The sequence below is a fragment of the Notothenia rossii genome, assembly GCF_949606895.1.
Source record: "Notothenia rossii genome assembly, chromosome: 4".
NCBI classification, from domain to species: Eukaryota; Metazoa; Chordata; class Actinopteri; order Perciformes; family Nototheniidae; genus Notothenia; species Notothenia rossii.
The window spans coordinates 32636197-32708285 of NC_136902.1; the positions used below are offsets into that span (position 1 = coordinate 32636197).

The 72089-nt window shown below is 42.2% G+C and overlaps 1 protein-coding gene across 1 annotated transcript; it reads right to left on the reverse strand.

Annotated features, from left to right (window-relative positions):
• Positions 1-49133: 49133 nt before the first annotated feature.
• On the reverse strand, positions 49134-56165 carry LOC307036892 (piggyBac transposable element-derived protein 3-like). The gene is made up of 3 exons (XM_079677516.1): positions 51844-56165; positions 50312-51365; positions 49134-50148 (listed from the first exon to the last, which is right to left on the reverse strand). The coding sequence occupies exons 2-3, from the start codon at positions 51363-51365 to the stop codon at positions 49418-49420; spliced, it is 1785 nt and encodes a 594-aa protein (XP_079533642.1). The 5' UTR covers positions 51844-56165; the 3' UTR covers positions 49134-49417.
• Between the last annotated feature and the right edge of the window lie 15924 nt (positions 56166-72089).

Consider the following 72089-nt stretch of genomic DNA (forward strand, 5'->3'; position numbering starts at 1 on the left):
GGTCGTCTCAGCATGATGGCTAGATCGTCTGCATAGCCGTACTTTCTGGATGTTGTGTCAGGTAGGTCATGTACATAAATGTTGAACAGCATCGGCGAGAGAACCGACCCCTGTGGAACATCGTTCCTCAGTCTTCTGAGCCTGCTGCGTTGGCCACTGTCTGGAGGACAAAGCTGCAGTTGGTAATAATCCTTATATTTATTATAGTGCTTTATCAATGACTCAAAGCGCTTTACAAATACACATTACATATACAGATCATACATACATGTAATGGTCATCTACTGTGGACAATACCCACAGGAGCAAGTTCAGGTGAAGTGTCTTGCCCAAAGACACAACGGCTTTACAGACGCAGCGGCGGCGGGTTTCACCTCCTTGACCAATGCACATCCGCCCATCTTCACACCTCAAAGTCATTGAGGTGCTTTTACAAGTACACATTGATATTATACATGTACTGTGGACAATACCCACAGGAGCAAATTCAGGTGAAGTGTCTTGCCCAAGGACACAACGGCCTGACGCAGTGGGGCGGGAGCGGGTTTCGTAAGCGTCTCCATGATGAACTTAGCCATATGCCGGTCTGGTATTGTCCTCAACAGCTTCAGGTGGAGTCCACGGTGCCAGACGGTGTCATATGCGGCAGTCAGGTCCAGGTACACTACCCCAGCTTTCTCATTGTCCTGGAAGCTGTCTTCGATGTCCTGAGAGAGTAGCGTTACCTGGTTTACTGTTGACCTTCCACGTCGAAAACCAACTTGTTCCTGGCGAAGCTGTGAGTCCACCACTGGCTCGATGCGGCTATGGATCATCTCATCCGTTTGCTCCTGCAGATGACAAACACCCACCTCTCCGCCTCTTCCAAAGGAACGAGCAGAGTGTGGCAGAGTTTCAGTTAGATTTTTTTTCGCCGGTCAACATGTCCGTTAAAGTTGAAATCTTCCGGACAAAATTAGAAAAGTGCCGGTCAAAGTTCTTCTTTGTTATTTATTGAGCTTTAAAACAAATGAATAATGACTCTATAAAATCATATGAGAACGGTGTTGGGAAAGTTACTTTTAAAAAGTAACTAGTAATAGTTATAGTTACTGCTCTCCAAAAGTAACTAGTTACTTTATTAGTTACTAAATTATAAAAGTAACTTGTAACCAGTTACTTTACTTTACTTTCAAAATATTAACAATACAATTGAAAATGAAATGCTTTCACTGGTATTTTGCTGACTAGTTCTCTGAAGGCAACAGACTTGAACGTTGCGATGGGCAGCATGTCCTCAACAACATACCTGGCAATCAATCTGTTTAGTTGACACTGGGTGACATGTGGCAATTTAAAAAAATAGTTTTTTGGCTGTTTAGATGGTGTTGCTCCATCTGGGTCACTGCCGGTGGTTGAGACGGTGGGGTCTTTGGCGACTAGTTTTATAGCCCCATGTACATTACTTAGGTGCTTCAGGAGATTGGCATTGCTGTTTTTCGATGTGGGCAATGCTTTCTGTCCTGCACACAGTTTACATTTTACCGTAATATGTTTTGCGTCCTTTATCCCCACAAATTGAAAATAGTGGTTATATTTCCAAGTTGCAAATGCACTGCTGCTCTCGCTGATACTTGCATCTGCCATTGTGTGTGTGTGTGCTGGTGGTGAGCGTTGCCGTGTGTGTGTGTGTTAGCATTAGCAATTGTTTGTCTGTGTGTATTTTCCCCATAAGGCAAGACCGCCCAACTCTGTCTCTGATTGGCTTACCCTGAAATGTTACCCCGCGTTAACCAATCATCACTCCTCTCTGGTTACTTTCACTTTTCCATGGTGCTGTGAGAGGACATCGCTGTATTCGCCTGTAAGTTACATCCACAGGGAGATTCGGTTCAGTTCCATCACATAATGTAATGCAGTAACGCACCCATTTAAATCACAGTAACTATAACGGCGTTACTTAATGGGAATAGGTAACTAGTAACGCTATTAGTTACCGCAAAAAGTAGTTGTGTTACAGTAACGCGTTAGTCCCAACACTGTATAAGAATAATACAAGGAGGACGGAGATCTCTTTTTGTCCCCCTCTTCTGAGAGCCCAGCAACTGATCTCAAAGCACACTCCCCTCTCCTGCAGGGGGGCGTGGTCAGCTGCAGCTCATTTCCATTAAAGCTACGTCACAGAATCAGCCCCTGCAAAAACAGGGCTGGAAAGAGCAAATAGAGCGAAATGAGGCATGGCTAAAATGCAGGGTCTGTTTGGTATTTTGAAAAAAATACTATATATTTATATACTTTATATAGGTATGGTCCGACAATATATTGTTCAAATATAGCATGATAGGTCCACTTTAAAGGGATCTCTTAGAGACTTTGGCCTTAGTTTAAACCCTGCTCTCTGTGTGTGTTCTTCAAACTGTGCACTTGGAAATGTACCAAAGGACCCTCCATCAGGTATCCAAGTTACTTCCTAAAAGGAATATATTTTTAAAGCTATTCTCGGGGACGGATTCCTGTGACAATTTACCTATATTACATCAGGCTAGATTGATGAAATCCAGAACAGCACCCATAAGGGACTTTCTATCGCGCTTGAGCTCTGATTATAAGTGCTTTGCTGGCAAGCTGAAAACCACACAATACTGGAGACAATGAAAAGCAAATGTGGCATTAGGAATTCAGATTGTAGTTCAGCTCTGGCTATTTTCACCAACTCTAACCACCCGCCTTCTTTGCTCCTTGCTGTCCCCGCAGGAGCTCACTTCACCTCTCCTCTCACTAGCCGCCCAGCTATCCTCACACTTTCATCTCTCTGTCTCAGCGGGATGGACGGATGCTCAAACAAACTGGTAATCTTAGACCCCCCCCTCCTTCGCTCTCTTTGCCTCTACAGCCTTCTCTGTCACTCTTCCACTTCCCCTGTCATCCTTTTATCTCTTCCGACCTCTCATCTACCCCCATCGTCTCTCACCGTGTCTGCTCTCCCTGTGCTCCCGCTTCATTCTCTCTATCACTTATGGCCTGGCTGCAGGCAGTTCTGCGGTATTGGAAGCAGCATGGGGCTTGAGGAGTCATCTGGTACTAAGCAGAGCTAAGCCCAGCTTCCGAAAAGCATCTTAGTGCTTTGGTTTGGAAAGGTTTACAGAGAATATCAGATGATAGAGCGGTAAAGCTGAAGGCTTGGCCTCAGACACCTCCAGTCTGGGAAGAGATGACTGAATTAACAAACATTTTGGCAGGAGATCATTTTGAAAAGGTAGCATTTGGCAATAGATCTGTCACCATATGCTCTAGTCTAGTGGACCTAATGAGGGACTGTCAAATGGTTTCTAAAACCATTGTTTGTTTTTTTAAGTGTTAGCACAACAATTCCGTTAACTTAACCAAGTGTTATGGTTGTGGAAAACATTGTTGGGATCTGCTCTCAAAAAACCTTTTCTACCTTTAACCATGAGGTCAGGTTTAATTTTCAACCTCTCGCAAGAGGTTTCACAAATTTTGGGTAACCATCTTGAGTGCTTATTTCTAACAGAAACCACCATGACTCCCTTAACTAACACGTTTTCATTTCTAAACCTTTTAACGATAGATCTTAAAACAGATCTATAATTCAACAGATTTGTGGTGATTTGTGAGGATCTGACACCTCTAGGACAAATACTTTAGATGAAAAAAACCTCTATGTGTTTTAGAGAGCCCCTACAGCTAGCAGCTTTAACTGGAATGACTTTTAATAATCCTTCATTTGAAATAGTCCTCGGTGACAAAAAAACAAATCATCATAATTTGTTTCACTAAACACTCAGTTGCCATCATAGCAGGTTAACTGTGACCAAAACGTTCTGATGGTTATTATATGTGCAGTTTTACCATTTAGTTGCACATATATTTTTTAATATACTGAAGATTTGTTGTATTAAACTGCATTTGTTTTAGCTATGTAGACATATTAACAACCAGGTGTTTATTAGTTTAACATATTTAACTGCACCCTCCCTATCAAAAATGGCATTGAGTGTTGAAAGCAAGCAAGCAATATCCTGAAGTATGGTACCCTCATGCTTGAGCATAAAACTGTAAATGTTAGCGACTATTTTTCTTCCAACTGCTGTCTTTCCAATATAGCTACAATAATTTCCGTCTGTGCGTTACAGTTTAATGAGTTTCTGCCCACCCCTCTTGCCTGAGGATGGTGCCTCTTGATACATAAGGTCAAGATCGTTTTTCACTTTACGGGCATTTCACCAAGAAACTGTAAGAATTGCTTCATCTCTGCCCATGGTGCACGCTGGTGAGAGTCAAGGTCAAAGCATTATGTGTCATTATAATTACCATAATTAGATGTAAGTAAGTTCAATTGAAAATACCACCAATATCACCAAGATTAATTGAACTTTTTTGCTATAAAGAGGTAGTCTGTAGGACGTCTTCAGGTAAGACCTGGAAACCGACTCTGCTGTGGTTCCAGCTCTGCCATCTGCTGGTACGAAAACTGATGAACCTTTAGCATTCAGTGTCATCCAGAATGCTCTAGCAATCAGCCAGATTGAACAGGCGGAGGATTCTACACTCACTGTGAGGATATGGAGCTCAGCAGAGAACCAGGCTTTGCCGTGACTCTGGCTCTTCCAACCCCCCAGGATGGAGCTGTCATGACTGCAGTGGATGATCTGACAACATTTCTTTAGTTGGTGCATTCATTGTGAATCCATGCAATATAAACCAAGACAAGACATGATCAGACAGGAGGTTGGAGTTATTTATTATATAAAACAGTTTGAGTCATTTAAAAGGTTTAATGTGTCTCATTTCAGTGTCAGAGAGGTATGAAAAATTCATTTTATATTAACTAATTGTTCCTGCGTTTACAAATAATAAACAAATGAGCATATGAGACAATGACAAAATACAGTACAATGGAGTAAGTAGGTCCAAAATGTATTTTTGTTATCATTATATATGTATACAGTTCTTAAGTGACTTTCTGTACCCGGTAAATGAAATCCAATTAAATATGCAACATTTACCTTTTATTCATTCATTTACCATAAATTCAGATAAAAAATACATTTTTGCATGATGCACACATGAAAGGGAGCAGAAAATACCCAGAGTGCTGCAGATACACACCTTTGAAACGTGACCATTATGAGTAAAGGTTATAGGGATTCATATTTACTAAGCATTCCTATTGAACCAAAATGTATATTAAACTGTAATATGAGACATAATCCCTGTTGGCAAAAATCAAAAGCTTCAACCAGCAAGGTTGTGATTGGCCCCGGTGCAAATATTGTTTTGGGGTGTTAGCGGTGATTTAAACCTGAGAGCAGGATTAGCTGAAAAGACTCCAAGGAAGCTTTCTTAAAAGTTAACAGCATTACCCATTTTTCATAACCTGTTACTACGTATTGGGAAAAAAGCAATCCAATTCCCACAATGGCAAACTCGAGGAATACATTATCTTTCTGACATAAACAACAACAACGGCTTGATGTCCTTCCAAGAATTGAAAGACACGTATAATGTGCCTGGCTCTTCTTTCTTTTTCTATTTGCAACTACGTACTGCCATGCACACATATGGAGTTCCTTGGAATCAACCTCTGCCAACACATCAATTAGGTAAGGTCATATTAAGTCCAAACAGTGTGAGCGGCACTACTTCATATATAAAAAGCTGCAAGGTAAATTAACCGGATATATTGGCATCTCTGCAGTATGGAACGCAGATCTAAAAAAGTATATGCAGACTATTGATTGGAAGAGAATATGGAATAATATCTCCTTAACATCGCGTAACCACAATCACCAATTGATACAGTATAAAATGATACACATATTACCTGTCGACCAGAAAATGCTGTCAATTAAGGATTATTCCAAGCCCCATATGCCTTCTCTGTAACCAAAAGACTATTGGCACATATGTACACATGGTTTATGAATGTACTGCAGTAAGTACGTTCTGGAAACAGGTTATTGACATTGTATACGTGGAGATAATTGAACTGCGCCATCAGCTAGCTTAACTAGACTGATGCTTCACACGTTTGTTTAGTGACCTACAGTAGGAACCAGGCAGATTCCACTCGAATTAAATATGACAACTAAATAAAATGATGTATATTCCTGAACAATAACATGTTAAGGTACAAATACCTTTAGCAGCCGCTACAAAAATATTTTTTATAAAAATATATTTTGTTGGCATAACAGTTATTTTTTCTATTCAAACTGAGTTCATTTACTTTTTAAAGTTTTTTTTTGTTATAAACAAACTTCTTTCTATGTCTCCCCAAAACACAAATGTGAAGTTAAACAAATAGACAGACGAATACAGACAATACATAGGAAATGACTGTGTAACATGGGGAAATGTTATGCAACATCTTACAATTCATATCAGTTGATGTTTGTTTAATGTGACAATTAAAACGTTTTTTAATTGGTACAATCTACACTGCTTGCATATAAATATTGTGGTTTTGAGTGTAGGCAAGTCATATTGTGTGCGTTGGTTTATACAGGCATTTTTACTCAAGCTGTTATTTTAAGTGCTAACAAGGAACCCCTTCTCTTAGAACTTGTGTACCTTACGATCGCTAAAAATGACAATACATGCCAAATAAAAAGCTGACGGGAAAGCTGAATAATTGTTTATATTTTCTTATCTTCATGTCATGGGTCTTAAGTGTTGAGCCTCTGCATCTGGAAATCTAGTTGACATTAGATCACACCCGTTATGTCTGCACATAGAGGATGTGTTAGACAAGCCCCAAATAACATCTTCAAGCTTATTGTTCCCGATGAGCCTTACAGAATGAAGGGATTCTTGTGCATCTTCATTTTTAGTATGTTAAAGGTTGGTGAACTTTCACCGTGCAGCCATTGAGCACTGTTGACAAGGCCTGAGGAGTGTCAAAGTAGCTGTTGCAGATTTTTATTTTTTGAAGACGGTATAGCAGAACTTAATTGCATTGTCTTTCCATACCTCTTGCAGCAATTACTTACAGCTTCTGACATCAGCAAAGATAAGTAAAGATACATTTGCCACAAAAATCCATTCAGTTGTAAAAGTAAAATGTGCATATTTTCTTGGGATGGATGTTACTTCCTGACATTGACATTGGTGGTTTGTCAGTACAGTTTAACTAGATAGACAATATTAATCAAATTGCTTTTGGCTAGATCCATGGTTTCTTATATCCTGGACAGACTTTGGTTATGTTTTATAGCCATGCATGATATTTTGACGGTGAAAAAAAACATTCCAGTAATTTTGGAGTAAAACATTTCAAATGTTGTAATACAAAATAATTGATAACTGCATATTGAGGCTTTTTGGTTGAAGTTAACTAGAACATAGGCCAGTGTTTCTTTGACCAATTGATACATTAAAATAAAAAATTCTCCAGTCATAATGTCCAGTGAAAAGTCAGCAGCAGTACAGTATGTCCTAATTTAAATGTCAGGCAATCCTACATGTGTTTTGCTTTACAAAATGCTCAATGCTTCAATAATTTCGTTGTTTCTATATGAGAATAAGAAGACTTTAAGCTGAGGGAAATGATGTATGTTGAGAGTTACAATATAGGCTTGTGACATTTTTTTGTACTTATTATTTTTGTATCATTCACTCGTCTATTGGTGGCAATTTCTCCCAATTGTCTGGGACATTAAAATCTTTCCGGACACATTGACCAGCACCAACCTTTTGGAAAGCTGCTTAATGTTCTTTGAAAACCCTAAATCTTAGCTCCTATATCTACAGAGTGTATGTGTATTGACAAAAACATCCAACAGCAAAGCAGTACAGGTCACGGCAGGTCAAAGGAGAATGTTGTTGGAGATGACTTTAGTGCAACGGACAAGGTCATGGCTCCGAGGGTCCGTATGTGTCGCATTGATTATCAGACACGCACTGTACCAGCTGAACAGACCTGTATTCTACAAACTACACAAATAGAGGCAGACAGGGGAAACACTGCTTAGTACTTAGCGGACAGGTGTGGCTGTCAAATACTATGACAGTGATATACTATGACAATGAGTCTGGCAGACAAAATGCAAGCCAGGCAAACTCAACAAAGGACAGGTAGATGATTCCTCCTCGCAATCAACAAAATACAAGAGACAAAGCGGTAGACAGACAGAGGAAGGAAGAAAGAACTTCTGACAGTCAGACTGCAGATTAAAGACATAGAAAGGGAATAAACGACACATTGGTTTGGAATTTGCCTTGGAGGGTTGGAGATAATAAGATAAGCTAGCCAGGCATAAAGAGAGCAAATTTAGATGGTGAAGTAAATGTTGGGAGAGTCTAGAGGTGGGAGATAAATGGTGCCTCTGCAGAGATATTGTTTCTAACTGGACTGAATAAAGCTGCATTATTGTTAGGATTGAAGCAGTTTGCACACAAAAAAAAGCAATTGTTGGCGAATTAGTATATTAAGTAATTTATTTCAACAAAAAGCCCAAGGCATTTAATTGTTACATCACTTCCTCAGCAAGGAGATCATAGGTCATGCACAGATCTGTACCCTTGACCCGGAATGTTCCACAATATCCAAGCTTACTCTATTGAGATACTCAGCCAAAGCTATCCCTATAATCTCTTATTGGCACATCAGCAAATAAGTGGATATGCAACGATACCAGTAGCTGGTTGCTGTCTGTTTTGCTGGGCTATTTGACTTGTGAAACGTTGCAGCATTCAGAGAGTCTTTCTGACCAGCAGCACTGGCTGTAGTCTTCAGTGAAAAGGCTGTCCCGCAAGCGAAACAAATCTTCTCTAGGCTTCATGTCTTGACATGAAAAGTGAAGGCGCAGTCTCTGTTAATATTTATTTTCCATGCCGTTATAGATTCATAAAATAAGCTTGTTCTGTATATCTATTATTTAACTATTTAAGTGAATGAATAGCACTTTAATGCTAATGAATACACTGAATGAAACGTAATCCCTCAGTCTTGTTGACAATGTCTAGTGGAGGCCTAAACGTTAGCAATATCTTAAAGATGATGTACTTCCGAATTAGGAAGGTGATGGATAACAATACATTATTTTTGAAAAGCTACATGCTTCACATACTACAGTTCCCTAATCAGAGCTGAAAGATGATTCACTTCATTTCATTAAATGAACAGAAGGTCATTTTGTTTGTATAAGGGGTGTTTTTCTGAGTTCCTCTCCGCTAATTTCAGGTTTGTGAGAATGTCAGGCCTTGTCCTCTGCATGCTTTATTATTGTGATGCTTCAGGTGATAAGCTAGGTTTATACTATTTCCCACCATTGTTGGATTTTAAAGTAGCTAAGGGCTGTTTTGGGATTGTTTCATCCACCTCCACATAGCATACACTTTGTTTATAGTACTACTAGCCAAAGTATCAACTCTCTCTGTGTGTGTATAAGGTTGTTGCAAGTTCTTTCAGGAAGACTGGGTATACATTCACTCCGCAGCTGCATATAATCAGCTCATCACGGGCGTTCTCTTTAACCTATTACATTTCACCTCATTCTCCAGTAGCCAATCACCTTGCTGCAGCCAAACTTTTAAATGGTTCTCCACTCTCCTGCAGCATCATGAAAAGCTGAAATCAAATCAAATATTTCAGGTTGTCATGCTGCCGCCCGAATAAAATACACACGGACACACAAACGGACACACAAATAGGTGTGTACAAGAGAAAGGCTGGCGTGCAATACAGTTTTATTTTCATCTGAAAAAAGTCTCCCAACCACTTTTCAAAACGAAGTGACGCCCATGGGAAACATTAATAAGTACAACATATTTTCTTAAATGTAGCCTATAAGGCATAATATTAATTATTTAAAGGAAATCTGAAAATGTTTTATTCTTCAGAAAGAGTATATCAAACAAGTAGCCCTCGATGGAATTCCTTATCTTTTAGGTAGCTCTCGGTCTCGAAAAAGGTTGGTGACCCCTGATCTACAGTAAACCGGTGGTTAGCATCGTAAGGGTCCTGTAGACAAAAAGCCAATGAGATCTTTCCATTGGAATTTATATTTTAAAATAAATAAGATATGTGAAAAACATTTATTTATGCAATTTACACGTTATGCTTAGCATGATAATCTTCACATATTAACACCACTTTTATCATTTTTGAGGTGTAAATGCAATTGTCAGAAACTAAAAGCTAAGTTAGACTATACTGAACTGGACGATGGTCGCATGGCGTCATGTCATCACTGCTAAATAAAGATTGCTAATGTTTTGCTATGATGACATTTAGTAGTTTCATAGTTTCAAGTCATTTGTTAGCAACTGCCATTTTTATGAAACATAGAATCTTAAGATATTCATCTGTCGGATTTTGCTGAGGTGTGTTGTATACAAAACATGAACATTTGTTAAACTTGTACTTGTACACATCAAAGACCTTAACTTAGGCATCTAACCAAAACATTATTTAAAGGTCCCATGTCATGGCCATTTCTACTGATCATAATTACATTGTTGAGGTATACTAGAATAGATTTTTATTATGCAATTTTCAAAACTCACATTGGTTTCTCATACAGCATCTCTGTATATTATGTGTATTCACTCTGTCCTAAACGGCTTGTTGGAGCTCCTGCCCCCCCCTCCCTGTGAGCCCAGTGTGCTCTGATTGGTCGGAACGTTGCGAGGCTCGCTGCTCAGTGAGCTGGCTTACTGGTGTGGTTTCCGGGTCGGCAATACAGCGAGACAGCGCGAAACTCATCCTGAGCACACACAAACACTCACAGCCGAAGTGAAAACAATAAGTGTGGCTTGATATTGAGTTGGAAAAAGGTTTATAATGCTGTGAGCATGGATCTACGGAGAGCATTTCTCCGCGATCCCAACTCGTCTATTGCCAACCAGTGAGCTCTATGCAAGTCAATGGGACTCCATGTTAGTTGAAAATGTACGCTAAAGGTCCTGGTGTGTGAGGAGCTCCACGGATTGGTCCATTTTGGTTCCGGGAACCGCATGACGTCATGCAGTTCCCGGAAGAAACAAATGGAAAAAGAGAAATCTCCAACGAGGCGTTCTGGGGCAGCATAGACAGGTCTTTTCTGTGTTAGAGTTTTACTCCCAACTGGGTGTACTTTGAGGGGTTTTGACTCTGCAGACCGTTTACATGCAGAAACCCTTCATAACACACAAGGGGACGGGTAATAACCAGAAAAGCAAATGGGACCTTTAAAAAAACATTGACTTTGACACACAAGCAACTGGAAATGTCAAAATGCTAACTAATTTCCACGTTTTAAGAATGCACCATGCAGTCTCTGGTTCTCTGTTAATGCAACTTATACTTAAAAATTATTTCTCTAAACAACACTGTGATTTTTATCTTCGGCTTTCAGGATGCACAGTCTTATGTAAAAAGTTTGAATAAGTAAAGGCATACAGGATATTCAACAGCAGTGCAATTAATTATTCATTGTGCAGCACCATTCATTGATGATGTTTTACACACAAAGTCCATTAAGCTTGGCTGTCTCAACAAGTGTGCAAAAGCAAGCTTAATGTATATCCAGACAACAAATACAGAAAAAGCTTGTTGTTTGTCTTTCTCTCCTGCTTATATTCTAAAGACAGGAGCAGGACTGCAACATTGGTTGACTGTATGTTTTGGAACTTGAAATGGAAAATGAAATGGGATGAAAAGTTATCGTTATTTGCAGCCGAACAAGGTTACATGTCTAATAGAGACATGGCAAATGAGGAGAAAGCATTTTCATTTTTGCACTTTGTTATTGTCATAAGAAGGATAATACTCTGAAAATGCTAGTGTTGCCTCAGAATTAAACCTGTCTTGAGGGATGCTCCTGGAAAAACTGCAAAGATATATGGGCAGCCTATCTATGAGAATAGCTGGACCAACTTAAATTCAGCCCACCTTAAGCTCATGCTGTGGCTATTGTCGGTAGCTTCCATAGACGCAGGGGCGTATCTAGAAAAATATTCATGGGGTGGCAAAAGGGTGGCAGGAGATTTTGAGGGGTGGCATCCCCTGGCAGAGGTAGGCTATATGCTGATTTAATCGCAGTCATATCAATCAATGTTAACTTGGAAAGCCACAATATTGATATTTTAACTCAATAACATAGGTGACATTATTGTGGCACATCATTAAAGCCTTAAATAGAAATATATAAGGTGGCAGAAATAATTTTATGAATGCTAACTGAACAATAACTGAATGAGTTTGTTTCACTCTTAGACCAGCAGGGGTACCAAATCTATGCAGACTGCTGCAATAAGTACATTAATGAACTGTCTCTTCGATGTTTGTCTGAATTAATATGATACTATTAACAATCATATTATTCCTATCAGCTGTCAATCACTGTTATGATTCACATATTCATTTATTATTGAATAAACTATATCTTTTGGAGGAGTTAATGATGAATGTTGCTCAAGATGCTTGCTCACCTTCCTTCAAATTTGAAAGACAAATTACTATCATAAATATCAAAATTCATAAGAATCAAAAGAACAGTTCAGCGCCCCACGACTTTACTGCAAACAGTTACAACCTTGACTTCACATCAGAAAGAACAAACATTGAAGAAGTGACTAAGTGCATCAGTTAGGGTTAAAAAAACATGTATTCAGCTAAAACATACGCTGCAGTTATTATCCAGTGGAAAGTCCTTACCTACTGCCCACCTAGCACGCCCGGGTTAGGCTTTGTGTGTCAATTCATTACATTGCCAGTATCTTTCGTTGTAGTGAAATCAATTAATTTGTTTTCAGTCATTTCATCCTGGACCCGGGCTTGCCGCCTACTTAAATCAAAGTGGTTACTTTTTTCTGGCTGGGCATTGTACTTTTACACACCATCTTCTTTGACTTTCTCAGGAAGAAAACAAATATATACACACCAGAGTTCCCGTTAGCCGGTAATTACCGGACTACGACCGGTAAAATATGCTGAAGACCGGCAAATCTAAATCTCTCCGGTCAAAGTGTCCGTTCAAAATAATTTCCGTTTAGCGCAATACCACATCAGTTGCGCAACTTGCGGCACTTATGTGACAGACAAAAGAGTATGTGACAGACAAGAATAGTCAATTCTAGTGTCGAACACTTAATATGGAGAAAGAGATGTCCTGTATGGGTTGATTGTGCATTAATCTGTTGGTAAAGGTCCCATGTCATGGCCATTGCGGGGTTCCGGTGAGCATGTAAACAAATGCATAATGCTGCGCTATACTTTGTGGCCTCACTCGGTTGCATAGCAACGCTTATTGTTTAGATTTATTTTAATAAGCAGGTAGTCCTATCATTAGCTTGAACTAGCTAGATCTGATCGATATGGACATAAACGCGATTGAAGTCTAATCTGACGGGAGAGATAGATCAGCTGCTGCTGACGAGTCGACACGCAGCTCTGCATGATCACATGCAGCGGTGAGCGGAACAAAACACACACTTCAGGTTAGAATATCACACGTAGCTATTTTAATTACCTCTCAAACTACCGTAACTAGTTATAGATATGTTTAGTTTTACTGTCGGGCCACTCATTACTGATCCGCAAGCTGCATGATACTGACGGGCTGTCAGGAGAGGAAGAGAGCTCTCTGTTTATTATTTCCGTGTTATTGTAAGTTACTGTTCACTTTTGAATAATTTTGTTAATCTACTATAATTAGTTTGTTTAATATCGAATCATATACATTTGTTTTAAAGCACAATAAATAACAAAGAAGACCTTTGACCGGCACTTTTCTCATTTAGTCCGGGAGATTTAAACTTTAACGGACATGTTGACCGGCGAAAAAATATTCTAACGAGAACTCTGATATACACGTAAAGGCCCTGGCACACCAGGCCGAAATCGGCCGTTTTTGTTAGTCAGACGACGAAGCGTGCCCTGTCGCCCAAACTGAATTTGGTGTGTCCCGCACCGTCGGCCCTGACACGCCTAATTTGGCCTTTCATGGCCGACGCACGGCCGATTCAACATGTTGAATCGGCCGTGCGTCGGCCACAAGCAGTCGGACAAAGAAATCACTCTGATTGGCTATTCAGCTAGCGAATCAGTGCATGAGAAGCTAAACGGTTGCTTGAGGATGTCTTCCACAAGCAACACTCCAATGGCTGATAGCTCCAGTAACGCACGAAACATGTTTTTGATGGACGAGAGTGAAAATAGAACGCACACGCTATTTGTTGTTTGTTTTGTTTATATCACGTAGTTCTTCTTCTCTGTCTTCCGGTTGTTGCCTGTTTTTAATGACGAATACACACTACCGCCGCCTGCTGGTAAGGAGAGTTATTGCCACTCACACATGCGCAGTTCGTATGCACTCGGGTGAAGTCTTTGCGGTGTGTTCCAGTGCGACACATGGCCAAGACGCAAGAGAACACGCCGACGCAACAGTCGGCGTCGGCATCGGCGAGTTCTCTGGTGACTGCTTGGTGTGCCAGGGCCTTTAGGTCATCATCTTAACAGTTTTTTATGCTCATCCGTAAGCAGAGCATCAAGTTGGCATGCCTATAACAGCTGAATGCGGCGATTATCATGTTGTTCAGCAAAACGCCTCACAAACTTATTAAGATCAACAGCTTTAGTGCGTTTTGATTCAATGCTGCACTGTAAAAAATGGCTTTGAATTCCACAGTTATTTACAGTGTTTGTGCACAGTAAATTTTACTGTGCACAAACACTGTAAATAACTGTAAAAATGGTATACAGGGTTAGGGTTAGGGTTACAGTATGGTATACAGTAATTTAAAATTACTGTATACCATTTTAGAGTATAATACCGTGTTTCGAACCAAAAATTAAAGCAACTCTGGAGTTACTGTAGAAATAGTAGTAGTAACGTCCCAACTGTATAACATCACAGTAACCAACAATTTACTGTATAAAATCACAGTAACCAACAATTTACTGTAGAAGATCACAGTAACCAACAATGTACTGTAGATATTCACAGTAACCAACAATGTACTGTATATATTCACAGTAACCTACAATGTACTGTAGAAGATCACAGGAACCAACAATGTACTGTAGAACATCACAGTAACCAACAATGTACTGTAGAAGATCACAGTAACCTACAATGTACTGTAGAACATCACAGTAACCAACAATGTACTGTAGATGATCACAGTAACCAACAATGTACTAGAAGATCAGAGTAGCCAACAATGTACTGTAGAAGATCACAGTAACCAAAAAAGAAAGAACCAATCGAAAAAAAAAACATTTATAGCTAAAATATCTTAAATAAACCAACATATTTTTCCTTATAGATATAATTTTGATGCAGTGTAATTACTAGTTTGGCCATACTAGATATTTTATATAATTAGTAGATATATATTTGCAGGGGCGCCATAAGGTGGTGAAAAGTTAGAACGATTCTAAAGGCCCGTGACTGACAGGGGCCCAAACAATTTTAGAATATTAAGAAAAAAATGTTTAAGTAACCAAAGTGATATCTTTTCATGGGGCCCAAAATCCCTGGCGGCGCCCCTGTATAGTTGTAGGACCCGTCTTTGCAAACCGGAAGAACTACAAATGTGGTGCTGATTTATACAAAGAATGTGTCTTGGCATTGCACCTTAAAAACGCAACACAGAGGAATAAAAATAGACAAAAGTAAGGTAATAATCATCATTTGTATTATTATTGTGGCGGTTCGAAAGTAGACGAGAATAGCCGATAACAGCTGGGGGAGGTCTCAAAAAGCTTGCCTGAAGTCGGAGTCGACTTGACTCGGTTTGCAATGGCGGGATTTGCGTTGCCGTTCTTCGTTGCAGATGAACAATTATTATATCACTACAAATTAATGACTCAAGTGTCTGTTCATTTTAAAACAAATAAATACAAGGGGGGTTGAATCCTACATGTAAAAGACAGAACGACTTAACACTTTGCAAAACTACTTCCGTCAGTGGTCTTGACCAGTTTGCTTTTATAAAGAATGCACAAATGTGTTTAATCGTTAATGTCAGATGTACTAAGTAAAGACATTTGTTCCTGCTCAAGATTAGATTCAACTTTATTGTTATTGCACAGATTACAGGTACTGAGACAACGAAATGCAGTTTAGCTTCTAACCAGGAGTGCAAAAAGCAGTAAAGTGAAAAGTAACGTAAACAATCCACAGAATAACATTTAGAATGAATTGAATTATGAATAAACAGTGAGGGATGTGAACAACAGGACACAGGAGTGGTTTAAATAAAAAGGGTTTTTTATTTACCCAAAAGTCCACAGAAAACATCATAAACCAATCATTTCTAATAACTAGGCCAATAAAAGAGGTCAACAGAAAATACTTCAAAGAAACATGGCATCAACTTAACACGTAGGTGTTAACTCAACAAATTGACCTGCTACAATGAAAAACCAAGGAACCTATATAGAGGCTTGGCAAAACCAAGTTGAAACCAAGGGATAATTAATAGTAACAGAAAACACAAAGGACACTGACAAAACCCAAATCCTCCCTTTAACATGAAAGCAGGTGGTTTGTCCCAATCTGTCCCGATTGGCTCCTTGCAGTATTTATGAGGACTCATAAATACTGCTGAACCAGGAAGTAAACTCCCCCAATGGACATGGTAACTCAAGAGACAAAGAAAGTAATTAATACAAATCATTTTGTCAGTTAATTTATGTAACCCTAGCCAAAGTTTGACAGTCCGACGTCAGGCCGCTTAGTGAAAATGCAAGTTAAGCTAACTGTACTCTGTAAGCTTATCAAAATGTCTTACACGTGATTGAAATACAAGGCGGTTTTCTTTATCATGGTCAAAAATGGATTTATTAAACTTAAAAAACGGGATGATTTTCATTTTCTACTTCTCAAAACAAAAAATAAAATCACTAGAAAACAGAAGAAAAAAAAAACCAGTTTTTTCATATTCTGCAACCGGAAGTTGTCTGTCAAAATAAGAGCGCAGATGAGGACGGTCAATCCGTGGTTGCGTTCCGATAATCCAAAAATCAGCTCCTAAATTCTAACCCTGTCTCCTATTCCTTGACCGGGGTTAAGGGATATTGGATAGGAGAATTCAAAAGGACTTAGGAGAAGATACTGCGGCACTTTAGAGAATCCGAATGCACTTTCACTATCTGACGTGTTAATGATGCGCCAGCGGACGTCATTGTGTGCGTCTGCTGCTGTGGTGAAACTATGGAAACTACAGTGTTCTATACAACGGACTACATGGATGTTTAATAAGAACGTGGGACTCATCTAGAGACTCTGCACCGTGCTCTGATGCTGTTGTTTTATGCTTTATGAACGTGGACAACAGAGAAACATATTCTTCATGACCAAAGTTGTAATTGAAATAAAAAAGGAAAGTGAAATGTATGCTCGTCACACTCTCCCTCCGGTCCACATTAATACAAATGATCCCAATACGTACTGTATGATTGTATGAAAATATCTTAAAATCAATACAAATGTATTTATTATAAACGTTATTCCTTAACATCTATCACTGTGTATATCACCATTCAAACATCTTTTAAAAGTTGAACAAACCCACACAGCTCAGTGAAATGTTGACTTTATTTGATCATTTCAGTAAAAACTAACGTTCATATTTCTCTTTTTGATTATAATACGGATGAACGTTAAAAAAAAAGCACTTTGGCAACTTACCACATACGTTTTAAAATGCTTAATAAGCACCGTAACTTTCATGATATAATTTCTCCGTCATAATCGTTTGTTTCCGTGAACGGCCGACTGTTGTGTGACGCAAATGCTGCGGCTGCAAGGCATTGTGGGGCAGCATTTTCTCCTCTCCTTTTGGTAAGGGAGGTCCAGTGGTTCCTAAGCTAAAGGAGGTTATAAAGGAAGTTCGAAACCTCCTTTCCTTTCATTTGGAGAATTGGAACGGCACTTAACATGGCTTCCACTGACGTACTTCCGGGTCATTTCACTTGGTTAGGAAGGTTCCTAAGCTAAATGGACTATTGGAACGCAACCCGTGTATCTACGGAAAGCCCCCAGGAAGTGCGCCGGACTCTGAGTAGAATATTCGTTGTGGCCAAACGGCGGTACTACACTTCTTTAGGTTGCTGGCCCCGGAAACACTTTTTCCCATTGACTTACATGGGGAAAGAATGGTCTGTAAATCGTTGGATAATTTTTTTTAAACTAAATAAACCACCCAGTATGAACACTTGTATAGCCCTTATTAAAAACATTCGTTCCTCAAGTTGTAAAAATGTGCTAATAACGTTATTCTGAGAGTTATATGCCTCTGCATTGTGAACGCGAATCTAACCCACGGGACCGCGCCGCCCGGCTAGTTCATGTTACGTGTTCAGTAGGTTCAGCACTACATGCGTTTATCTTTGCCCATTGATGCACAATAACAACGGACCCATATCGTCTCACTGCCATCCCACGGAGCTGTAATAATGGATATATTGCACATGTTTGCTGAAATTTCAACATTTGTAAAATATTATACTCCATGGGCTGTATGATTAAATCTTGTACCGTAAATGTTGTATTAAATAAAGTTAATATTACCGACGTTAGATTAACCTCCCTGTAGCTTCTTATTGCACTAAGAAGCTTATTGCACTGTGTGTATATATATATAAATATATATATATAGTGCAATAATTATTTCATGCTAAATGAAGCTCTGTTGCTTGGATATCACTAGATCCTGTTACAGCGTAATATAAGTACATAACAATTGATGTGTACATTAGCATAATTACTAGCTAGCCGCTAGCTGCTAACTGCCGCCTCGTTAATATCAAATCCATCATAAAAACAAGTAATTACCATGCTGTCATGAACGTGCGGTGCTTTTACCTGTACGCAAATTGACGTGCTTGATGTGAACGAGCATTTTGGTAAAGTGAGGCATGCGCTATGAGCGCACATACGGGTACTTCTCAGGCATCCCGGGTAATCTGTGACGTTTCGCTCTCTCAAAAGTTGGGCCATTTTATCATCATGCGCAAATGAGCAACTCTCATAGGAATTAATGAGGCCCCGCCTCCCACGCTGTATCCAGTTCTTATTATACATCCATGATCTACGGTCCATTTGTTTTCACAACGAAAACAGCCAAGACACATATTGAGCCCAGAAAATGAATGTTATCAAGGGCTGGAAATATAATAGGCCTGTGTCTAAAATGGACAACATTGTTAGGAGATTTCCACTATACAGCGATTCTGCACTGCGGTCAACTCAGCCGTCTCTCGAGTTTGTTATTATTTCTTCTGCCAATAGTTATTCGTGAGATCGACCCTGTTGGACTCAGTAGGCTAGTAGTGAAACTAGTCCCACAACAAGTACTATGAAGAACTTACTGTGTACTTTTTGAGTAATCCTCTGTCAATGTCCCCTCCCGCAACCCTGTCTCCTAAAAATTACGTTCCCACAGAGCTAAACTGCATTCTCAATTACGTTTAGCGAGAAACGTATTTTCTCCCACATTACGTTCGTTATGAACGTATCTCAAATACGTTTATTTTCTACATATCTTCTAGAAACATATTTTCTCCCACGTTACGTTTCTTATGAACGTATCTTAAATACAATATATTTGCCATTTATTGTCTTGCTTATAATAATGATAATAGTCATTTATAAATATCATTTTAGAGCACACATTTGAAATCAGTAGGCGAGGCTGTAATTTCGCCAGCTGTTACTCTCAATGACGAGGCAGAAAATAACAGTTTTAACATGCCAAAAAGCTGCTATGTTGTTTATTGCACCTCAAACATTAAAACAAATCCAGAGTTACGTGTTTCTGTATACCTCTAAGAAGAAAGGACAGTAACAGAAGATTTCTGTGAAGTCAGATGTGGTGTTGTTAACGCGATATGATATCCGAAAAAATATTCAGTTTAGGATGGCCGAAGACACTACACTACCCATAATTCCCAGCTATCGTTTGGGATTACCGTCCCGTTGACAAACCCCACGATTAATCTTCAAGCTCTGGGATTGGATGTTGGAGTGGCCAAGGTTACCCCGAGCGTCAAGCTCTTTGAAATGGAACGAAACCACGGCAGACTATCCAAAACTGGACTCGAACGCTCCCCGAGAACTACACACGCTGGCTTTTGTGTTTCGCAACCTTTATATATACAGTTTATGTTCACAACATGTTCTCTATGGCACGTCTCTACTGGGAATTGTAGTTTTAAAAGACGTTTTATTTTTTCCCAAAATTATAAGTTGACATTATTAAACTGTGTAAAGCCCTGGAGGTTTAGGCGATAGGAAACACATTGGTGTGTACAAATTTAAAACATGTAATTACTAAATGGGTGAAAATTGCTTGTGTCCATAATGGGCAGCATTAATATATACCCACATGACAGCTCATTCTGTGTAATTCTACTCCACTACAATTCAGAGGTTAACCTGGTATTTTCACTCCACTACATTTATTTTAGTTACTTTGCAAATTCTGAGTAATGATATGAAAAATAAACAACCCTTAAAGCAGACTTTAGCTACACCTGAGTAAAATTCAGGGAAGGTGATTGTCAAGTGCCAACAATCAGGAGAGATATTTGATAGTTGGTGCTTGAGAAGACTAAATCTGCAGATCTCTATAAAGTATATTCATTACTCGTTATTCTCTACTAATAGTTGATTAAAGACTGTATATAATGGCTATTTTGCACATCCCTTTCAAGATTTCAAGATTTTCTAAGGTGTATTGACATATCATATACACAACTACAGTACGGTGTATGCAATGAATGCAAAACTTGGGTCACAGGTTCCTTAACAGTGCATTACAAGACATCTATCAATATGTGTGTATACCTCCACCATTAAACTGTCATATTCTGCACATTTCTTATGCTATCTACATACATAAGAGTATAATGTATAATATCAGTTAAAATAAGTGCGTTAACATAGTTAACATTGCAGGAAAGCAATATATTAGACGTTAAGTTCTTTGTCAGGCTTAATATTTATCTGTAGATAGATACCCCCAAATCTTTTTTCTTATTTGAAAGAAGACCTTAACCTAAAGTATTATTTAATGTTTAAATAAAGGTTAATTAGTTTGTCTGTTTTGCACATCCTCCTATTAATATCTTTGTACATCCGGCACTAAACTGTTTTATTGTAGAGATCACTTACAGTATCTTCTTGTTTTTTTATATTCTATATCATTGACCTTCTACTTTCCCCCTATGAAAGTATCTACTTTTAATATTTTTGTCATCAAATAACATTATTCAACAAAAATAACATTATTCAACAAAAATAATTCAATAACGTGCTTTAACCACTAGGCGGTTCACACAAGGTACACACAAGGTACACACAGCATACTAATAATAACTTTGTATTATTAGTGTAGGACACTTATGTATGTATAACATCTGAAGATGTGTAGTTTTATTCATGTTTTTACATAATTTTACAGGATATTGCTATACTATTTCTCATGTTTTACTTCTACACATTAATATCTGATTTGTAAAACATCACAGACAGAAAGGCATATCCGTCATTTAATGGTAAGCTATTGAAATTGTGATTCCATAGATGTGTCTCCCATCACCCAAATCCCCTGACTATTCTCTCAACTCAGTATTTACATTCTTATATTCAAAGAAAATCAGTAATATCTTTAAAAACTACAAGTTATTTTCTATCAGCTGTGCACCGTTATGGTGTAAATGTAACCTAACTACCAATTGGATCAAATATAAAAGTCAGCCGAATTACTATTGATACTGCGAGGAGACGTATTTTGTGAAAAGAAATGCAAGATGTTGTTTGATTGTTGAAATATTTATGATCCACGTCACGTGTTCATTTTTGGCGGCAGTTCTCCTGTTTGTCTAGAAGTCTTCTCAGCAGGGCTCTATAAATAAAGAACTACGGCAGATGTGTATATTTAATGCAGCCGGACCGTGTATTACAATGCCGTTATGTGATGACTTTCAAAGAGAAAAGCAAGAACACTCGGAATAAAGTATTTATTTTAATTTTTAAATGTTTTCGGATATCATATCGCATTAATATCGAAATGTCCCTTATAGGCCTACGTCTGTTTCCGTTAACTTTATTTACGGCTAAAAAGCATGCTAAAAAGCCCAAGATTATAGAATTAAACGAATAAATAAAAACAAGGATAATTGTGTGTTATTGTTGAGTAAATAACAGTGTGTTATTTAGAAAAGAATAACAAATTAGAAGGAAAAAAAGATTTTCAAAAATGCAGATTTCAGTATTTTGAGGCTCTAAGCCCCATTTATTTTCCTCACAGATGGCAAAAAAAGTCAGACATTATACGATTTAAAATAAAAACAAATAAATAAAAAGATAAACACTGGCATGTAATTTACGTTAGAATAAATAGAATGGTTTTGAATAATAGATGAGTCAAATCTAGTCACTTTACAGCCCCGCCCACTTTTGGGGAAACCAGCGCTGTCATTTGAAGGGCGCTCAAGCCTGAAGCCACAGAGATCTTCTGTTACTGTCCTTTCTTCTTAGAGGAAGTACAGAAACACACACACACACACACACACACACACACACACACACACACACACACACACACACACACACACACACACACACACACACACACACACACACACACACACACACACACACACACACACACACACACACACACACACACACACACACACACACACACACACACACACAAACACACACACACACACAGAAAACCTTTTGAATTCATATAGTTTTTTTTTCTTTTTCTTCTGTATTGTAGAAATCCTTGGTGTTTCAATAACCTTGTATTATATCATTGTTGCAGACAACAAACCAAACCCTGGTTGAGGGGTTTGGGGGGTCACATTTTATAATTGATATAATATCAGGGACCCCTAAGCTCCTAAAACACATGGTGAAACATTTTTTTCCTCCCAAAATAAAAAGTCATGCCATAGAGGGATAAGGCACTATTACAAATATTCTTAATTTGCAGTATTTTATTTTAAAAGTGTTCAGAAAGACTGCATCAAATATGCTATATCTATATATCTATATAATATCAATATTGTTATTAACTTCAATCAAAGTCTATTTAAATAGCGGGCAAGACTTTCCAAGTAGTAAAAATGCTGCTGCCGGACTACTGACTGGAGGTATTGCTGATATCAAGTCTACCATATATCCTCTTCAAATACTCTGTCCAACAATATCAGTCTCATGAAGAAAGGTGTTTTAACGCTGATTCAAAATAGCAGAGAAACATGCATTCTTGTTCTCAGGAGGGGACATTGACAGAGGATTACTCAAAAAGTACACAGTAAGTACTTCATAGTACTTGTTGTGGGAGTAGTTTCACTACTAGCCTACTGAGTCCAACAGGATCGATCTCACGAAGAACTATTGGCAGAAAACATAATAACAAACTTGAGAGACGGCTGAGTTGACCGCAGTGCAGAATCGCTGTATAGTTTAAATCTCCTAACAATGTTGTCCATTTTAGACACAGGCCTATTATATTTCCAGCCCTTAATAACATACATTTTCTGGGCTCAATATGTGTCTTGGCTGTTTTCGTTGTGAAAACAAATGTACCTTAGATACACGGATTGACCGTCCTCATCTGCGCTCTTATTTTGAAAGACAACTTCCGGTAGCAGAATATTTTTATTCACGTCATGACAGGTCCGTCTATTTATGTCATTCATCTCTAATTAAGTCCCTGTGTTTCATGTCGTGTCTCGTTTTCCATGTCCTGTTTCATTTTCTACTTACCTCTTGTCTCTCATTTCAGAACCTGTTACTTCCTCCCTTTGTGTATTTTCCCGCCATCGTCAGTGTCTGCCCCGCCCCTGATTGTTTCCACCTGTTCCCACTCATCTCATGTTTAAATAGTCCCGTCTCCCCCCTGTCCTGTGTCAGTTCATGTTTGTTCCCACATGTGGTCGTGCCAGGTCTCAGCAAAGAGAGGATCGTTTCCAGTTATGTCAGGTGTTGTTGTTTTGTTAGTTAAATTTATTTTAGAGGGATTTTCTGTTCAATGACATTAAAAAGAAAATGTTTGTTACATTCAAGACTGTGTCTCTGGGTCGTACATTTGGGTTCTCCAGTTTGTGTCGAGGTCGTGACACCTTTTCAACTACAGCACGTCTCTAAAATGGCTTGGCAGAAGAAATGGCTTCATATTCTTTGTGTTTTGTTATCGACACTGTTTTAAAAATGCAATCTCCATGTTTTTGGATATTAATATAGATTGTTTTATGGATGAAAATATTTATCATTTAGCACAAGAAAATACATGGTCTTGATACCGTTCAACAATTAAGAACACATTGTTAAAATGTATTGTTTGCTGTCTCCCTGCAGTTATTGGTGAGCTTTAACATTTTGTCAAGAATTTCTGGTAATCTGTAAATTACCAGCATGACATGAAGTATACTCTAATAAAAAATGTTACAGTTACGATACTGATTCTGTAACTTAAAATTATAGCATTAAAGTTTATATTTTACAATTGAAACACTATTACCGTAAACAAAAATACAATGCTTCGAAATTAGTTTTATTCTACAGCTATAACACTACTGCTGTAACAAAAAATAAAGTAATTAAATATTACTGTGTTTCATTTTACAGTTAAAACACTATTACCGTTAACACAAATACAGTACTTGGAAGATACTGTTTCATTTTACACTGTTACTGTAAATAAAAACTTGTAAATACTGTGATTTCCTTTACAGTATTTAACTGGCAGCAATTGACAAGTTACTTACTGTAATTCATTTTACAGTAAGTAACTGGCAGCAATTGACAAGTTACTTACTGTAATTCATTTTACAGTTGACAAGTTACTTACTGTAATTCATTTTAAAGTATTTAACTGGCAGCAATTGACAAGTTACTTACTGTAAAATGAATTACAGTAAGTAACTCGTCAAGTGTTGCCAGTTAAATACTGTAAAATGAATTACAGTAAGTACCTTGTCAATTGCTGCCAGTTAAAGAGCATCTTGCAGGTTGTTTTTTTCTACATTTATGCTTAAACTTGCTTGAAAATTACAATTAAAAAAGTGAATGTAGGATTTGATATGTTTTACGAGACATAAGGGCAGGAATTCAGAGGGAAAGGAGCAATTTTGAGCTCTTCTCTTAAAAACGGCTTTTTTTTAAGGTCATACGTCAAACGCGTCATATTACATCACAAAAGGTACACGGCACCGTAAGACGTAGTGTGGAGTTGCATTAGGTAACGCTGTGGTGGCTGTACTGCTCCAGCCGCACAAAGCCAGCATTTTGCCTATGATAACATCAAGGAAAACATCCTTTGCACTGATTTAATATCACATGAATTTGTCCTATATGTACCCAATGGTGTTCCATAAAGAGAGGTCTGTTGCATTCATTGGCTTGCATTCAATTATTTTCCTGTGACTTCATGGTTGTTTACATACAGAAATTACAGTACATCACCTTTCTCATCTTTAAAAACATTTCTTAGTAAAAAAGGGTTTTACCTGAGTGTGTGGTGACACGTTAGACACCGGTAGCTTCAGCTGCCATTCCTGCTAGCTCGTCAAGCAGAGCAGTCATGTCTTAACCTCTCTATTATTAATGGCTAATAAAGATTGGAACTCCATTCTGAATACACCGCCTCCGACTCCCTTTTCACGGCACTACACTGGTGACCCTGACGTTTCCGAGAAAGTTTCCGGGAAATTAACAAGCATGGCTGAACGCAATGTGTTCGTAAAACTGCCGGAATTGTGGGAGCACGCCGCGGAGGCATGGTTTGCACACGTGGAGGCGCACTTCGCCTGCCGACAGGTCCGTGACGGGGACCTGAGATACTACCATGTGGTGGCAGCGCTGTGAAGCTCCGCGTCGTCCAGGTTGGTGGGATTTATCGCAGCCCCCCCGCACCATGGCAAATATGAGGCGATTAAGGCCCTTCTCCTTAAGACATTTAGCTTATCTGCTAAGGAGAGGGCCCGCCAGATACGGGGATTACCGCCGACTCAACGACGCCACTACGCCTGACCGCTATCCGGTGCCGCACATTCAGGACTTTTCGACGCATCTGGCCGGTACGGGGGTGTTTTTCAAGGTGGACCTGGTGCGTGGATACCACCAGGTGCCCATGCACCCCCTGGACATTCCCAAGACAGCAGTGATAACGCCTTTTGGACTTTTTGAGTTCCTACGGATGCCTTTTGGACTCAAGAATGTCGCTCAGACGTTCCAGCGCCTGATGGATTCGGTGCTGCGGGACCTGCCATTTGTGTTTGTCTACCTCGACGACATACTCGTCGCCAGCGCTTCAGTGCAGGAGCACCTGTCCCACCTCCGAGCCCTTTTCACACGGCTCAACGAACATGGATTGATCATCAATCCTGCAAAGTGCCAGTTCGGGGTGTCTGACATCGATTTCCTGGGGCACCGCGTCACCAAGGGCGGTGCGACTCCTCTGCCAGCGAAGGTGGAGGCTGTTGCGGCTTATCCTCGCCCGCTCACAGCACGGTCGCTCCTTGAATTTCTGTGGATGGTGTCCTTCTACCACCGTTTCATCGCCCGGGCCGCACACATCATGCGGCCGTTGTATGAAGCGTTGAAAGGCAAGACCCCCGTGCAGGCAATCGACTGGACAGCAGAGGCGGACGTCGCTTTTGCTGAGGTCAAGACTGCGTTGGCTCAGGCGGCTTTGCTGGCACACCCATCATCTACGGCTCCCATCTCCATCACCGCGGACGCATCGGACTACGCGGTCGGCGCAGTGCACGAGCAGTGGGCGGAGGCTGCTTGGCAGCCGCTCGCCTTTTTCAGCCGCCAGCTGACGCCTAGGGAACGCAAGTACAGCGCCTTTGACCGGGAGCTCCTCGGGCATTATTTGGCCGTGCGGCACTTCCGTTTCATGCTGGAAGGCCGTGAATTTACGGCGTTTGTCGACCACAAGCGGCTCACCTTCGCTATGTCAAAAGTCTTGGTCTTGAGCCTTGGTCGGCACGCCAGCAGCAGCAGCTCTCCTACATATCGGAGTTCCGGCATTACTCTCCTTTGTGACGTCTCTACGGGCCTGGCGCGGCCTGTCGTCCCTGCCAGCTGGAGGCATCCTGTGTTCGAGGCTGTGCACGGCCTGTCACACCCCGGCGTTAAACCTTCGGTACGTTTGGTAGCGGCGAAGTTCGTTTAGAAAGGGCTGAAAAGGGACGTGAGGACTTGGGCCAGGGAGTGCGTGGCTTGTCAACGCGCTAAGGTGCACCGCCACACGAAAGCCCCGTTGGAGCGTTTCCTGGTGCCTGAGAGGAGGTTTGATCAAGTCAACATTGACCTGGTTGGTCCATTGCCTTCGTCTCAGGGGTTTTCCTACCTCCTCACCATGGTGGACAGAACGACCCGTTGGCCGGAGGCGGTTCCACTCGTTTCGACATCGGCCGCAGACGTTGCCCGGGCCTTCATTGCAACGTGGGTGTGTCGTTTTGGCACCCCGTCAGACATTTCCTCAGACAGGGGCTCTCAGTTCATGTCCGAGCTCTGGAACGCTGTGGCAGGCGGTTTGGGGGTTAAGCTGCACAGGACTACCGCTTACCACCCTCAGGCTAACGGCCTCTGCGAGCGCTTCCGTCGCTCCATGAAGGCGGCCCTCAAGGCCGGCCTTACGGAAGGTAACTGGGTCGACAAGCTGCCCTGGGTGATTCTGGGCCTGAGGACTGCAGTGTTCTACAGCGGAGATGGTCTACGGTCAGCCGCTGAGGGTTCCGGGGGATATCCTCCCAAATGCATCAGCTCCCTGGTCTGCCACGGCCCAGTGAGTTTTTCTGCGAGACACAGCGGAGGCTTTCGCTCCAGTCCCGACTACTCAGCACGGTACGCCGGGGTCTCAAGTTCCCGCGGAGCTACGCTCGGCTGGGCACGTTTTCATTCGTCACGACGCACACAGGGGTCCCCTGCAGCCCCCTTACGACGGACCTTTCCGGGTTTTGGAACACAGTGACAAACACCTGGTGGTCGACATGGGCGGTAAGGCTGAGCATGTCACGGTTGACCGGGTGAAGGCTGCTCACTTGGACGTGAACCGGCCGGTGGTGCTGGTGTAACGGGTCACAACCATAAGCGACCTGTTATCGATCAGGAAACACAGCGAAGCATCTAGGTGTCTTTTCTGGCGTTTATTCTGAGGACTGAGAACAAAACACAATATTCTCCTTAAATCCACGCTACACATCCTCCGCAGCACTCACTTCAAAGTCCTCTTTAGTATTTATAGATTAAGAAATGAACAAGAAAATCTTATCAAGTAATCACACAAAAATACAAACACAAACATACCTGAGAACAAAACACAATATTCTCCTTAAATCCACGCTGCACATCTTTACAAAAGAAAATAAAGGAAGGGTTAACATGTAAACAAAGAAAATGACGCAGATCGCGTCTAATTCCCGCCAAAACCACACCGCAGTTCTATTTCGTATATGGCTTCGCCCTCTAAGGCTATCGCTATTGGGTAATCCCCCTGCGCCCCCACGCAGCACTGAAACACTTGTAGTCCACGCCCGCCCGCAAGGTGGGCCCCACCCTCGGGCCTCCTTCCGGTATAAATAGGAAGGAGGCCCGGCAATCTGCTCCCTCTTTTTTTCAGCAAACCAGCACAGTTACTGAAGCACAGCAATTGAGAATCATCATGAGCAACAACTGCGTCCGTGATTGTCCCTCATGTGGCTCTGGGTTCATAATGAGTTATGACCTGCAGAGATAAAAGCAGTATGCGAATCCTGCCAGGGGTCAGAGCACGCGGGTAGCATGCACTGCGCTTGTCTCCCCTCGGGCGACAGGAAGCGGAGAGCGGACACTCTTGCTGCTGTGGCCGAGGAGGACGATTGGCCCATCCAGGCTTACGAGCCCGCGGACGGGGCCTCGTGTCCCTGGGGCAGAGTGCCGGGCAGGAGTCTGAAGAAACTCCTGCCCCGCCTCCCTCCACGGTTCACCGTTCGGTTCTCCCCTCCCTCCTCTCCCCCGGACGGGGGAGACAGAGTCGGAGCAGGGTGCCAGCTTGGCGGCCGAACATGCTTTCCCCCTCTCCGTCACCACAGCGCGGCGGCGTCTGTTACGGAGACTGCCAGAAAAGTGCTACTGGACGCTCCAATCAGCCCAGACGGGCTGTTCGGACCCCAGTTCCACGCCATGGTGGAGTCCATGAAAACGGCCGCGGAACAGGTGGACGGCATTTGCCAGCATGTACAGCTGGCTCCAGTCGGCTGAGCTGCCAGCGGCACCAACGCCCGCAGCAGCCGCGGCGTCCACGCCGGCCACAGGAGGCCGCAAGCGGAGAGACGCCCACAGCAACCGCCCCGGCGGCTGCAGGGGCTCCGTCCAACGTCTCCGCTCCCTCGCCACCCCAGAGACAGGGTCTCCCGGCGGCGAGTCAAAGGGGAGTGAGGCTCCCCCGCTCCTGGTCTGCTCCGCGAGAGCCTCCGAGGAAGCGGAGCTGGTAATTAAGCCGGCTGCCACTAATCTGTTGATTAAGTAGACTGCAGAAGCCTGCTGGTTTTAACCTATCGGTTAATAAACCTGCAGAGCTTGCGGCATTCCCCTGTCCGAGATAAACCTCCGACACACGGTCATAATAACCCATGAGCGCCGGTATAACGCCTCATGTGGACAGCACTGCACACACCTCCACTCATCCCCTGAGAGTGTACACGCCTCATGATGACAGCCGGAGTGAAACGCAGCGTGTGGAGGTTTCCTCGCAGCCCTTTCGCCTCACGGGCAGCGGCGGCGAGGGCAATGGCGTGGCTCGTCACCATGACGACCATTACAGCACATCACAGAGAAGCCAGAATGGGGGAATGAACAGTATTCCAGGCTGAGTGCCCCCAGCGGAAGCGCCCGCAGCGCCACGGCGCCAGGGCTCGCTGCAGAAGCCTGCTGGTTTTAACCTATCGGTTAATTAACTGCAGAGCTCGCTAATTAAGCCGGCTGCCACTAATCTGTTGATTACCAGCAGGGCTTGCTGCAGAAGCCTGCCCGTTTTAACCTCGGTTAGCCTAATAACCTGCAGAGCTCGCGGCATTCCTCTGTCCGAGATACGCCTCCTACACACGGTCATAATAAACCCATGAGCGCCGTTATAACGCCTCATGTGGGCAGCACTGCACACACCTCCATCCATCCCCTGAGCGTGTACGCGCCTCATGATGAGAGTCGGAGTGAGACGCAGCGTTTGGAGGACCCCGCGCAGCCCGTCCGGTCCAAGCCCACCTGGGGTTGCCTCACGCCCTGTGTAAACCAGCTGCCTATAACCTGTCGGTTAATAGCCAGCAGGGCTCGTTGCTAAAGCCTGGTTTTAACCTGTCGGTTAATAAATTTCAGAGCGCGCTAATTAAGCCGGCTGCCACTAATTTGTTGATTAGTAGACAGCAGCGCTCGCTGCAGAAGCCTGGTTTTAACCTGTTGGTTAATAAACTACAGAGCTCGCGGCATTCCTCTGTCCGAGATATGCCTCGTACACACGGCCTTAATAAACCCATGAGCGCCGTTATAACGCCTCATGTGGGCAGCACTGCACACACCTCCATCCATCCCCTGAGCGTGTACGCGCCTCATGATGAGAGTCGGAGTGAGACGCAGCGTTTGGAGGACCCCGCGCAGCCCGTCTGGTCCAAGCCCACCTGGGGTTGCCTCACGCCCTGTGTAAACCAGCTGCCTATAACCTGTCGGTTAATAGCCAGCAGGGCTCGTTGCTAAAGCCTGGTTTTAACCTGTTGGTTAATAAATTTCAGAGCGCGCTAATTAAGCCGGCTGCCACTAATTTGTTGATTAGTAGACAGCAGCGCTCGCTGCAGAAGCCTGGTTTTAACCTGTTGGTTAATAAACTACAGAGCTCGCGGCATTCCTCTGTCCGAGATATGCCTTGTACACACGGCCTTAATAAACCCATGAGCGCCGTTATAACGCCTCATGTGGGCAGCACTGCACACACCTCCATCCATCCCCTGAGCGTGTACGCGCCTCATGATGAGAGTCGGAGTGAAACGCAGCGTGTGGAGGCTTCCTCGCAGCCCTTTCGCCTCACAGTGGCGGCGAGGGCAATGGCATCACAGAGAAGCCAGAACGGGGGAATGAGCAGTATTCCAGGCTGAGTGCCCCCAGCGGCAGCGCCCGCAGCGCCAGGGCTCGCTGCAAGAAGCCTGCTGGTTTTAACCTATCGGTTAATAACCTGCAGAGCTCACTAATTAAGCCGGCTGCCACTAATCTGTTGATTAAGTAGACAGCAGGGCTCGCTGCAGAAGCCTGCCGGTTTTAACCTCGGTTAATAACCTGCAGAGCTCGCGGCATTCCTCTGTCCGAGATACGCCTCCTACACATGGGCATAATAAACCCATGAGCGCTGTTATAACGCCTCGTGTGGACAGCACTGCACACACCTCCATTCATCCTCTGAGCGTGTACACGCCTCATGATGAGAGCCGGAGTGAAGCGCAGCGTGTGGAGGCTCCCTGGCGTGGCTCGTTGCCATGACGACCACAGAACATCTCGAGCATGTGCGCCCGCTCTTAGAGTGTTTCTCAGAGTGGCAGCGCATGTGTCTGATGGACAGATGGATGAGCAGGCTGATCAGCAGAGGATACGTCCTGCAGTTCGCCTCTCTCCCCCCACAGTTCAATGGGATACAGGAAACACTCCTGTCCTCCCAGAAGCTATGTCTTGCGCTCCAATCCGAGCTGCCGGAACTCCTGTTGAAAGAGGATATTTCCAGGGTTCCTCAAAGGGAGGAAAATCAGGGGTTTTCACTCCCGTTATTTTTCTAATCCCGAAAAAGACTGGGGGAATGAGTCATCCTCGATCTGTCAGTATTCCAAATGCCGACGATCAAACAGGTGCTGGAATGTTTTCACCAGGACGACTGGTTCACTTCCACCTGAAGGATGCTTCCACGTACCCATCATCTCGAAACACAGGAAATTCCTGCGTTTTCCATTCAGGGAATATCAGACGAGACAATCGTCTGCCGTTCGGATATTTCCTGGCTCCTCGCATTTGTGTAGAGAAGGCTGGAGACACTACACAGAGGAGGGATGAGAGTGTGGTTTTTCTCTGGACGACCTGCTATTTGCCTGCTCGCTCCAGGGAGGAAGTCGCTTTACAGACGGTACATCTCGTATCGCATCTGTCAAAGCCTGGGTTTCATAATAAATTGGAAGAAGAGCTGTCCTCTTCCCTCTCAGATAATCGTTTATCTGGGAGTGGAGTTAAACTCAGCCAGCATGAGAGCACGGCTCTCGCGGCAGCGAGGGGAGGAACTGACAGCTCTCCTCCGGCGTGTCACAACCCACACAGCCCTCTCCGTGACGCAGCTGCTCTGCGTTGGCGTCAGCTGGTCACGTGATGATCCCCTTGGGTCTCTTCCAACAGGGGGACACTCCAGAGGTGGTTCGTTCGCTGCAGAAGCCTGCTGTTTTAACCTATTGGTTTATAAACTGCAGAACTCGCGGCATTCCTCTGTCCCAGATATGCCTCCTACACACGGTCATAATAACCACGAGCACCGTTATAACACCTCGTGTGGACAGCATGCACACACCTCTCATCCCCTGGGCGTGTACGCGCCTCATGAGGAGAGACGGAGTGAAAGGCAGCGTGTGGAAACTCCCTCGCAGCTCTCTTGCCTCACGGGCAGCGGCGGCGATGGCTTGGCTCGTCACCATGAAGACCATTACGGCACTTCACAGAGAAGCCTCTCCCCTCAGCAGTTCCATGGGATACAAGAAACACTCCTGTCATCCCAGGAACAGTGTCTTGCGCGGTTTTTACCCCCCCTATTTTTTAAAATCTCCTCTGTCCTGTGCGCGCGCTGTCTTGTTAGTTGGCGCGCCCGGCTGCCTTGCGCCATTCTCAGCGCCTGTTTGTGCACTATAGAGAGCGCTCGATCGGGCAACCTCTGTCTGCACAACGGCTGTCACACAGGCTGTGTGAGGCTGTATCACAGGCATGTCTCCTCTGGGGTGGAGCCCCCGGAGAACATCAATGCGCACTCTACCAGAGGAATTTCCTCCTCCACGGCTTTGCACGGAGGAATGTGGAGTGGAAGATATTTGCACGGCTGCATCTTGGTCTTCCCCCTGTTCGTTTATTCATTTTTATTTGAGGGATGTCTCCCATTCCTCTCTGAAACACCCTGTACTGGGTGTCCTGTCGGAGTGAGTGACGTCAGGGAGTCAGCTGTGCGCCTCTCTCCTGCCTCTCGGCACGCGGAGAGCGGCCCTTTTCCCCTCTTATAGGAGGGATGTTCCTTTTTCCTCTGACACACTTTGTACGGAGTGCGTGGTCAGAGTGAGTGACGTCAGGGATCCAGCTGGGCGCTCTCCTACCTGTCTGACACGCAGAGAGCTGCTGTTCCCCCTCTATTACCGCTGCGCAAGGAGGGACCTTCGTCTCTACTTTCTCACAGCGGCCAGTATGTATTGTTCCCAGCCTTCACCCCGTCGGGAAGATAGGCATGTTTTGCTATGTTCCAGGGACGGTGATGCGCCATTACGCATGGCACAACAGGCATGGGGTGTTATTTAGCAGGTGTGTCTGTGCTTCTAGTATCGGGCGGACCCAGTGGGGCGCAGACTACATCATGCTTCGCCCTTAACCCAATAGCGATAGCCTTAGAGGGCGAAGCCATATACGAAATAAAACTGAGGTTACCTACTGTAACCCCAGCTTCTATGAGTAAATGGCGCAGCCCTCTAAGCGCTGGGCCCCACTGGCTCTACGAATAGCTGAAGAAAAGTTATTTGGTACGGGAGCAGACTGCCGGGCCTCCTTCCTATTTATACCGCAAGGAGGCCCGAGGATGGGGCCCACCTTGCGGGTGGGCGTGGACTACAAGTGTTTCAGTGCTGCGCGGGGGCGCAGGGGGATTACCCAATAGCGATAGCCTTAGAGCAGAGGTGCCCAGTACGTCGACCGCGGTCGACCGGTCGACCGCGGGGGCAATGCTGGTAGATCGCGAATCATTCATAAATTAAAAAAAATCCAGCTCCGTTAAAATAGACAAAACAGGTTTTGATCCCTCCTCCTTTGGCCTCCCTGCCACTTAATTCAGGAGTTGACTTGATTGACAGAAAAAGCGACCTATTGCTTTCCAGTCTGTTAACACAGAATGCAAAGCGATACAAAATCAGTCAAGTGCCGGGAGAGACAAACAACAAAATGAGTGCGGGAACGAGCAAAAAGCTAAAGACATACCACTTCCACACAGAATGGGAGGGAGAATCTTTTTTTGTGATGTCACATTCAAAGGTTATTTGCCTTATTTGTAAAGCAGGCGTCGCTTTGCCAAAGAAAGGTAACGTGGAGAGGCATTATCGGAGTGTTCACAAAGCATATGACAGAGACTTCCCTCCGAGTAGCGAGTTGAGAAAGAGAAAGGTCATGTATTATTGCTACACAAACATTATCTCTTAGTCTTAGTGTCGCCAACTCGTTTCTAACATGCAAAAAGACAAACAAATGCGTCTATGGTCGGTGTATTTTCTATCTTTCCAATCCAGAAGAGATATCTCTCTCCCCCGTCTGTTTGCAAGGGGGTGGGGCAGTTTACACACACGCATCTGCTACATGCAGCAACACACGGAGGAGATGGTGGAGAGAAGCGCTCCAAGGTGTGGCACTGGTTACATGTTACCCGTCTTGAGGTGGGCAATGCTCGTCACCAAAAGTGTTTAGCATGTAAGGGCGGTAACACGAGCAATTTGTCTAAACATTTAGCAAAAGTGCACCACATTCAGACGGAGGAATGCACCGGGTTCGACTGTCTTTCTAGTAGCTCTGTAGCCCCATCCACGAGTAACGTTTCCACGTCAGGTGTTATGTATGCTAGCAGCAACACACAGAGTTAACAACATTATACAACCATGGGTTAATGATTAGAGGTAACTGAGTTATTTATTTTGTTAAAGTTTCAGCTATTCTGTTTACAGTTCTGTCATAAGATTATTTAATAAGATTTGTTAAAACATTGTTGTTTCTTTTGATGTGAAATATTATTTATTTAATTCAAATAAAAAGCAATGTTAATTTTGTTCACAATTTGTTAAGTTAATTTAATAATAGATGTATTTTTGAATCAAGTATTCATCTTTATTGTCTTCATTGTTAGTTTCCACATGCCTAAAACAACCTCAAACTAAATCTAAAAGTTGATGGCTAAATAAGAGCGTTTGAGAAATTGTGCAAGGCACACAGTAGTAGTCCGAATAGTCGATTAATCGTTTCATTAATCTATAGATTAATCGATAATCAAATTAGTCGTTTGTTGCAGCCCTATTGTAGTTATCCCATGTAAAAATAAAACGTGTTATTCAGCAACCCTTGCAATTTGGGTTTTTATTTTTGGTTGGTAGACCTCGGTTAGCTGGTCATTTCAAAAGTAGCTCACCAGCCAAAAAAGTGTGGGCACCCCTGCCTTAGAGGGTTGCGCCATGTACTCATAGAAGCTGGGGTTACAGTAGGTAACCTCAGATATCACTAAAAAAATACAATTTCCTACGGTGAAAACCAAACAAAAACGGGTCAATAGGGTACCCAAATTAACACTCAACAACACACATCACTTCCATCAACCCAAACAGCCGGTCCATCACACAAAACCGCAATGATTTGTAACACCTCTCCCAGCACAGCTTACCCTCCGCAGCACTCACTTCAATGTGAGGGGAGAGTGGAAATGACATACAGGAAATAGAAAAATATGTGCAACGGGAAAGTATTCCCACCAGAAACATAACTCAAAAACATCAAAAGTAAACAATCTCATAAAAATAAAATTCACAACCCATTATAAATCGTAATTTATAACTATATTTATGTCTACACATTTTTAACTCCGTTACACTGGCTCGGCCGCCGAGACGGGGCCGACCCCCGGCCTCGGTTCCTGTCAGGGAGTGTGGGCCTATTGTTCCGGTCCCTCCTCTGTCGGGGGCCGCACAGCCGGAGGTCGCTGCACCGACTCCGGTGCGCAGGTCTCGTGGGGGCAGGCGGGTTATTCCTCCCCGCCATACGGATTTTGTTTACACGTGAATTCTGGGGGAGCTTGTGTGGTGACACGTTATTGGACATAATTCACCTCTCGTATTGTGTTGCCACACGGACCCTTTAGTGGGAACACCGGTAACTTCAGCTGACATTCTACATGCTAGCTCGTCGAGGAGAGCAGACATGTGTTAACCTCTCTGTTATTAATGGCTAATAAAGATTGGAACTCCATTCTGAATACACCGCCTCCGACTCCCTTTTCACGGCACTACAAGTGCATATTTTAAACATGATAATCAGAAGGACTTTTGTTATGGCTGTTCTTGATATGATCATTATTGGCATTTCCCATACTGATTTATTAAGCCTGGAACTGAAGCCAAAGGAGAATAGAAGAATACTGAAAACTGTTCTTACAGTTCTTCTCAAGGTCAAAACCTCCCCTTATGGTATATTTCTAGGTACAATCTGGTTAATTAATGAAGGAACCCAACGTCTGACTTTTAAATCAACGCCATTGAGATCAGAAATAATCATTCTCCAGACTGGGTAAAGATTTTTACTAAAAAATACAGTTCACATCAAATCAAAATAGAGCATATTTTCTCTGCCTAAAATAAAGTGGATAAATATATATTTTGGATTTTTAGGTGAACTGCATCTGAAGTAATTTACTTTTTACTTTAGACCTAGAAGATGTTCTTTTAACTATAGTTGATTGTCATAAAATTATACATCAAAGGTATTACAGGTATCTTTTGAAAATTAGCATCTTTTAAAAATAAAGTGCTTAAAAAACAATAAATACAAATATTAGGGCTTCACAAGTTAACTCGTTATTATCGATGCGCAGCATCGTCAATAATAAAAAACCTGTCAAAATTTAATAATTCCCAATAATGTATTAGTCACCCGAATACCCTTCATTAGTAACCTCCAGTATTGGGAGTCCTTACCTAAGCTCCAATTTAGCCAAAGTATTATTTTTGCAATCAGGGCAAACGGCACAGTGAAACTTTAAGAAAACACATATGTGAAGTGCAGCTTGCGTGCGGCGAGCAGGACTGATGAAGTGAGCTGTTGCATTTGAAAGGCATAGGTTGGCCTTGGTGAGTGGGATTGCAGACAACGAGAGTTGCAGAGTTCAGAATCCCCGGCCCGTGCTCACTTCTCTGCAGCTTTCGCTCCAGCAGACTGACACCAACACCTCCATGCATATTACATGACCCGTGTTGGCTGACAAGCTCTCTTTCACACTTTCTCTCCTCTCACCTTTGCAGTCACACACACACTCAAACACGTACACACAAACAGAATCAAACACGCACCATCACACATTCCTTCACTCTCAACTAAGCTGGCCCCCCAAACCCTCAAAAACCATCAGTCTCACCAATTCACTTCCTAATGTAGAATGGCATTTCATTCTGAGACGACAGCGAGGGCAGAGAGACACTGAAGTGGATGAAAGAAAGTAAAAAATGATGGTGAATGAATCTAAAGAGACTCTCCTTACAGCATGACTTTCTGCCTTTGGCACATCAATAATGGCAACTACAATTGAGTTTAGGAGAGTTACATGGGTACCACTTTACAATAAGACTACCCTTATAAAGGATTCATAAAGGGTTTATAATTAGGTTATGAATGAGGTTGTAAACACTTTATTAATCATTAAGAACCATTTATAAACCAGTTCTAACATATCACTATTTGGCAAGATGACTAAGCCTTATATTGGCTACTTAGCGAGAATCAACTCAGTGAACAGCAGATACAAAGGATGCTGGCTGATGAAGAAGACAAAGTAAGCTAGGTAGCTAATATAAGGCTTAGCAGTACAGATAAATGTGGGCTCACTATTTGGCAAGCAACCGGTCACAGTTGCCCTGTTTATCTCATGTCTTATAAAAGCTTATTAATGATTTATAAAGTGTTCACAACTTAATTAATTAATTAATTACAAACTATTCGTAAACCTTTATAAGGGTAGTCTTATTGTAAAGTGGTACCGTGTTACATGTATTACAGTAACCTGCATACAAAATAACACGATTAAACATACTTGCATTTAAATAATACCATAAGTAAGTAATCTGTTGTTTTGTAATTTATTTAAATGTAACACCTTTTGAGGGGAAAAGGTGTCAGTTTTTTTTTTTAATGAATGGTTAATAATGACACAACACTTCTTCATATTTAAATAAATGATTGCACTTGATTCTGTGGCAAAACATTTTTTGGTCAAAGTCAAACTTTGTTGCTGAGTGGCGATCCACTGAATCACTGATTGCAGCTGCATGCAGGTAATCGCTCATATTAATTGGATTAGCCTACATTTGAAAAGCTATCCCAGAAGCCTGCTGCTGGCTTGTTATTGTCTTCCACAGCATTGGTCACAGCAGCACACCGAGACAACTCAGTCCGCTCAATTAATCTGTTAACAAATGTCCAGCAGCATATTAAACTCTAATTCAGTCCCAGCATAATTAGTTTGTTATGAGGACTGTGTTTACCGTGTGGCTCTCACCGCACTGCTGCCCCCACATTACCACAGACATTATTGTTTACTTTTTAGGATCAGTTTCCCGTTGACCCTGGTTTAATTTATGTGCCTTGTGCTATTACAGTATATTGTTGCTTTCTCCATTGGAAGTGTTTCTACTTCTACTAAATAACTTCCTTGTGGGGAGTAGATTTGTAACTTTTAATTTGTCAGGATGTCTTTTGTGGCTATAGGATGCTGGCTTTGCTGTCACATTTGCAATACCGTGATATTGTTTTTATTGCTTTATTATATTGCAATGACAGATTGATTGTCTGATAATACCTCTGTCTTAAAGTTGTACATGGGCATAGAGGTTCAAATGAATTCCTCTTCCATTGGCACACACATTTCAATGTGCACAGCACTGCACACACGGTGAAAAGAAGTCTCTCCATTCAATCCATCCCCGTTTTAGGAGCAGTGGACAGCTAGTATACAACACCTGAGCAACCGTGTTGAAGTCTGGTACCTTGCTCAAAAGGTAGAAGTCCTAAGCATACATCCTGAAGCACTGCCACCCCACTATACAACGGTTGTATAGAACATGTTCAGATTAATGTCAATAAGGGACCATGAGTTCCTGAATAACAAATGTATCCATTTAATGAACATTTTAATTGACAATGCTAAATAGGCCAAGGATGTGAATTTTTAAAGGTGAATGATAGTCAGCCCTGTGATTGAGTGGCAGCCTGTCCAGAGTGTACCCTGCCTCTCGGCCAGTGGGGACTGGTCATTAGGGGCAGGTGGGGCACAGCCCCACCTAGTGTCAGCAGAAAGTATTACAAATAATGATTACAAAAAAATGCAATAAATAAATATATAAAATATATTTTAAGATCATGTTTAATCATCTGATTCGTCTGTACATTGTTGTTTTAGTCTGTGTTCTTCTAATTAGTGTCTACAGTGTGTGCCTATTGAGCTGTTTAGAGCCATGTGGGACAAAACCCGATCATGCCCTCCCTATCACAGTCTAAGTGAACGGCTGACTGTAAAAACTACACTGCGCATGCTCAGAGTATTGTCCTATTTAATGTGTGTGGCAAAAAAATAATGACCATCGGGCCAGTGAGCTGCCATCCCCACCATACGTCATCTCACATAATTCAGAGCTGATTGGCTGTAAGTATGTGTGCCGCGAAAAGTGTGGTGTGTGAAGAGGGGGAGAGACGCGTCCCAAAACCAGGAAGTAAGCTGCGCATGGGTTCCCTCCACAAATAGCAATGAGATTTCTCCATAGAATTTTAGAAAATTGCTCAAAAATAAGATCTGTGGGAAACGTACCTGTTAGATAAATGCACGTTTTGTTCAGCCGGATAATATCCACATTTCTACCCTACTTTTATCATTTTCGAATCATAAATCTATCGATTAGATTTATAATAGACTTTTGAAACTACAAGAAGATAAGGAGGACTTTTACAAACAAGTAATAGAGATTTTTGTCCAGAAGGATAGCCAAATGGACTTCATCTTCAAGTCAAGGTCAGACCGCAATTTTATTGAAAATGGGATCTTACTAAGAGAGAACAATTCAATATTTAAATGATAAAATTACATTTTTTGGGTATCCTTTTGTTGAACTGTCTGTTTAAAATTAATCGAAGCATCAGACAAAAAAAGCTTTTGAAAATAATATTATATTTTGATTTAGGTCAAAATATTATATTTGTAAACCTGAAGAGTCAGTGCCTCACCAGCCATGAACCTCACTGCAGAAGCTTATATAGACATCTAAGTTTTCTGTGCCCAATGTTAGAAATTAAAATCAATGTTTTAATGGGGAAATGTAGTTTAAACATGCCGTCAGTTTTAATGCTCTTTTATACTGAAAAACCAGAAATTCTTGTGCACAAGCAGTTAAGCTTTTATTCTGAAAATCCTTCATCTACGGTTAGCATTTAGCATGTGGCTAATATACGATTTCCTAAAGAGGTGAATTTAGTAGTGAAATGATATGGAGTGGTGCAAACCGAAGCCTACTGATTTAACACTACAACTATAGATGTCGAGATACTACCATGCTGAATATTAAATGAAGGTAGAGTTTATTTGAATACATTATTGTTTACAGACGAGAGTAGCATGTGACAACATCCGGAATGACCGGAAACCAAACGAGCCGAGAAGTATTTTTTAGAGTATCGATTACAGCGTTTAGAATGTGTTAAATGAAAAGTGATGAAAGAGAATATGAGGAGAAAAGGCATGTTAAGCATATATTGAATGTGAAAAGAACCAATCCTCTGTTTAAATGCAACAACGGACATTGGAGACGAGGCGAGCCGGCTGGCGGGTAGGAGCCAGCAGAGGATATATAACAGCACCGGAGGAGAGATCGGCCTCTTCTCTTCCCTAACGAGGAGCGGATCACAGCTGTTTGTCTGACTGAACAATATCATGCTTGTGACCAACCCGCGCCTTTTTTAATTAAAGTACCCAATTGAACTTTCACAGAGACTCCATTTAGTCTCCTTTTAAAGCTTCTCTCCTGGACGGGAGAATAACGAACACAGTTTACAATCTGGTGAGTTCCCCGACGTGATCCCGCTGACCGAGGAGAGAAAACCAACCGGCTGTTTCCTGGAGACGCTTGCAGCCATTCGACACACAAGAGCTCAAATCAATCGGTAAGAAGATGCCTGTTATGACAAAGATTCTTCACTAGTTAAACTAGGCAAAGTTAGATTTGTGTGTTTGACGGCAGCCGGCGGATCCTGAAAATAGCTGGGCATTTTAATGTTAAAACAACCCAAATTGATAAAATAATCACTCTAAAACCACGAGGCGTTGTTTTGTCACAAGCAGGGTGAGTTCACACTTTCTTTTGTTCCATTAACCCTGCATGCTATTAACCATGTGTGGGTGTTACATTTTAAATATAAATGTGTGTGGACATTGTACTTCGGATAGGTGCCTTGCTGTTTTCACGTAGGTGTCTCTTGTTACGTTCCTAGTTAGTTAGCCTATGACGTAAGGGTATATAGCCAATTTGACGATTTTTGTTAAGATCTGGAGACATATCGGGGGTAAAGGGCCGAGTAAGTGAAAACCAGCAGGGCATAGTGAATCAACTCAGGGTTAAGTAACCGAAGTCAGTACTTTAAAGAAAGTCCTTTTCAAGAAAAGGCTTGGTTAAGGTCTAAGCCTTTATCAGTGGTTAAAACTGTTCTGTTTTTAAACAAGATATTGCTGGTGGGTTACGGTAATCGGAATTACAACAGCAGTGCATTAATAAGACGACGGTCTATTATTAGTTGCTGATAGGTCTGCATATTGGTCCCGGTTTGGCGTGTCCAAATAGCAACAGTTAACCATAGTCGACTATAAAGTCAAATATTACGTGAACAGGTTTATAGCTAGTGCGTAAGGGTTCCTAACTTTAAGTGATGATATCAATAAGATAAAGCCCATAGTCGACTATAAAGTCAAATATTACGTGAACAGGTTTATAGCTAGTGCGTAAGGGTTCCTAACTTTAAGTGATGATATCAATAAGATAAAGCCCATTTTGTTCATAGTAAACTAGATAGAAATGTTATTTTAAACTAAGTGTTGTTTTGGCTTGGATTTCAGGGTTTATAATACCACACCAGTGGTTTACTTTGTTACGGTTCGTTTAAAGATCACCTCGCCATTGTTTAAACTCCCACCTGAGAGCCGCATGGACAAATCTCTTTGTCTAAAAGTCAGAGTGCGAAATAATCGGGTGCCATCTTGTTTACACCCCACATGTGGAAAAACAAAGACAGGGCAATCGCCATTTCGTGAAATGCAAATTCAAAGCACTCCTTTCTTTGTTCTTATGCAGCTGGTTTCACTCCAATGAGGCATTTTCCTGACCTCCATCTTGTGAAGAACGAATAATAGTTCTGGTCACAGTTGGAACTAGAAGGCTGAATCAATTTTTGGATATTAAAGGGAAGGATTGTTGTATTTTCAAAGTTTTGAAGTATTGCTGCTGGCAAAAGTGTATTGGCGGATTATTGATCTAATTCTGCTGGACAATGTGTTTTTGCGGTTTTTGAAATATTCCTGGTTGCAAATGTGTTTTGGCGGTTTTTGAAATATTCCTGGTTGCAAATGTGTTTTGGCGGTTACGTGCTGTGTTGTTTAACCATAGTGTAATGTTTTTCCTATTTTAAAGATACTTTTAAGGAAAATAAGTTTCTCCTTGTTAAAAACAACTCAATTTTGCAACAGCTATTCCCTAGTGGATTAAGCTAGGAAATTAAAATAGCGCACTCTGGTCGTAGTACAGAATTATTACACAAATAGAAGAAACACCATACCATGTGAAGTATAATTTTAAGTGTTATAAATAAACATAAGCTTGATCGCCAGAATAGAATTGCAAAGTGGTTTCTAATTATAAGATGAGAAACTTTACATAATAACATAACCTAGACTGTAGAATATTCAAACACCACTTTATTGAAGCTAACACAAGTTGAGACATTTGCATAATTTCATACACTTCAGTATGCACTGTACACAGTGGATTTAGATTTTTACCACAGATTTCTATTTTCATATTTCAAAGTCAAAACCATACTGTACACTGTACAATTTTTATTTTTAAGAATTTAAAAATGTGCACAAATTTTATATTTTAATTTACTTTAATAATATTTACATACAACAACAACAAAAAAAAAAAACCCTGATTTAAAGTTAAGATCGGATGACATAGGATATTATTTATCAGGAACAAAGGTGCTAGTCGGAGGATTAGTGCTTCAGTCTTTGATAACTTCATAATTTCATTCGAATACGAAGAGAACATGCCACTTAAAGGCCCAGTGAAGTGCATATTTTTGCACCAAAATGAAATGGCAGTTTCATTCCTTACATATCATTGTGCCTGTTCATGGCTAAAATAATTTTTAATAATTCATAATTAATGAATTAATGAATTATTAATTTTGCCGTCTGAGCCTAACGGAAGTTGCAGACGATAGTGGCTGTGACGTCACAAGATGTACCCAGTTGCGATTGTAAACATGGCGGAGACTCTGGAAAGTGATACTAGTGTGAGAGAAATGATTGATTTGGACAGCTTTTCGGACAGGATAGATGAGGAAAGTGATCAATCTGGTGCACTTTGAGGGCAACATTAAGAGATTTACGGATACAGCTCTCAACACTCATATGAAACATATATTTCAATAATCAAAAAACATTGGAATGATTTCTTAACCTATTTTATACAACTAATATTACATAGATGGAAATATTTGTTTACATAGATGACCAAACCCACTGAGATAACTTAGGCTACAGTTTACCTCCCTGAGCTGACGTTATCTCTCTCAGTCCCACAGGAGAGCACTCTCCCTCTCCTTATTGTTGAAACAGCTAATCTCCGTTAGCTCCGAGCTAGCACCAGATGCTAACAACAACCCTGTAACTCTCTCAGTCTCTCTTTCTCTCTCTCTCGAATCGACCAGTGGCCTTTATTTATCATGATCAATCAAAGAATCTCCGAAACAATGACACCAGCCAGGCTCACCTTCATCTTTTGGGAACAGAAACATCGCCACTTCGGCAGACTTGACATTACTACAGCCAGCGACAATGCATCGTTTCCCCTGTGTTTTTCATCCCTCTTTCTTCACTGTCGCCTCCATTGTCAGGTTTTCTCGATTGGCAATCACTTCCAGTCGACTCCGACACACTTTCCAGGAAAATACTAGCTCAAAAACGTTGAGAAATTCGACTTTGAAAAAGAGAAAAAACGAACGGTGGTGAATGTAAACAGTGCAGCGGCGTCCATCTCGTGACGTCACGCAGTAGATCGCAAGCCACGCCCACGAAGGCAAAGGTCGACTGCAGATTTCCCCGGAAAATTCAAAACTCGTCAAATTTGTTGCTATTCCAACATTTTTTGATATGGGTTCCAATGGACAATTTTGGTCATTACTATACGTATTAGCATAACAGATCATGCACAGGTGCACACTTCACTGGGCCTTTAAACAAACTAAGTTGAGACTAGACGCAGAGCCAGGCTCAACAGCAGATATCAAGGGAAGGATAAAAATCAGATCAGATGCTATAACAGTTCCAAATCTTAGACAAAAGACATGGAACCACATGGAGAAACTATTGGAACAGTGGCAAACGAGAGGACTGTTTCCAGCAGATGATCAGCCTGGACCAACGAAAGCCCATAGAAAAGCTGTAGTTGAACATGAGAATGCTGAATACCTACAACAGGAAAAAGCATGGATCAAAGCCGGACAACCCTCTTGGTATGGACCTGAAAACATTGCTATGAACAGAGCTGAAAAAAGAAAATCTAGAGTTACAAGTCTGGTACTCCATCTAAAATATGTCAGCCAAGAATCAACGAACAGCATGTATGTGGCTCAAGGAGCAGAGCTCACAGCAAAGGAAGATAAGAAAGAAAAGACAGAAGAAGCTCCAGTAATCCAACCTTCAAAGCTCCTTCCAAGCCTGACAGATGCGCTTCCTCCCTACATGACAGAAGAATACAGTTTCTTTCAACCCCCAATACAAGCTCCAACTCTAGGTGTTTTAGGAGGAGTATTGGAGTTGGACGGTCTCCCCACGGCTACACGTGTCAAAGACTTGGAGTATGAGGTAAGACTCCTATCTGGTGAGCTCAACAGAAGATTGGAAGAACTAGGCATAAGAATGGAAGAGGAGCTCAACAGAAAGATGGAAGACCTCAGCAAAAGTATGGAAGCAAAACTCAAGAGAAGAGAAGGCGAAGGTTCTCCAGACACCACAACCGTAACTGAAGCTGGAAGACTCAGGAACTACTCAACACTCATGCTACCGCTGATAGCGGCTGGAGAAGGAGGATTGAAATACCAATCATGGACTCACAGAGACATGGAAGCATTAGCGGCAAAACTACCTCCACTTACACAAGGAGGTCAGAAGTGGGTGAATGATCTGGAGAAATACACAGTCCAAGACCAACTGTGCTTGGGAGACATGAGGGCACTGCTTGGACGGATAGAAGGAAGACTAAAGGCAAGAGCAGTGGATTCCAAGGCCAAATGCACCAACTCTCCAGATTACATTTTCTTCAACAAAGTCAGGTCGAGGTATTGGACTGCCATTCGTCAAATCTACCCAACAACACAGAGTTTACAGGCCCTCAACTACCTGAGAAAAGAACCGGGGGAAGACATGTATGCCTTCCTGAAGAGACGTGAAGGAGTGTGGGAGGACTGCACTGGAGAACGACATGACGTTTCACCGTCTGTCGTAATGCTGTGGAAGAACGCGGTCATTAACGCCCTTCCCCAATCAGTACAGGCAAGCCTGGGAGATGTGGTGGCATTAGATGCTATACCCATTGAAGAATGGAGACAACATCTCATTTACCACGATATGAAATACCAAGCAACCCAGAGGGAAAAAGACGAAGAAATTAAAACATTACAACTAAGACCCTTGAAGATACAAATGGCTGAGAAAGATACCGAAGCTAATAAAAACAAGAAAGCGGCAAGGCAAATGGCAGCTACATCAGAGAAGGCAGGGCAGATTCCTCCAACAATTCAAGCTCAGGAAGAACCAGAGAATGCAGTGCAGACATCTCAAACAGTTGAATCTCAGATAGTGCCAGAGAATCAGATGGAGAACCAACAACCAGGAGGTTTCCGAGGAGGCAGAGGCAGAGGAAAAGTTCTCCGGTTCGAGGGATGCTACATATGCAATCAGCTGGGCCATTGGGCTAGAGATTGTCCACAACAACAAATGAAATACCCATCACATGCACCAAACAACGGCCCACCATGCAGTTTCCATGATGACGACGGAGGCAGGGGGTCCCAGAGATGTCAAAGACGCACAGGATTTCCAAACATGAACCGAATGCCACTGACAGCCTGGTATCAACCACAACAATGAGGAAGCTTAGAGGACCAGACCATCAGGTGATGCATCTTCAGCACTAGAGTATTTAGAAAACCAGCTACATAGAGCCACATACGTCACCACAGGAGGGAGAGGTTTAATGTTATTTAAAAGATAGTGAGTAGAATATTGCATTTACACAGAGCATCCACCAATTAGAAGTAGCAGAGTAGAACATTTAGCAGACTATCTTTGTAATTATGAGAAGGAAAATACATTACGAGTGATGTTGTTCCCCCTCACATAAAACTATTGTGTCCACACAACTAGTGAGGTCAAGAAGACGGGCTTCCACCCAAAATATGCAAGGGGCGGCGATACACCTGACGTGAAGCTGTCCAGACCTGAAAACAGAAACTCGATTCTGCTGTGGTGACGTCTGGCTACAAAGGGAGGTGTCCGATAGGGTCGCTTGTCTCAAACCAGTGAAGAAGTCAACAAGAACCCAGCTGAACTAGAGAGTGACTGTTAGCGGGAGAACTGTGACGGAGCGACAGAGACTGGCCCAACATTTTCCAGCCAGTACATAGATAGACCCCGTCAGAAGACCGGGGCTGTGTTTAAAGGGGAACTTCATTTATTCTTAGCCAGAAGTGCAGTTTTTAATCAAACAATTATGTGATTTATGGAGTCAGATTACATTTTTCTCATAAACACAATTTTATAATCGGTCTGAAGTATCTGTTTTAAGGCATGAGCCGCAGATTAAATAACATAACACTGATTAAGAGCTTGGATGAAGAAGTTGTAGGGTTTTTACAACAGTTTCAAGAATCAGTCTTTATTTATTTATTCTTGAGTAACTTTACTGATTTATAGTGTAGTGCGTAAGGCAATATCTCATTTGAGTGAGGGGCAGCAGCCCTTCATGCAGGTCACTCTCTGTGAGAATAGTTCCTATTTTCCCTCCAGTTTGGAGAAAGATTATTTTATCATATGTTAGTTCAGCAGTGTCAACCAATCCTCTAATCCTAGAATTATTGAGACGCATTAGCAACACCAGGGGTATTGTTTTTCGCAGCAACGATGATGCATAATACCATGACAAAAGCCATTATTGAAACAAGTAAACTATTAGAAGTGCTAATGGAAAATGTTTTGTGAATATGCATTTATGCCATCAGAAAGCCATACATCATATGATATTTTTGTACGCCTTGTGGGTACACGGAGAATTTATATTTATTTAATGCAACGTTATGGGTTTTACATGTCCTGTTCATAATACGGTAATCATTGCAATATCAATTGAGCATTTTATGCTCAAAGGAGGGAGTGTCATGATTATACAGATATGTTGATTCGGTGACGTTGTAGTTAATAAATAATAAAATGTAGTCAACAATAGGTCTCATAACAACAAGAGGTATGCCAAAGCTTGGGCCTTCTCCAAGGAGGGAGTGGTCCAGTTTTAGATATTAGACAAATAGAAGTGGATGAATATGTCAGAACTCTGAGTAATATTATGCAAGTTTTGTCTACACAGGCTAGGAAAACGACAGAGATACCAGACGAGACACCAGAAGAGACTCCTGTTCGGCCAGGTGATTGGGTGAGGGTGAAAGTTCACAAAAGACAGTGGGCTCATCCCCGGTGGACGGAAGCGTGAAAAGTTGTAACGAACTTCAAACGCGCTCCGGTTTAAAGGTAAAGAAAAAGGAGCAAATTGACACCACCTCACACATTGTCACCCTTCACTGGCAACTTCCAGAACATTATTGGGAGTTAGGACTGATTTGGCAGAGCTGGAACAAAACAATAAATAGAAATAAGATAAGGCTAGAAACAGCGTAAAAGACAAATTGTCTATAGATTTTTATAGATTGTACATTAACCCATAAGAACCTGGACCAATTTCTGGCTCAATAAAAATTAGTGGGAGCAAAACACAGGTTGAATAGAGCACATAGAACACATGTCTAAAAAAAAAATCTAAATTCCACCACCAGATGACAGAGATCTGAAAAGTGACATCAGTGTCACTGCAGTCTTATTTGATTGTTAAATTAAATTATTAAATGTACAGTGTTTTCTGACATTTCTGACATTCCTGAGCACATTCCATTAACTCTGAAGCTTCCAAAGATGTTACCATAGGCATATTATGTATGGTTGGAAAGCTGAGAAGGAATGGAATCCATTTCAGATGACTTAGTCATGGTCAAACCATCTCAGAAAGAGCACAGAGAGAGAAAGGAGTATTTGCATTTTCCGATTGCCCCCAAAAGGGCCCGCATGCCATTATTGGCCCCAAAAGTGCCCCCACCAAACATCTCTACACCTAGGCATGCCATATGTTTTTTAACATCTACATTTCCCAAGGAACAATTATATCAAGTCCATTCCCCAAGGTCCATAAGACCTTCCCAGAAGGAGTTATCATCAAATAAAGGTCAAGTGTTGTCGCCAGAGCACCACACCTGCAGCAAGGGACTGATCATTAGTGCTCACCTGACTCACCTGTGTTGATAACGCAATTGCACTCTATTCAAAGACCATGTCCATGTCCCACACTGTCCTCAAGAGACAATACAATATGTATTATATCTATTATATGTAATATGCCATGTATTACTAGTGTAGAACAAGTGCCATTCATTCATTTTTCACACCAGGTGTCTGACATTTCAAACTGGACCAGGTGAGAGGTGGATCTTTGTCTGTTAGGTCAATGTCAATCTTCATTTGTCTAAAATTAATCAGACTGAGAATGTAGCTGACTTTTTATTTTTATCAACATCCAATGCCACTTGAATAATAAAAAAAACAATGTCCGGCTAGAAATTATTTCAGATCAACAGCAGGAAAAGTACAATCTGAACAATAGAAAACATGTTGCCTGGTAGATTTGGAACCATTTGGAACACGTGAAACAGAGTGTCAATAATCACCAGGAATATTTTTAATTCCACAACACCTAAATCTCAACAACTTCCCGTTCCTCTTCTCCTCCCAGTCATCCTACACTATCCTTTCCAAGCCTACTGCTGGCTGTTTAGAAATGGTAGCCTTTGAAGCAGTTTCTCTCTTCTGTGAAGCAGAGACGCACGTCGCATTTCTCACACAGGGTGGTGGTTGCATTTGTTTTGCAGACTGTGCAGCGGCCACGCTTGGTAGATTTCACGGGCCAGTGTCCAAAGTGGTCCTTACGGACATCATCAGGAACTCCAACACGGACTCTCTTTCTCGTGGGAGGTGCTGAAGGAGATGGAGTGTTCATGTCAAGTGATGGGCGCCCCCTTCTTGCCTGGATGAGGATGAGGCAAGTTGCCACCTCTGCCTGGAATCTTCTTAGATTCAGTGCTCTCTCACCGATCAGCTTGCAGTCGTTCTTGTAGATCAGCCACGCGTTGACCAGGGCTACCATGATGGTGTGCCAGAAGAGGTAGATGTACCATCTCCGTGATCTCATGTGGTATTTGTACCGGAGAAGGCATCTATCCATGAGATCCACCCCCCCCATGAAGGTGTTGTACTCTTTGACGACATTGGGCCGGATGACGTCAAGGAATGCCTTCTGGGGTTTGCTCCAGCGCCTAGCTTTGTCTTGTGGTTCCACTGCTGTTTGAGAGGAGATCAAGGTGACAGGTCTGTTGTCATGCCACTTTACTATGGCCATGGACCCCTCTTTCTCCACCCGGCAATCGAAAGATCCTCTGCCTCTCTTGGCAAGACTCTTGTCATCCTCAAGCTGACATCCAGCCAGGCGATTGCTGCGGACTGTTCCTGTAATACATAAAGAATAAGACAAGATGAGTCAAAACTAGAAACAAAGGAGAATGAGACCATAGGTATGTTGTTATTACCTGTGTGTGTGTGTGTGTGTGTGTGTGTGTGTGTTTGTGTGTGTGTGCGTGTATGTATGTGTGTGTGTGTGTGTGTGTGTTACCTGTGTAGAAGATCTGCCGCTGACGAAGCTCTCGCACCAGTGCGGCTGAAGAGAAGAGGTTGTCGGCGAACACTTTGTAGTTCTGGCCTGATGGAAGAGTTTCACACAACTTGACGACCACATCTCCTCCCATTCCAAGTGTGGTTCTTTTCCCAGTGCCACCTTCATAGACCTTGAAATCACATAGGATTCCGTCGGATGAGCAACGGGCCCAGATCTTGAATCCCCAGGGGTGGGGTTTGCCCTTCACATATTGCCTGATGGGGCAGCGCGTTCCTCTGAACGAGACCATCTGTTCATCGATGGAGTTGTGCTCCATCGGGGTGATCTGGAGACATTGTTTGCGGAACATGTCAAGCCATGGACGGATCTTCCAGCACTTATCCCCTTTTTGCCTGTTGGATGGAGCCTCGTTGTCGGTGAAGTGGAGAGATGTGAGGAGGGTCTGGAAACGGTCGCGTGACATGTTGTCAGCGACCATGCCAATCCTTGTGTCGTTTTCCCAGTAGACACGGTTTCCTGGAAGCTGGCAAAGTCCCATGCGCAGGTACATGCCGATTAGGATTTCCAGCTCCTTTACTGTGGTCTGCACGTTCTTGTGGGTGGCAGAGGTTTGAACGCTGTAGAGGTTGGTTTGCTCCATCATTGCCACAAGCATCTCATCTGTAATGAACCTCCTGAAGTACTGCAGGGGAGTGGGGAGCTCATCTGGAGGTTGGACCCTCTCTCCTTTGAAGGTGTGGTCTGGTGTTTCAAAAACTTTTTTTCGCCATAAGAATCTTTCTTGGCCAGTAGAACGGTGGGATGCTGCAGTCGGAGGTTCTTCATTAGGAGGTTCTTCTCCCTCTGGTTGAGGTGGTTCCTCTTCCCCTATGTCGCTTTCCGACTCATATGGCTCCTCCTGATAATCAGGATCTAAGACAGGATCATCAAATTCATCCTCATCTTCATCCTCACCACCTAATCCCTCCACCTCACTTTCGTTTCCATCCAGGATTATTTCCAGGATCTTCTGGATGTCCTTGTCTCCATCCCACCTATTTTTCCTGTTCATCTAGAGAAGAAAATTTGGAAAATAATCATGACTTTCAGCTGATGTCATCATGTAACGTTGGTAGCACTTTACCCTACAGCACGGTAATTATCATTTCCAGCTGTGAGGTAAAGTGCCACATGACGTTAGTCCTAAACCTGCCATGTTGTAGGTAGCTAGCTAGATAGTAGTATAAGTAACTAGTTATTACTAGTTATAGCTAGCTATATATATATAATATAATAACAATATATTACTGAGTATAATTGAATTAAGTAAACTGATCAGATAATGACAAGTTTTCTAATTGTGACATATAGGTCACAACACTTGTTTTTTTTACCAGTTTAGTCTAAATGCCTGCAGTGACGTCTATGTCACACACATATTTACTTGCTCTTTTACCACAGAATAAAAAATAAAAAGTCAAAACAATGATTTATATTCGACAAACAACATGTTATCCAATATTTCAACCATAGGATTTGATGGATCTTACCTTTTATCCTCAGGATGGGCAGAGGGGCAAATTAGCTGGCAGACTGAAGTTAGCTTGTGGAGAAAACAGTCAGGAAAGGTGGCTGCTAATTGAACATGAGGTCATCCCAATGGTCACATGACCTTTCAGAAATGTGATTTGGGTGTCGCTTCAGGACTATATGAGTTGAAATTAAGGGTATACTTGAAGTGACACCCCTGCTACACCCTAAAATTGTGTGTGACATGCGCGTCACCTCAGGTTGTGAAAACCTATTTTTTTTGTTTTACATCTGAAAATGAGTCCAATTTTTTGTATGTCATTTTTGGACTCATTATTTAAATTCTGTAACGGACACAACCAGGGATAAAATAGAGATGATGACGAGAACAAAGCCAAACCAATTGTGGGGTCCCCTAGGGATAAGAGTCAGAATAACATTGTTGATTGTGCTCATTACACTTGGCATCTTGTTGGTTGGATGGGGAGTACAATATCAAGTAAAACATGGAACCATTAGTTCACTCATAGAGAATGCCCACATCACTAACAAGACTCCAGCTGTGTTTCACAGACTTTCACTTATCCCCAGAGCCAAAAGATCAGCTGAGCAAAAAGAGGAGGAGTTAGAAATACTCGGTCCCAAACAAGAGGCGGTTATAATCAAGATGATTCACCCCCCTATATGCAGTTCTTGTATCAAATGATGAGATGGGTTTAAGTGATCGGGATATGTAAGTGATGGGGATTTACAGATTAGGGGAATCTCTAAATACACTGGATCCATGTTTTAGTCTGTACCAGAAACACCCCCTGTTAAGTTTATGAACAACCGACCTGAGTAGAATTATTGAAAATGATTACAGTTGAAACAGGCTACTAACCCAAAAGTACAGCTTTGTACGTACAAACTCTATGAACAAAATTTCCCAGCAGATAGTGGCGACATTGCAGATATGTCCAGTCACCAAAGTTACTTATGTTCTAAATAACAGTGAGATTTAAAGTGATGGAGAAAATATGGAGACGTTCCTGTATATTGTGTGAAATATATGGTGCTTGAAACATCTAGGTATTTAAATTTATGGAAGAAAGTGGTTTCCTGAAAGAGTTAATTGGAGTAAACATGTTACAGTGGGTGAAAACAATATTTAGGGATATGGTACAATTATTAGAAAACATTAACTGGGCTTAGATGACATTTAACATCAAAGACAGATAGTATGGTTAGAAAAATAGAGTGGGAAAGATTGGATTTATTTTACCTAAGTGTGTTAGATTTAACTATAGATAATGCGTCCCGAGATCTCTCTCTCTCTATCTCTCCGCCTGTCAGAACGCTACGACCCCAACTTCCAAGCAGACAAAAGACCTCACCACGGAAGACTCCTCCTCCTCCATCGAACAGACAGAGAAGCAGAGCTGAACCAACAATGACAAGACTTTATCCAGAACCATCTCCACCTGAGGAATCCAGAACTACAGGCGACATAAAAAGGCACACTGTCATCGGTCCCCCACAGGACATGAAGTTCCAAGCTGAGCCACAAGATTTGGACACAAGAGCAGAGTGTGGGACATGAGAGCAGAATACGCCCTCCATGCAACAAAGTAGAGACTGTAAAGGAGGAGATGAAAAGCAAAGCAGATGGGACACTGAAGAGAGTTACAGCGGAAGGATCCAAGAGCGGATGGACTGAGGAGAAGGTGGACGGAGAAGAGGACAGGACGGAGGAGTTGGCATGGTCCGGCAGAACGTGAGGGGGTCGTTGCTTGATAACCAGAGGGGGAGAGAAGGAAAACGGGAGTGAGTGAGTTTACACATAAAAACACTTATTCACCAACGAGAAATACGTAAAGAAAAAGATTTATTAGCCATGAATTAATCAATTGGTTAATTTATAAAGAAAGAAAGAGGAAACTATTAAATAACCCTAAAAACACACTGAGGGTAGAACATATTATTCAATCTTTTCATCATATGAACAAATTATTCTTTAAGAGTTTTTTTTATTCATGTGTGAATTTGGGTAAGATTTAATTTGTTACAGTATAGACCTACAGTTTAAAGGGATGGTTTTAGTAACCACTCTATAAAAGCAGACAAATCTTTATTTGTATGGAAAATGTTAAAGGTAGAGCTAGTACCAAGCCAAAGATAGTATTCCAATCTAGAGTATTGATTTCTCCATTGTAGCATGGTTATTACCTCAGGAGGGAAGATTAAGGTGGAAATAACATTTGTTTTTCGTCCAAGATGTAGAGTTTTAAAAAGACACTGGGCAAAGAGAGATTGCACATTTTAATTAAAAAAAAACTAATATAATTGGGAGTAATACATGCAGGGCCTTGGATCACTCATTGTGATGGTGCATATTTTACAACAAATATCGTTCAGGGAGAAGGGGTCGCTCGACCCACCCTGCAGATGTTTTAAATCTTACTTGCAGCTTCAGAGGGAGCGCACGGCACCAGAGTATGAGTTTTAAAAGACAAGCGCCACCAGCTCCTAAAGGTCATCCATTCAATCAGTGATGACCTGACTTTTAGAGATGTTATTTAAAGGAGAAACATATCTGCCATAGGTGTAATTCCTGAATTGAACTGCAAACCATTAATGAAATGACTTCTGTTTTAAAGTTCTTGTTAAAGGAGGGAGTAATTATCACATGCTCTAGCACCCAAGGTTCCACACACTGTTAAAGGGGTTAGCCTAGCTATTTAAGTAGACAAGAATTGAAAATAAATTAGTATAATGAGTTATTGATATTCCACTGGTTCTCACACCATTTCAGGGACTCTATCACTGCATTATAACAGACCACCCAAAGGTAATGATTAGGAACTTTTAAGTGATGAAACTCTACAACTGTTGTAACTGACCAAAATCTTCTCCCAGAAATGACTGTCTAGAATGCCGTACCCCAGAGTAGAACGTACCGATTGATCACGACGGCCCCTTCTAGAGAACATATTCCTTTCATACCTTAAATGGTATGAAAGGAGGGAGGGTACATTTCTCATGAGGAGACAGTTACAAATGCTAGCAGAACAAGACGACCAACCCCCGTATACAGATGTTGATAACAATGATGAGTTAGTTTAAATGATATGGATGTTCGGAGATGAGATTGATCAATGAATGTCCAGCTGATGTGATTCTTTACATTATGAAATCATGTGAAGAAGTGAGCAAAATAAAATGCTAAAATGGAGTGAATCCATTTCAATTTACTTTACACTATTCCAAGATAGTTTATTTTTATTTTTCAATTTACTTTGCCAATCCAAGATATTTTATTTTATTCTTTATTACTTTATACTATTCTAATATGGTGGATCTCATGTTGTAAAAATCATTGCTATTCTAACATGGTTTGTTTCTTTTCACTTTGTAAAAACAAGTGCCTTAACACTGAGCGTGGTATGAGAACGGTTTCTGTGAAAGGAGGGACGAAGAAATGTCCTGATACCAAGGCATTGCTGCTATTTTGAAGAATGATATTGAATGTAAACACTAGAAGTTATGCACAAGGGAAAACTTTTATGTTTGAACACAGACAAGAATTTATTTTGTATTTTTGTAAAGCCAGCTGTAAAACCATTCCATTTGATTGTATGTTTGTTAATATGAGATATGTAATATGCAAAGTTCAGATGAAGAACTCATTGATTTCAGTATTATACACACCTTTTAGGTGTGTAAGAAGGGACTGTTAGAAATTAAAATCAATGTTTTAATGGGGAAATGTAGTTTAAACATGCCGTCAGTTTTAATGCTCTTTTATACTGAAAAACCAGAAATTCTTGTGCACAAGCAGTTAAGCTTTTATTCTGAAAATCCTTCATCTACGGTTAGCATTTAGCATGTGGCTAATATACGATTTCCTAAAGAGGTGAATTTAGTAGCGAAATGATATGGAGTGGTGCAAACCGAAGCCTACTGATTTAACACTACAACTATAGATGTCGAGATACTACCATGCTGAATATTAAATGAAGGTACAGTTTATTTGAATACATTATTGTTTACAGACGAGAGTAGCATGTGACAACATCCGGAATGACCGGAAACCAAACGAGCCGAGAAGTATTTTTTAGAGTATTGATTACAGCGTTTAGAATGTGTTAAATGAAAAGTGATGAAAGAGAATATGAGGAGAAAAGGCGTGTTAAGCTAAGGTGACCAGATTTTCAAAATGAAAACCGGGGAAATTTTGAGTTTTGCGGTCAAAATCTCATTAACATATCCACATTTCTTCGCTGTTAAAGAAAAAAGGGGGTTCAATTCTGGTTCAATGTAATTCGAAAATGTTAACTGTTGTGCTGTAATAAACTGATGTGTAGACATACTGATACAACTGTGTACTAACTAATTACCATAAATGCACTAACTAATTAATGAAATCTTTCAGAAAATCTGATTTCAATACCATTGTAAGTGCGGAGTAAAGTATTAACTCACTTATTGAGTTTTCCATAGTTAATAACAAAACATTTTCAAACTACATAGGTTATAGCCTCAAGTTTATTTGATAATTAACATATGTACAAGATATATAGAGACAACAGACAAGTAACACTAGCAGAATGACACACTATCAAAGACACTTCAACAGAGAGACACAACTGTCAAACACAATATGACAGACAACACTGACAGACACACTGGGACAAACAGATAAAACAAAGCCAGAACTGTCCCATCTGTATCTGTCCTGGTATTCTGGATGGAATAAGATCAAAAGAGAACATGAGAAAAGGAAAATACTGAGATAATACATGTAAAATACTTAACAATATAATAAATAAGATGAGATTTCTAAGTAAATAAAAACTTCTACTAACCTAATCTCTGTACTTTTCAGAAGAGTGAATTTTCTTCAAGATTGCTTTGTCTTTGGCCAGCTTCTCCATGAACTCCTGGCAGGGGAAGTTGAAGTTTGTTTTCACAACAAGCATGGCCTTGATGGTAGGAATAGTGAACCTATTTCTTGCTGCTGTCCATACATCATTCATTTGGGAGAACACTCTTTCAACTGGTGCATTACTCCCAGGTAGGCACATAACCACCGACGCTAACCTTGCCAGGTTATTGAATGGGATTTCGTTGTCTTGGAAGTGGGTAACCACCTTGCTCCATCTGTGATTAAGCGGTGTCTCAGATTCTTTCAACTCTTCAAGTGTTCCTCCCTTCAGGAACTCATGCAGACAAGTGACCTCATCAAACAATTCATCCTCATTGATCTTGATATTGGGGCATTTTTCTTGCAGTGTGGCCGCTGCCTTCTGAATCTCTTCACGCTGAGGTTGCCTTTTCAGAAGGAGACAATGCAAATCCTTGAGATCATCTGTGTGCTTTCCCCATGCTTGCAAGTAGTTGACAGCTGTAGTGAAGAATGATTGGGATGTTTTGAGAAAGCTCGCTTTTTTCATTGCTCCATTTTCCTCCAGTTCTCTAAGAAGCCCTCGGACCAAAACTGGAATGAAGTTATCGTCACTTCTTGCAGTCAACTTTGCCTCAAAGCTTTTCAATATTGCAGCTGACTCCACAGCACAGCGGTCTTGGCCTTCAAGCATTTTGATTGTGTCACTGAATATGGACAGGTTTCCATGGACAAAGGCCAGCCAAAGTTCAGTCAGAGGATCTTGGAATATTTTTTGCAGGACAGCTGGGCACTTTTCTTCAGAGAGGAAAAATGATTTCAAGGGCAAATACATTTTCAGCACTCTCTCTAGAGCTGGGAGCATAGACAACCAGCGAACATTGCAGTGTCTTAAGATGTTATGGTACTCCTGGCCAACAAACTCACAAAAGCCCTTTAGTCTTTCTACTCTGACGGTGAAAATGTGAAAATAACCAAATATCTTTGTAAGAAGGTACTCAACATCAAGGGGAATCATATCCAAAGCTGTTCTGGCCGTGTTATGAATAATGTGTGCAGGGCAACCTAAGCCAATGACCTCCCGCTGCAGAGCATTTTTAACTTTGGTATGGACATTGACCCTCCCCAGTCTATTCAGTCCTCCAAAATTTGTATTTGTGTTGTCAGCAGAGAATGCCACAACTTTGTTTTCCAGGTTGAATTTTTGGATAACACCAAGGACCTCAGCTGCAATTTCCTCTGCTGTTTCTCCTTTGAGTTCAACAAAATCGAGTAGTTTTGTTTCCACTGATGTGCTATCATGTATCTTACAATATCTTAATAATATTGGCAGCAGCTTTACATGTCCATGATTGGATGCATCAATGAACAGAGACACAAATTCCACCTGGTCTAGGTCCTGTGTTACCAAGGTAGTTGCCCATGGTGCTAACACGTTACTCACTATGGCATCGCATTTTGTCCTAGCACATGTAAATTTTGATTCATAAAGCTTCCTTGTCAGTTGTGCTGTGCAATCCATAGATCTGAAACTATGATTGTGTCGAAAAGTATGGTATGCAAAGACAGCTTCCTGCACAGCTAGATCGTATTCTTCCTGGGAAGGGTCTACCTTCTTGAAGAATGTGGTGACAGAGGGCACACCAGCACGGGCAATGAGAGAGGCTTTATGCTTTTTTGTCTGTTGATGTTCTATTACTGCTGTTCTTCCTCCACTGGCAACTGAAAATGTTGAATTACAAATGGTACAGTAAACCATTGTATCATCTTGACCACCTGGGCGTATGAATGAAAATTCTTTCCTCATATTGTCATTTAAGTGACATTTTCGTTTCTTGGAAAGAGCCATTGCACATTTTTTTCTGCTCTTTGTCACTATCCTTGTATACTCTTCGTACTCTGTTAACTTTTTCTTCCCCTCCAAACTTTCTCCCTTTTCTTCTCTTTCTTCCTTTCCTTCTCTTCCTCACTATTGTACAATGTCTTTGCTTCTTTATCTTTATTCCGGAGATAGTACATTATTAGATACACTTGGGTTAACAGTCACATTGTTTTTGTCAATTTATAAATTTCATTCTGCTACTCCATTGAACCACTGATTCAACTTACCCCAAGGCCCATGGTTCACTTTTCCCCATAGCCACCATTTTAGAAAAAATAGCCTAGCTTAAAAATTCAGAGTCATCTTTATCTTAATGATTCACATGGTTTAATACGCTGCCAACACATCAACATATACAATAATATATGTTTTTAAACCTGGATACATTTTGTTTGACATGACAGCCGATATAGCTGACATCTAGAAAATGTACTTTGACAAGCAAAAAACGTTTTTTTGTAAAAATGTTTACTTACCAGACCACAATGAGCATCTCTCTGTCACAGCCAAAGAGAAATGGGAGGAGCTTGCATAATTTCTGGTCACGTGATTACAACTATAAAGCGTTGCCTGGTTACAGGGGGTGGTTGGCTCAACTTACCCCCTTCTCCCCTACACAGAAGAAGAAGACGAAGAAGACGCAAGAAGAAGAAGAAGAAGAAGAAGAAGAAGAATGCTACAAACACGCACAACACGATTGAGCCGTATACTGTTTACCCAGTGTTTCCTTACATGAAACGTTTTATTTCACCTTGCTATGTGTTTTTAACGTATATTAAAAAACGGGGACATTTCCGGGGACAGTTTCAACCGGGGACAGGCCAATAAAAACGGGGACTGTCCCCGGAAAACGGGGACGTCTGGTCACCCTATGTTAAGCATATATTGAATGTGAAAAGAACCAATCCTCTATTTAAATGCAACAACGGACATTGGAGACGAGGCGAGCCGGCTGGCGGGGAGGAGCCAGCAGAGGATATATAACAGCACCGGAGGAGAGATCGGCCTCTTCTCTTCCCTAACGAGGAGCGGATCACAGCTGTTTGTCTGACTGAACAATATCATGCTTGTGACCAACCCGTGCCTTTTTTAATTAAAGTACCCAATTGAACTTTCACAGAGACTCCATTTAGTCTCCTTTTAAAGCTTCTCTCCTTGACGGGAGAATAACGAACACAGTTTACACCAACCACTTTTGTACATATAGAAACGCCACTGCCCTCGGCCAATGCCCAACCCTAAAGGATAAGCGGGTGTAGCTAATGGACGGATGATGATACAAATGACCTGTCAACCTACTGCTAACAGCTTCTTTTATTATTGCAGGTTTAACTTTCTCCCTTCTGAAAGTGAAAACAGAGCTAAGTTTGCCAACTTAGAGGGAAGCTGGAGTCTGCTACTTCCACGCTGAGTGTAGGCCTACAACACGTGGTGTTTGCATGGCGAGCCATTTCAGATTTTGTCCATGAAAAGTCATGCCAAGGTACATTTTTCGGACCAAATAGTCACTGTAAAGCAGAGGTGCCCAGTACGTCGACAATGCCGGTAGATCGCGAGTCATTCATAAAAAAAAAATCCAGCTCCGTAAAAATAGACATGATCCCTCCTCCCTTGGCCTCCATGCCACTTAATTCAGGAGTTAATAACACGATAAACACGAAAAATCCAGACGAAATCTCTCTCTCTCCCCCGTCTGTGTGCGAGGGGGGCGGGGCAGTTTACACACACGCAGCTGCTACATGCAGCAACACACGGCGGGGATAGCGGAGAGAAGCGCTCCAAGGTGTGGTTAAATGTTACCCGTCTTGAGGTGGACAATGCTCCTTGCCAAGAGAGTTTAGCATGTAAGGGCGGTAACACGAGCAATTTGTCTAAACATTTAGCAAAAGTGCACCACATCCAGACGGACGAATGCACCGGGTTCGACTGTCTTTCTAGTAGCTCTGTAGCCCCATCCACGAGTAACGTTTCCACGTTAGGTGTTATGTATGCTAGCAGCAACACACAGAGTTAACTCAATTATACAAACATGGGTTAATGATTAGAGGTAACTGAGTTATTTATTTTGTTAAAGTTTCAGCTATTCTGAACTGTACAGTTCTGTCATCAGATTATTTAATACGATTTATTAAAACATTGTTGTTTCTATTGATGTGAAATATTATTTATATAATTAATAAAAAGCAATGTTAATTTTGTTCACAATTTGTTAAGTTAATTTAATAATATTTGTATTTTTGAATCAAGTATTCATCTTTATTGTCTTCATTGTTAGTTTCCACATGCCTAAAACAACCTCAAGCTAAATCTAAAAGTTGATGGCTAAATAAAGCGTTTGAGAAATTGTGCAAGGCATACAGTAATAGTCTGAATAGTCGATTAATCGTTTCATTAATCGATAGATTAATCGATTATCAAATTATTCGTTTATTGCAGCCCTATTGTAGTCATCCCATGTATAAATAAAACGTGTTATTCAGCAACCCTTGCAATTTGGGATTTTATTTTTGGTTGGTAGACGGCGGTGAGCTGGCCATTTCAAAAGTAGCTCACCAGCCTAAAAAGTGCGGGCACCCCTGCTGTAAAGTATAGTTTTGCACATTTGCCTTTTTTTGACATTCGTGTGTCAGTTTAAACCTCTGAATAGCAGTGTGTTTACAGACCTTACAGGCTATGCCTTGCTTAGGGCGTACAGTTAACGGTTAACCTTTATGTTGCACTAACAACAGGAGCAGGTTGCTTTTTTTATTGGTCCTGTTGTGTAGATGGCAAGGTTCAAGGTTCAAGGTTCTTTATTTTGTCATACGAACATATCTACAGTGTAGTTATGCCGATGAATTCTTAGGTCACAGGCTTCTCCAACAGTGCAACACAATAACACAGATAAACAGAAAAATATAGTGCAAGTAATAGTAAATAATAAATACAGAAAGAAAAATAATCTAAAAAAGTGAAATAGTGAAATAGTGCAATAAGAGTCTATATGCAAGTTATTGGAATGATATATTAGATAAATAGATAAATAATGACTAAGTAGCAGATGCATGTCATGGATGTTGTTTCAACAGTTCAGGTGTTAAACAGATATTTTTTCAGCAGTTCAGTTGTTTAGCAGTCTTATGGCCTGTGGTGTGAAACTGTCTCTGAATCTGGTGGTTTTAGCCCGGGTGCTGCGGTAGTGCCTGCCAGACGGCAGCAGATAGAACAGTTTGTGGCTGGGGTGATAGGGGTCTTTTATAATCCGGAGGGATTTCTTCCTGAGCCGCTGGGAGTAAAGGTCCTCCATGGACGGCAGCTCTTTACCTCTGTAAAGCCTTACGATTAAGGGCGGTGCAGCTGCCGTACCAGGCCGTGATGCAGCCAGTCAGGATGCTCTCGGTGCACCTGTAGAAGGTCAGGATCCTCTCTATGGTGCACCTGTAGAGGGTCAGGATCCTCTCTATGGTGCACCTGTAGAAGGTCAAGATACTCTCTATGGTGCACCTGTAGAAGGTCAGGATGTTCTCTATGGTGCACCTGTAGAGGGTCAGGATCCTCTCTATGGTGCACCTGTAGAAGGTCAGGATCCTCTCTATGCTGCACCTGTAGAAGGTCAGGATGCTCTCTATGGTGCACCTGTAGAGGCTCAGGATACTCTCTATGGTGCACCTGTAGAAGTTGCCGAGTATCCTGGAGTCCATGTTGAACCTCCTCAGCCTGCGTAGGAGGAAGAAGAGCCGCTGTCAAGTTTTGGTGATGGTGGTGGTGTGAAGAGTCCATGTCAGGTCCTCAGTGATGTGGACAGCGAGGAACCTGAAGCTGCTGACTCTCTCCACCGTAGTCCCATTGATGGCGATGGGGGCGTGTCCCTCTCTCTGCTGCTTCCTGTAATCCACAATCAGCTCCTTTGTTTTGCTGAGGTTGAGATGGAGGTTGTTATTCTGGCACCAAGATGTCAGGTTTTCGACCTCCTCTCTGTACGCCGTCGGTGATCTGGCCGATGACGGTCGTGTCGTCAGCAAACTTCACGATGGTGTTGGAGCTGTGTGTGGCCACGCAGTCGTGAGTGAACAGGGAGTAGAGGAGAGGGCTGAGCACGCAGCCTTGAGGGGCTCCGGTGTTGAGGATCAGGGTGGAGGATGTGATGTTTCCCACTCGCACTGCCTGGGGTCTGCCCGTCAGAAAGTTCAGGATCCAGTCACAGAGGGCGCTGTTGAGCCCGAGGTCTCTGAGCTTGATGGCCAGCTTGGAGGGCACAATGGTATTGAAGGCTGAACTGTAATCCATGAACAGCATTCTCACATATGTGTTCCTCTGGTCCAGGTGTGCGAGGGCAGTGTGGATGGTGAGGGCTATGGACCTGTTTGCTCTTTGGCAAACTGTAGGGGGTCCAGAGAGTCAGGGACGGAGGAGGTGATGAAGGTTTTGACTAACCGCTCAAAGCACTTCATTATGATGGAGGCGAGTGCTACTGGACGGTAGTCGTTGAGGCTGGTGATTTTTGTCTTTTTGGGGACAGGAACGATGGTGGAGTGTTTAAAACAAGTGGGGACTACAGATTGCAGCAGGGACCTGTTGAAGATGTCTGTGAACACCTCTGCCAGCTGAACTGCACACACCCTAAGAACACGGCCAGGGATGCCATCAGGTCCAGGAGCCTTGTGTCGGTTAACCCTTTTAAAGGTTTTATACACATCTGCCCTGTTTAAAACAAAAGGGCAGGGCTCCTGATCCTTCTCTGCACCCCCAGCCTGGCTGCTCCAACCCCGTCTCACAAAAAAACGTGTAATAACTACGTTGGTCCACAACGTAGGACGTAGTATATCTACAAAAACGCCTCTGAAATTGTAAGATGTCTACGTTTTTTTTCACCATTCATTCCAATGGCTGGCGTCTATGTCACGTGATCTTCAAATTAGTCCCTGTAGAAAAAAAAAACATGGCCGAACTTCGTTTTATTCTCGGTGTAAAATGCCTATTTTAAAGTTAGTTTGGCCATTAAAATGCGTTTTGATGTAATTTGATGCGAGAAATATGAGTTGTTATTTCAGATTATGTGTGCAGTGGATGTACATGATCTTTAGTTTGCTAGTTATTACGAAGATTACTTCAGGAAATTGTGTCCATACAACGTTTTCATTGTTACCAAGGTGGTTTCTAGGGACGCTGCTATCGATATTATTTCTGTTATGTTGTGTAACTGTTTAATGGTGTTATCTTTATTGCTACCATTTTCCCCCGTCAATTTATAGTGTTGGTCCACAGCACAAACGTATTAGTTTAACAAAATCTGCATCTAAAATTGTGGCATAGATACGTTATTTTCCTCTGTACAATTCTCCATTTACTCAACAATAACACATAATTATCCTTGTGTTTATTTATTTGTTTGATTAATAAACATAAGTTGGAGTCCGTCAGGACCGAGGGTCGGAGCAGCTCATTTGCTTTAGAGAATATTACACCCGGAAGTAAGTATTCTCTCCGCTTCGCTTGACAAACCCTGTGATAGTCCTGAAGCTCTGTGATTGGAGAGTGTGTTCCGAGGGTTACGCCGAGCGTCGAACAGCACTTGAAATGGGATGGAACCACGGCAGACTGTCCAAAACTGGATTTGAACGTGTCACACTCCTAGGTTTATGTCACGGTTTTAGTATTGTCTATCTCAGGGGTTCCCAACATTTTTCACCCAGGGCCCCCCCAAATGACTCCTGTTGGAATTTGCGACCCCCCAAAACTTTGAAACTTTAATTATCGCTGTTGCCGATCTGCCCCCCTGCCCGATCTGTACTGTGCATGTGCGAGATGGTCTGCCATACTGGACAACTCCGTACGGCAACCCAACTAGGACACTTGACACAATGGCGTTTGGCAAAGCACAAAAAGAAAATGGATTTAACTTCTGTTTGGCAGTTATCATACTGAATAAATATTTACTGTGAATGTATGCAAAAATGTATGGCATATAGCTGTCTAACAGAAGTTAAATCTATGTCTCACTTATTCTGAAAATGTACTTAACCCCAAATAAAAGAACCCAATAAAAAGAGTTGTTAAATAATAGTGAAGTCACGTTGTCATAACAATAACTCATCTCTCCCGGTTTTTTTGTGTTCTTTTTCTGCTTTGCCAAACGCCACTGTGTGAAGTGTCCTATTACAGTTGCCGTATGTAGTTGTCCAGTATGGCGGACCATCTCGCACATGCGCAGTACAGATCGGGCAGATCGGGTAGTGACAGCCGTGCCTGGTAACAGCGGTTACCCCCCCCCCCCCACACACACACACGCACACACACACACACACACACACACACACACACACACACGGCAACAGCGGTAATTAAAGTTTAAAAGTCTCAAAAATGCTACAACTACTGTCACAAACTGGGTGAATGTGAAGTATTTCATTAAAGGAGGATGAAAGCGTAATTAAGGAGCACTATTGGAGTGACTTTGTTGGTTATTGGACTCAGGATTAATGAATTTGGATGCCCGCTGTATCAAGAAATTAAAGGACGGCGCAAGTGGAAACAATTCACAAAGGGATTCAACTGTTTAAAACACATGCTCAAAGTAAGCCGGATTTTGGCGATGTGTTTATGTGGATTAAAAAATCGTAAATAATCTACAAAATGGAGGAGACCGATCTGATCGGAGCAACTGTGACAAATAATCCAACTGAAACCGACACTTTACGCGCAGAAGAAACATTTATATTAAAGAAAAAAAGATACATTTCTGTCTTTGTATGCTTTTATTAGCTACTAACTTGCAAATGTATGCATCATATTTATTTCAAATGTCGAAGAACAGGACACTTCAAAAGAATATACTGTCTAATAAATAAATGGTAATATGGTTGCATAGGCCTGTATAAAATAAAAATGAAAAACTGGCATATTAAGCAGGTAAATCAAATGCTTGTCTGCCATGGAACAGGTAGCAGAGAGAAGACGAGGTTCAAGTAGGTTCATTAATGTGAACCTTGGGCTTGCACGCCCGCAGCCAGGGATGGAATGTCCGGTGTAATGTGAGTGACAGCCAGTCTAAAGTCGTTGTGAACGTCCAGTGTGTTGCGTGCTTTTGTTTTGATGGCAACAAGTGCGCTGAAGGCTGTTTCTGATAGATATGTCGTACTGAATGGGAGTATAATCCTGGTCGTGGCATGCAGTGTGATCTTTGGAGCAAGGCTTGGTCCTTTGAGAATCCAAAACTTTTTAAATCCTTTTTCCTGGAAGTATTTCTTTGACAGCAAGTCAGCTTGGATGTCGGTGAGCTCATCTTCGCAATCCAGGTATTCCACATCTTCAACTTTGGCAATAAAGGGATCTAAAACCCACAATTCCTTGGAGACATACTCGTCTATGTCAGCGAACCGTGATTGCATTTCCGTTTGCAGTGCGTTCATATGGCGGATGAACTCGCGACGTACAGACACAGGCACCGTTTCAGGATTGTTTTGGAATTGTTTCAGCAGTAGTGGAAACTGTTGCAGCTCCCCCCTCTCCATTTTCCCGACCCTGTACTCCAGTTTGCGCACAAATGCATCATTGGAGAATGTTGGACTCCACGCCTTGCAGACGCTTGTTTGTTTCATTGTAGAGACTGAAGATGTCGGCCAGGTATACCGTTTTAATCCAGAATGACTCAGTCACTTGCTCTGACAGTGCGCGGTTACGAGTTTGTAGAAACTCTTCCATTTTTTCCTTCAGTTCTACAAAGCGTGCCAGCACTTGGCCGCGTGAGAGCCAGCGCACCTCGGTGTGCAGGAGGAGGGTTTGGTGCGCTTCATCCTCGCACAAGTCTGCGAATAGACGCTTGTTGGTGGGGCGACCTTTGATGAAATTGACTATTTTAATAACAGTTGAGAGTGTTTCGCTGAGGTCTTCTGACAGTTTCTTGCTGGCCAGGGCCTGGCGATGTATCACACAGTGAAATATTGTGCAGTGTGGGGGCCTTTTCTTTCAAGCGACTGTTAAATCCCTTGTTTTTCCCCATCATTGAGGCAGCTCCGTCTGTGCAACATGCAACTAAATTCTCATAGGAAAGCTTGTGGGATGAGAGGTAAGAATCCACTGCAGTAAAAATTTCCTCACCCCGGGTGGTATTGGTAAGGTTGACTGACATAAGAATGTCCTGCTTCAAATCTTCCCCATCGATATATTGCACATAAACGATCAGCACAGCCTCGTCTGCTACAGTTGTGGTTTCATCAAGTTGTATGGCAAATGGCCCCTTTCCAAGCTTTTCGAGCAGCTGCAGCTCGCAGTTACTTGCCATCTTCTCAATTCTGTCTTTCACCGTATTGTTTGACAGTGGTACAGTTTTTAGCTTCTCCGCGACCTGCGGGCCGCACAGTTTCTCAGCCATCTTAATGCAAGCTGGCTTAATGAGCTGCTCGCCAATATTGTGCGGTTTCTTTGCCTTTGCTATTAAAAGTGCACATTCACAAGAGGCCTCGCTGCCAGCCCGAACAAACGCTGTTCTAATATCCATTGGCTTGTTTGCCTTTGCAAGGTGTTGTTTCTTTATGAAAAAGTCCCGATCTCGCCCGACTGTTTCTGGGTGCATGGTCTGGTGGTGTCTCTTCATTTTGCTGGGTTTCATGCTTTCGTTGGCTAGCTTCTCTCTGCATATCACACACTCTGGGCGGGTTTTGTCCGTTCCCTCCATTAAACCGAAGTTAAGATAGCTCTCTAGGTAGGTCCTCATTTTCTTTTTGATTGCAGATGAGCTGTCATCTCCTTTACGTTTTTCAGACATTTTTAGACAAAAATATTCACCTTATGAAGTCGGTCGCTAGCTAGCAAGCGCAGCAAACTGTTATTATTATGAAAGCTGACACAGTAACGTCCATTTTGGCGCCAATCGGAGGAGTATCAGATGAATTTTTTTTATTTTTATTTTAGTTAATCAATTAATTTCTATATTTTATTGTAATATAGACAAGGCTTTTAGCACCAATCATGTATTGCGTTACAATATGTAAAAAAAATTATATGTAAAAAAAAAATGATATGTAGGCCTACATTTTTTTTTTTTTTTTTATTCTAAATATGATATTAGGCCTCAAATCTGGCGACCCCCCCTGCGATCTTTGGCGACCCCCAGGTTGGGAACCACTGGTCTATCTGGTTATGGGTTTTGTAAGTCTGTTAATTCGGTGTTTTGTCTTCCTCCTTGTGTTTTGTCTGGTCCTCCTGCCTGTCGTTACTTTCCCTGGTGTGTCTGATTGTCTCATTGTGTTCACCTGTTGCCCTTGTGTTTCTCTCACCCCTGCCCAGCTGTGTCTTGTCCTGTGATTACCCTTCTGTGTATTTAGTCTAGTCTTCCCATTGTTTCCCCTCCATGTTATTCCACGGTCTGTGTTCCTTGTGCTGCTCGTTTGTTTTGGATATTTTGGATACTGCCTTTCTTGCCACAGCTTTTATTATTTAATAAAGCTCGCTTTTCGTTAAATTCTGCATTTGAGTCCTACCTGCTTCACCCAATCGTAACAGAATGAACCGACCAAGAATGGACCCGGCAGATTCAGCTTTTTTTATGCTACAGGCAGAAAGTCTTGGGTACTCTCTGGAGTAAATGTTTTATACGTGGTATGACGCCTCATCTATACGGGGTAGAGTGGCTGCTTTGAAGGAGGCACGCCAGGAGGTTGCTCGCAAGCCCTGGCTAAGGAGTTTGTTGCCTGAGTGGCTACAACTTTTTACCAGTAGTCCTGGAAACTTTTCTCAAGCCTCTAACCCTTTCCTGGGATCCGACTACTATCCTGGTAGAGGTCCACGGTCCACTCGACCACCTCCCCACTACGCAAACTCCTGAAACAGGATGTGGTCTGGGAGTGGACCCCGGCCTGCTCTGCCACTATTCGCCAGCTCAAGACGCAGCTCACCTCAACGCTGGTGCTTGCATTCTTTTGACCTGGCGAGCCCCACGTTCATGACCAATACGGCAATAGGGGCGGTGCTGTCCCAGATCCAGGGGGGCACAGACCGCCCGGTGGCGTTCGACTCTCGGTCCCTCAACTCGGCCGAACAGAAATACTCAGTGGGGGAGTGGGAGGTGCTGGCCGGCGTCTGGGCGTGCGAGCGGTGGCACATTCCGCGGTTTCCCTGGAGGACCTTCGGCTCGCGTCGGAGAAGGACCCCATGCTCTCCCGGCTCCGCACTTACATCCGAGAGGGATGGCCTGCAAAGTTCCCGGAGGAGCTGGCGTCTTTTCATCGGGTCAAGGACGAGCTGACCTGCTGGAACGGTGTCTGCGTGGCCCGGGGCCTCCGCACGTTCGTTCCCATCGACCTCAGGGCGCGCGTATTGTCTATGGCGCATGAGGGTATTGTGAAGGTGAAACAGCGCTGCAGGGATTTGGTGTGGTGGCCGGGCATAGATCGAGATATAGAGAGAATGGTGAAGGAGTGCACGGCCTGCCTGGTCAGTGGCAAAACTGGCCCGCCACCCCCACCGCCCCTGAAGCCCTTGCAGTGGCCGCGCGCGCCTTGGGAGCACATGTAGCTGGACATCTGTGGGGAGCTGCATGGCGTCCCGCACCACCAACGCGTCCTCCTGGTGGCCTACGACCTCCATTCGAAATGGCCAGAGGTGGTCGCCACAGGGTCCGTAACGGCTCGGGTGGTCACAGACTTCCTCTCCTCTCTGTTTGCTCGGTGGGGCAGTCCTAACGCCAACACTACAGATAACGGCCCACAGTTTGTCTCCTCTGAGTTCGCCACCTTTGTGGAAGGGAGGGAGATTAAACACATCCGTACAGCTTTCTACCACTCGTAAGCAAATGGGGGGATGGAAAGGTTCAACCAAACCCTAAAGAACGGGTTTAGAGCACACCTGGCAGATGTTCTTCCGTTCTCAGCCGCGCTGCTCCGTACCTTGCTTCACTACCGGGCGACGCCACATTCAACTACCGGCATGTCCCCAGCCCTCTTGATGATGGGCCATGAGCTGCAGCTCCCTTTGGATCGGCTACGGGCCACGGCGGCCGTCACGCCAACAGCCGAACCCTGCCAGAGCGGTTCGACAAGAGACGGAGGGTGAGAGCACCTCCCTTCACAGTGGGGGACTGGGTCAGGATTCACCGTCCTAACCGGGATCACAAGCTGCTGGACGGCGCCGATGAAGGTCACCGCTCAACTGGGGTCAGCCACCTTTCGTCTGGCCGACGGATCACGGTGGCATGCAAGCCGGCTCTGGAAGGTGGCACCGCCCCCCATCGTGGATCCAGGGCCCAGGGAGGACGGGGACTTTGTTTTTCCTGATGAGCAGTTGCAGGGTCCAGACAGGTTCCCACCTGACCTGGTTGAGCCAGTGGTTCGTCTTGAAGCTCATCCGGCCCATGTCCGGGTCAGACCAAGATACTTGGAAGACTATATTGTGAGCTTGTGACTCTCAGGGGTAATGTTCAGAGCATAGTCTGTTGCGTGGCAGAATAATCCACATGGCTATGCTGGTGACTGGCAGTCTACCCAGTTCATGTAGAGTAGATAGCTAAAAGTTAATTGGGTTCGTTGTGGGGGAGGGGGTAAATGTTATGTATGTGTCACATCAGGTGTGACTGTGCCTTTAAGATGGCACCGGGAGTTTTGGGATGTGTGAACCGGATACAGTTGTGGTGTTGTCATGGGAGCGTGTGCAACAACGTGTTAAATAAACGGTCAACCTAAATGTCGTAGTCCATAGTCTTATATATACAACACTTTAACCCCAACAACATGTACGTAATCCTGTAAATTAAATCATAACTCGTTGTAACATACTGTACGCAGCAACAACTTCTATGCTACATATGTCTTTGTAGTATTGCATATTCTCAGTATTTCATGAAATGGCACAGCTGTAGTAATGGCACGAAAAACACAAGTGCTTGCACAAACCAAAGTACAAGATCAATTGTATAAAATGCCTTGCAGCAAGATGTGTCCCACACACCATCATGCTGAACTTGATATGTGCTGCAAAGTTAGCAGCTGCTCCACTCAATCTGTAACAATCTGTAGCTGGAAGTATCTGTTGGGATATCAAGGTTAATGTTTCTGATGGTATCATATCATTCTATTATTAGCAATGAAAACATCTGAAACTGGGAGATTTGGCTAACTCAGAGGCTCCCACTGAGCTACTGGAGTTGCGCCAGTCTCTAGAAGGATACACTTCCTTCATTAATATGCCTTCAGGTTTTTCAATTGTTTCAATTGATGGTGTTTGTGGCTCTTTTGCTTTAATGTACCCAACCAAATGGCACGGAATAATTCCCTCTTTTTATTAAAACTTTTAGAGACTATTCTTTACATCACATTAGTGTGAGATCCAGCTCATAATACAGTAATCCATGAAAAGTAAATGGATATAAGTTAGCAAATGTTCCGTACAGTGTTACATTTTTGTATTAATACAAATACAGGTGTAAGGTAAGTTCAGTCGGACAGAACAGCCGGGCTTTGGCAGGGAGGGTAGAATTTGTTGTAGAAGAAAAATTATAAAGGTTATTTAAAAAAAAGGTACTGTATCTTCAGTAAGGTTGTGTGTCATACAATGGGTAAAAATGTCCCAGTTCTATAACTGTCAGCAATTTAGGGAAACCAGTTTTTGCTGACTTAACACTTTTCAGTTGATCATTATTGAAGATGTCAGCTGTTACGCTGGGCAGGTGAAAATAGTTGTTTGTGAATCACAGAAAATACCTAAATTATCTAGTACAATGGTATCCTTTTAAAACCCTGTTAACATTACTTTTGTTAGTACATTGAAAACTCTTTTCACTTTTATGAAAAAGTATAAATAATGTTTCACAATTCTCGGTGAGGGTTAGTAATACAAAGTATAACAAATAAGTATATTAAAGAGGACATAACATGCTTATTTTCAGATTCATATTTGTATATGGTGCTTCTACTGTGATAGAGAACAGTGTGTTGGAGTGCTGGCCAATAGAAGCGCAAGTGTTAAATAGGGATGTCACTATGTTAGGGAAGTAAACAAAGGTGTCCAATGGAGGTATGTTTGTGGAGTGTGTGGGAGAGAAACTCCCTCTGGAGGGAACTTTTAACCTTCGCAGACCATTAACATGCATAAAATGTTGTATTATAACCACATAATAAAATGTAGCCTTTTATGGTGGCTAAATCAACACGAATGTCCAGGGTACAGCCCAAAGATAAATAATAAAAAGGAATTGCTCATAAGATGAAAAAAGAGTGGAAAAGATAAAGCGACTGTGGAAAAACATCCATATAGGAAGCCAGACTAATCGGTAACGTTTGGGGGGTTGTAAAGTTAATATTGAAAACCAAAGTTTGGTGCAGATATCACTCATTAAATGCTGATTCAGTAAAACAGATTCCAAAGTAAAAAAATATATATTCTAAAACTAATGATGCAACTGGTAGCCTATTTGTGTGGCTATTTAAAACAAGAACTCTTTGCCTTGTCATTTTACTCCCAACTAACCCTGCTTTACTCTACCCTTCTCTCTTTTTTGCATTGTCTCTTATCATCAATGAATATAATTG

Coding starts and splice junctions, on each gene's coding strand:
- LOC307036892 (XM_079677516.1), bottom strand. CDS start 51,365: ATGAACAGGAAAAATAGGTGGGATGGAGACAAGGACATCCAGAAGATC. Junction 50,149..50,311: donor GCGGCAGATCTTCTACACAG/GTAACACACACA, acceptor TATGTATTACAG/GAACAGTCCGCAGCAATCGC.